Source organism: Oryctolagus cuniculus, chromosome 5 (assembly GCF_964237555.1).
Source record: "Oryctolagus cuniculus chromosome 5, mOryCun1.1, whole genome shotgun sequence".
Taxonomy (NCBI): Eukaryota; Metazoa; Chordata; class Mammalia; order Lagomorpha; family Leporidae; genus Oryctolagus; species Oryctolagus cuniculus.
In genome coordinates this window covers 17,825,179-17,894,685 of record NC_091436.1, presented here as the reverse complement: position 1 = coordinate 17,894,685, position 69,507 = coordinate 17,825,179, and the positions used below count along the sequence as shown (strand labels likewise).

The 69,507-nt window shown below is 50.7% G+C and overlaps 2 protein-coding genes and 2 long non-coding RNA genes across 11 annotated transcripts; 1 reads left to right on the top strand and 3 right to left on the bottom strand.

Moving 5' to 3' along the window:
- Positions 1-4,124: 4,124 nt before the first annotated feature.
- On the bottom strand, positions 4,125-22,159 carry LOC127488290 (uncharacterized). Of its 4 annotated transcripts, none has more exons than XR_011388935.1 (5): positions 22,029-22,158; positions 19,962-20,089; positions 11,397-11,527; positions 11,128-11,263; positions 4,148-4,849 (listed from the first exon to the last, which is right to left on the bottom strand). It is a non-coding gene; the product is annotated as an uncharacterized lncRNA (long non-coding RNA). The 4 variants fall into 4 exon arrangements; XR_011388936.1 differs by lacking the exon at positions 4,148-4,849 and adding an exon at positions 5,063-8,180; XR_007915893.2 differs by lacking the exon at positions 19,962-20,089 and having other exon boundaries at positions 4,125-4,849; positions 22,029-22,159.
- Positions 22,160-22,308: 149 nt separating this feature from the next.
- LOC138843113 (UL16-binding protein 1-like) lies at positions 22,309-28,240 on the top strand. Its single transcript, XM_070074603.1, has 5 exons — positions 22,309-22,573; positions 24,496-24,753; positions 25,144-25,419; positions 26,265-26,396; positions 27,208-28,240. Exons 1-4 carry the CDS (start codon positions 22,489-22,491, stop codon positions 26,387-26,389), a joined length of 744 nt encoding a protein of 247 aa, XP_069930704.1. The 5' UTR covers positions 22,309-22,488; the 3' UTR covers positions 26,390-26,396; positions 27,208-28,240.
- An 8,699-nt stretch (positions 28,241-36,939) lies between these two features.
- LOC108176303 (UL16-binding protein 2-like) lies at positions 36,940-53,979 on the bottom strand. Of its 5 annotated transcripts, XR_011388931.1 has the most exons (13): positions 53,883-53,979; positions 51,439-51,696; positions 50,773-51,048; positions 49,825-49,956; positions 44,129-49,014; positions 43,462-43,737; positions 42,520-42,651; positions 41,132-41,317; positions 40,312-40,412; positions 38,561-38,818; positions 37,894-38,169; positions 37,422-37,527; positions 36,940-37,064 (listed from the first exon to the last, which is right to left on the bottom strand). XR_011388931.1 is itself a non-coding variant. In XM_070074602.1 (8 exons), exons 4-8 carry the CDS (start codon positions 40,382-40,384, stop codon positions 37,052-37,054), a joined length of 726 nt encoding a protein of 241 aa, XP_069930703.1. In that variant the 5' UTR covers positions 40,385-40,412; positions 41,132-41,317; positions 42,520-42,651; positions 43,462-49,817; the 3' UTR covers positions 36,940-37,051. The 5 variants fall into 5 exon arrangements, 1 of the variants encoding a protein (XP_069930703.1); XR_011388930.1 differs by having other exon boundaries at positions 43,462-49,014; XR_011388932.1 differs by having other exon boundaries at positions 43,462-44,241.
- Positions 53,980-56,236: 2,257 nt separating this feature from the next.
- Positions 56,237-61,721, bottom strand: LOC138843072 (uncharacterized). Its single transcript, XR_007915890.2, has 3 exons — positions 61,465-61,721; positions 57,232-57,442; positions 56,237-56,506 (listed from the first exon to the last, which is right to left on the bottom strand). It is a non-coding gene; the product is annotated as an uncharacterized lncRNA (long non-coding RNA).
- Positions 61,722-69,507: the final 7,786 nt, after the last annotated feature.

Below are 69,507 nucleotides of genomic sequence, written 5' to 3'. Positions count from 1 at the left end.
CACAGAGCAAAGCCTTAGTGAGAAACCTGTTCTGAGATTAGTGTGCATCATCAGCAGTAGTTAAAGTAGGGGCGGCGCTGTGGCCCAGCAGGGAAAGCTGCTGCCTACAGTGCGCAGATCCCATATGAGCAATGCCTGGATTCTGAGTGTTACAGAAACCCGGGCTGGGAAAACTGGCCCGAGACAGCGGAGGGTGGAAAACAGCTTTTTTTTTTTTAAACTTTTAAACTTTTATTTAATAAATATAAATTTCCAAAGTACAACTTTTGGATTATAGTGGCTTTTCCCCCCATAACCACCCTCCCACCCACAACCATCCCATCTCCCACTCCAATCCCATTCTTCATCAAGATTCATTTTCAAGTATCTTTATATACAGAAAATCAATTTAGCAGATACTAAGTAAAGATTTCAACAGTTTGCACCCATACAGAAACACAAAGTATAAAGTACTGTTTGAGTAGTAGTTTTACCATTAGTTCGCATAGTACAACACATTAAGGACAGAGATCCTACCTAAGGAGTAAGTGCACAGTGACTTCCATTGTTGATTGAACAATTCACACTCTTATTTATGATGTCAGTAATCACCCGAGGCTCTTGTCATGAGTTGCCAAGACTAGGGAAGCATTTTGAGTTCGCCGACTCTGATCATATTTAGACAAGGTCATAGTCAAAGTGGAAGTTCTCTCCTCCCTTCAGAGAAAGGTACCTCCTTCTTTGATGGCCTGTTCATTCCACTGGGATCTCACTCACAGAGATCTTTAGGTCATTTTTTTTTTGCCAGAGTGTCTTGGCTTTCCATGCCTGAAATACTCTCATGGGCTTTTTAGCCAGATCTGAATGCATTAAGGACTGATTCTGAGGCCAGAGTGCTGGGAAAACAGCTTTTTAATGCCCGCCGCCTCGGTGGGAATCATTTCCTGAGACTGAGCCTGGAACCCAGGTTTCTCACCATATTTGTGGGTTCATCAGCCTCATGCAGTAACCAATACAGCACTGGTGGGTTTAAACTGCAGCCCAAGTGACTTAGGACCATGTTGGTGGGTCCCGTGTGTTTGTAAAGGAGACACCTGGGGCAGATTTCTAGGACGGATTTATGACTGGAGTTACAGAGGCAGAGCCTAGGACACCTTCCCTCCCTAGACAGGATAACTGTGGGCAGCTGCTTCAGACAAGTGCAAGCAGCCACTTTCAAGGTTGTGTTGGGGTCCTGCCTTCCTTCCTCTCTGCAGCCTCCTTTCCTCTTGCTGGCGGCTCCACTTCCCACCCAGCTCCCTGCTATGGCCTGGGAAAAGCAGCGGAAGACGGCCCAAGTGCTCGGGCCCCTGCACTCACGTGGGAGACCTGGAGCAAACTCCTGAATTCCACTCGGCCTTGCCCTGGCCATTGTGACCATCAGGGGTGTGAACCAGCAGATGGAAGACCCCTCTCTCTCTCTGTCTCTTCCTTTCGTCTGTAACTCTGCCTTTCAAATAAACAAATTAAAAAAAGTCAAGCTGAGATTACCAACAGCAAGGATATAAAATGTGGAGGGGTTACGACAAGATTCACTTAGCATCGAGTACCGGTGTGTGAGGTTAGGCAATGAAATTAGTGTGTAGAGAGGTTAATTTTATTTTGCTGTTGATATTCAGAGATCGCTTTTTGTCAAATTTGATTTGACATCTTAATTCTGTAAAATATTGAAACACCCCCAAAGTCAAATTTACAGAAGCAGATGTGCTCAAACAAGCCCAGCTTCTAAGTCTGCGGAAAGACTGCGTAGTGAGTGAGCATCTCTCTGTGAGACTGTCCCCATTACGGCCTCCCTCACCCCCAGCCTGGCCCCGCCCTCAGGACAGCTCCTCTGCCCTCCTCCCTCTTCTTGCTGGTCCCCACACTGGTGTGCAGCAACTTCCTCTCATTCCTTTGTCGATCTGATCTCTTTTCCCACCCAAATAAGTGGTCATAGTTCTTCAGGCTCAGGCCCAATGTCATCCCCCTTCAAGTTTCCCAGTGTTTCCCAGAAAGAATTGACTTTCTTCCCTCTGGGTGCTAAGAGCGTCACCGTGATGTGGGTGCCCGCGAGCTGTCTGCCTCCTGGACTGGGCTGCCCAGCTCTCTGAGCAGAGGGGAGACTCTCGGAGAAGCATTTGCACACAGTAAGTGCTTAGACCTGACGACCTGATGGAGGACTTGCAGTGTGGAATTACCGTGGAGGCTGTAGGTCCTGCAGAAGGGATCTCCCTTAGTTCTGGTCCCTGACAAGCTTTCATTGTCTGCAACCCCTCCAAGCTCATGGGCCATTGCCCCAACCACAGCTCAATTCCCTTGAGCCCTTCTCCTGAGCCTGTACCTCCTCCTCTGGACTCCAGGACGTGGGCAGCGCTGGCTGAGTGGGAGAGGGGAGGACACCTGTGCTGAGAGGTTTGGGGGAACCCCGTGTATGAGCCCAGCCACCACCAAGAGCAGAAGTGAGACCAAAGAAAGAGGACAGAAGCGCCGTCTTGGGCAGAAGCAACATGATGGGTGCCCATGCCAGAAAGACTGGCGAAAAGAGGCTTTATGGGAAAAAGGTGGCCTGTGGCTAGATGGAGTGCACCTGGACTTTCTCAAGAACTGTGAAAGTTTGTCTTGGTTTTCCATCACCTGTTTTTGGGAACCGATGAGAGAAGTGCAAGATAGTGAATCATCAGGAGTAGAAACGTAGTCATTGAAAAATGTTGGCAGGCTATGGAAATCTTACGCGGGAACCTTTCCTTTAAACATTAGATTGCATATTTTTGTGCCAATAAACATGTCTCACTCTGGGAAACAAAAAGAAGACCTAAATGAAAGATCTCTGAGAGTGAGATCCCAGTGGAAAGAACAGGTCATCAAAGAAGGAGGTACCTTTCTCTGAAGGGAGGAGAGAACTTCTACTTTGACTATGACCCTGTCGGAATAATATCGAAGTCAGTGAACCCAAAGGCTTCCATAGCCTTGGCAACTCATGACTAGAGCCTAGGGAGATTACTGACGCCATAAACAAGAGTGTCAAATTGTTAAGTCAACAACAGGAGTCACTGTGCACTTACTTCTCATGTAGGATCTGTCCTTAATATGTTGCCCAATGTGAAGTATTGCTATAATTAGTACTGAAACAGTATTTTTACACTTTGTGTTTCTGTGTGGGTGCAAACTGATGAAATCTTTACTTAATATATACTAAATCCATCTTCTGTATATAAAGATACTTGAAAATGAATCTTGATGTGAATGGAATGGGAGAGGGAGCGGGAGATGGGAGGGGTGTGAGTGGGAGGGAAATCATGTGGGGGGGGAAGCCAATGTAATCCATAAACTGTACTTTGGAAATTTATATTTACTAAATAAAAAAAAGAAAGAAAAAAATAAATAAATATGTCTCAAAATGATTAGTTTTTGTAAAAAAATTTATTTACTTTTTTAAAAGGCAGAGAGAAGAGAGAGAGAGAGAGAGAGAGAGAGAGAGAGATCTTCCCTATGATAGCTTACTTACCAAATGGCTACAATGTCCAGGGCTGGGCCAGGCTGAAACCAGGAGCCTGGAGCTTCATTTGGGCCTCCCACATGGGTGCGGGGGCTCAAGCACTTGGACCATCTTCTGCTGCTTTCCCAGGCCACAGCAGGGAACTGGTTGTCCATATGGGATCCTGGTGTCTCAGCAGTGGCTTAATCCACTGTGCCACAACACCAGCCCCTATATTTACTTCCTCACGTTAGTATATTCACATTTCATAATCAAACCAATAGGTAATTGGCATACATTCTCATGATCCACATGGCTAAGATTAGAACTTTTCATACAAAAATTAATGTTCTTAATTTTACACTGACATTTCAGGCTCTTGATAAAATAGTGTCACATTGTCTTTCAGAAAAGTGACATCATTTTTAATCTTACTATAAGTATATATTCCACTGTCCTCTGCCTAAGCTTGTCTTAATAGTGACAAGTATTTGGCTAGTGTTTCAACCTGTGAAATGACATGTATGTAAATTGTTTTCAATTCTTATATCAATTCTGTATCTCTATTATTTTTCAATAATTGCCTAGAGGTTTAGCCAGGGAAGGTTATTGCAGAATTTTGTTTTTGTTACAGTAATTAACTGGAGACAGGTTTTTTTTTTTTTTAAGATTTGTTTATTTATTTAAAAAGGCAGAGTTACAGAGATGCAGAGACAGAGAGAGAGGTCTTCCATCCCCTGGTTAACTTCCCCAGATGACTGCCATAGCCAGAGCTGAGCCAATGGAAGGCAGGAGCCAGGAGCTTCTTCCAGGTCTCCCACGTGGCTGCAGGGGCCCAAGCACTTGGGCCATCTTCTACTGCTTTCCCAGGCCACAGCAGAGAGCTGGATGGGAAGTGGAGCTGCCGGGACTCAAACCAGCACCCATATGGGATGCCGGCACTGCAGTGGGCGGCTTTACCCGCTACGCCACAGCGCCAGCCCCTGGCGACAGTCTTTCACTTCATGAACAGATGAGGACGGATTACCTACAGTGTGATACAGTCACGCCACCAACGCCAGGCAGAGTTGAAAAGAAGTAAATCCGTTCTTGGAGGATGTTCAGGACGTACTGTTCTGATTTACAAGCCAGCGACAGCGGAGCCTGTAGCTGTATTTTCAAAAATGAGCATCGTGCTGCGGAGGGTAGCTCGCTTGGCGCACGGGAGGGCGCGGCTGGAGCGCAGCTAGTCGCCCTGGCTCGCGCGCAGCTAGTCCCGCTGTCTCTCAATTCCTGTAACCTGCCACTCTTGCCTTGGGGCAGCGGCACCCAACACCACAGAGTCAAGGTCGCGTGGGCGGAGAGCCGTGGTGCGCCCAGGAAGCTGGCAGTGCAGGCCTGAGAATATGAAAAGGCAGTTAGAATATACAGGCATGTGTGTAGCTCAGAGAGAATAAAAGGACTGTTTCGTGTCATGACTGCTCGTCGGCTTCCTCTTCATGAACTTCCCTGTGCCATTCTGTGCATAGGACGAAGCAGAACCAAGGCCATGCAAGTGACCGCACTATTTGGCATCATCAATATGATCTTCAAAGAACATCTAAAAAGGAATTTTGAAGGAAAAATAGATAACTTGAACCAAAAAGTACCCTTTGTAGTTTATTTTTCAAGTATCTGACTGTTTGTGAACCACAATGACTCTTCTCTCTGGTGTTCCCTTGAGACCACACATTTAAGTTCAATGAATAAAACTGCTGTCCCTCAGGAAGTCCAGGGCTCAAAAGAGACTCAAGAAAGAGACTACTTAGAAAGTGTGTGTTTTCCCCATTCACATTTAGACCACTTTTATCAGGATGTATAAGCATGGAAAACTAGACATTTTTCATGTCATTAATTTAATAATATTAAACAGCAGAAGTGGTGAAAATAGCCAATGGTGGCGGGGATAAAACCTGTGCAAGGCTGAAAGAGCTAAAAATAAACTCCAAACATATTCTGGACAGCTAAACCCAAACATTCCCACTAAGTTATCGTCCTTGAAAAAGGCAGGAAAATAAAAAAGATAACAAATTAGTGCCAAAAAGCCACCACTGATTAACCATGAAGGCATTTTGAAAATGGAAATGTGGAAAAATGCAAAAGGCTGCTTTAAACAGGACAGCGAAATCACTTCGGAATCTGACTTGGAGAACAGCTTTAAGGCTTTCTGTTATGCACACCGTGGTCTGGGCCACCGTGCAGGTGCTGGACTCTGGCCTTTGGATTGGACAGAAGCGTCCCAAGGAGCAACTCCACTGGCCACTGGCTGCGCAGCCTCCACCCCCCTTTAACACCAGAGCCCTGTTAGCTCTGAGCACTCAGGGCAGGACAGGGTAGTTTGAGTTGTCAGGCAGGGGACTGAGCTTCTCACTTGCTGCCCCTCCAATTACTGAAAAGAAACAACAAACAAAAAAAAAACTGCTCAAAAAGACGTGCGAGCAGAAAATAAGAAAAAGAGACATGAGGAATCTCACGCACATTTAAGGAAAGCAGCAACCTTCAACAATAGCGCTAGAATTTACCTTGTGGGAGACAGCCCTGCCCTCTGTTTTAGACTCAGACTCAATGCTAGCCTGAAACTTGAAAGAGGAAGTTGTAAGGAGCCTGACAATTGCCTCAGAGCGATGGAAGGTCCTCTCTCCCTTCCACCAATAACCGCCCTTGAAAGAGGGGAGTTGCAGTCCTTAAATACCAGCTCTCACAAGCCTCCAGAGCTGACACTCACTCCAGGATGGAGCTGCTGCCCGGGCACCGCTTCCCTTCTCTGCTGCTTCTACTGCTGCCTCTGCTGGCAGCCGGGCTCTGAGTGCCGCTGGCCGGTGAGTGCTTTCAGGGCAGGGCACAGGGCAGGGAGAGAGGGTGGGGACCTCCTCGCGGGCCTGCACGTCTCTGTGGAGGCTTCTCCCAGAAGTCACAGGAGGAGGATGGGAGGCGGCGGTGGAAACTGCTGGTGGGTGCCCCAGCCCCGTCCTCCGAAACTGGGTGCTGAGCCTGGATGAGTGCGGACCCTGCACGGAGGCGACCGCGGCCATCCCCCTCCCTGCCTGCATCCACAAACTCCCCCTTCAACCCACCAGTGTCCACTCACTGCCTCACCGCTCACAGCCTCATCAGGCCACGGCCCTCCTGAGTTGCTGAGTCCCTGTGAGCCTCTGAGCCAGTCTCAGCACGGGACCAGGAACGCTGGGCTTCCAGTCCAATCTGTCCCTTTCTCATCGGGCGGGTCCTGACTTCTCCCCTACCCCTTGGCGCCTATCCTCTGCCTGAGGACACCCCAGGCAAGCAAATCCCCAGCCCAGGATCCTAAGTCTAAGGGGTGGGGACACCATCCCGCACCCCCCCCCCCGCCCCTTTCAGGCAACTTCTGCACTTCCCCTGCCTGCATGAGACAGCACTGTAGAAGATGAGCTTTTTTTCACACAGGAGTTGGCCAACTTGTGTGCAAAGGGGACTTACTGGCTCTGAGTCATCTGTTTCCCCAGCTGCTCAATTTTTCTTGGTGTCCTCAGTGACACCACCAGCCAGGGACAACTTGCAAAGGAACTAGGGCCCAGATCTGAGCAGGGTCCCATTTGCCCACCCCAGGTTCGCGGCATCCTCAATGCCCTGGCTGCTGGAGCCCCAGCCCACAGGGTGTCCTCTGAGTCCCAGCCTGAGCCTCAGACGGTAACATGAATCCAGGTGAAGACATCAAGAGTTAGACACAGGTGCCAACACCGGGGATATGACAGAGGACACTAATGTGCATCTGTTTGCCTCTGTCATTACCTGTCTGATTTAAAAGATAACTGCATGAATGATAATTAGAACACTGTGTTGTTGGGCTTATATTGTGTAAAGATGTGATGTGTTTGACAAGAATAGCACAAGGCAGGGAATGGAACATCATGGTTGTGAAAGTGCCCTGATTGTGAACTTGGCTAAGACGCTAACTATAACCCTCAAGGCATCTAGTTAAGAAAATAATTCAAATGATGCAGAAAAGGAAACAAAAGAGTCAAAATAGTAATGAGTTCAGGTGGTTTGTTGGGGGTAAGACCTGTGAAATATAAAAGTTGAGGTAAACTGAAATTGGCCAGCGAGAAACTTTTGGTCACTGTGCAGATTTGTGTACAAAGTTCCCAACAGAAACTCTATAATAGAAATGAGAAAAGCTTAATCATCCACAAAAAATGCCTTTGATGAAATTGTCTAATTGCTAGATTAATATTTATGAGGCCATTGATGGTGATGCATGGGGTAAGTTTTCTCATTTCGCAAGAATTCTAAATTTATAGAACGACTGTTCAGAAATCATGATCTCCCATAAATAAATGGTTTATTTATTTATATAACAAAATATCTTGTTTTTTGGTTTCCTTTTTTATTGAGATAAATATACATAAATTTAAAATGTACAAAGACAGGGGTGGGTGTTGTGACATAGTGGATTAAAACTCTCACTTGTGATGCCGGTATCTGAGTGCCAGTTTGAGTCTCAGCTGCTCCACTTCCAATCCAGCTCCCTGATAACAAACCTGGGAAAGCAGTACAGGATGACCCAAGTGCCTGGGCCCCTGCACCCACGTGGGAGACCAGATGAAGCTTCTGGCTCCTGGCTTCAGCCTGGCACCACCCCAGCCATTGCAGCCATTTGGGGAGTGAACCAGTGAATGGAAGATCCGTTTCTGTCTCTTCCTTCTGTGTAATTCTGCGTTTCAAATAAACAAAAAAATAAATCTGTAAACTAAATGTAAAAAGGATAATAATCTGGTTTCAGTTTTGATAAATTTTTCTGTCTTAGCCAAAGAATTTCAAAGTCAAAATTAGAAATCTCCAAACAGTGTAGGAAAAAATTGAACTTAGTATCTATGATTTTTATTTTGTAAACGACTTATTTGATCTATTTGAAACTCAGAGTGACAGAGTGAGAGGGAGAGAGAGAAAAGAAAGATCTTCCATCTTCTGGTCCTCTCCACAAATGACTGGGCTGAAGCCAGGAGCCAGAACTCCATCTGAGTCTCCCAAGTACTTGGGCCACCATCCATTGTTTTCCCAGGCTCCTTTGTAGGGAACTGGATTGGAAACAGAGCATCCAGGATTTAAAGCGAGGCTCCAATGTGGGATGCCAGTGTTGCATCAAAATGCCAGGCCCCATCTATGATTCTTAAAATGTGTTGCAGTACACATATGTGTTGGGTCTCCAAATAAATAAGAGCCTCTACATATTTTAGAGGTCTTAAAAGAAGCCCGTTTGTGTTAATAACTTTAGATCACTCTGTCACCTGTCACCGGTATTTGAATTACATAAGAACTCTTCAAAACAAGCCTGGGAAAAGGGCATTATCTCCTCATTCCACTTTCCAATGACTTTTTAAAATCCTTTTGTGCGGCTGGCGCTTTGGCTCACTAGGCTCATCCTCTGCCTTGCGGCGCCGGCACACTGGGTTCTAGTCCCGGTCGGGGCACCGGATTCTGTCCCATTTGCCCCTCTTCCAGGCCAGCTCTCTGCTGTGGCCCGGGAGTGCAGTGGAGGATGGCCCAAGTGCTTGGGCCCTGCACCCCATGGGAGACCAGGAGAAGCACCTGGCTCCTGCCATCGGATCAGTGCGGTGCGTGGGCTGAAGCGCGCTGGCCGCGGCGGCCATTGTAGGGTGAACCAACGGCAAAGGAAGACCTTTCTCTCTGTCTCTCTCTCTCACTGTCCACTCTGCCTGTCAAAAAAAATAAAAAAATAAATAAAAAAAATCCTTTTGTGCCTCAGTGAGCCAGCATCGCACTAAGGAAGGTACCCTGTCCCCTGATTTGTTACCCCAGGAGTTCTCAGCAGGTGGCTTCCTGCTTCAAAAGCGCCCACGAGGAAATCTAATGCACTGAGTTTGTTCCTCCCTCAGAACCTCAGGTGTGTTCTCATGGCCTGTGGACAAACTCTTATCAGCAGAAACCAGCTCAGCTCCTCTGAGCATGGGTGGAGCCCGCAGAGCTGGCCTATCACCAGGCAAACCCAAGTGGCACCATCTGGCAGCTACCAAATGCCGGTCTTTCTTGGATGGGATTCCTTGGAAGTTCAGCTCTCCAATTCTTTTCAAATGAAAGATCTCCAGTTCTTTTCAGTGAGAAGGAGCAGTTCACCAGCCCTGCCTCTCTTGCAACATCTGCTTCGGTCTGTCTTAAGGCTCCATGTAAGCACTCACAATTACCCTGTTCCTACCCTCACACTCTCAGCTGCCCTCTCCCTCTCCCTCTCCATTCCCTCTGCCCCACAGCACAGGCCAGCACACAGCTCTGCACTCCTCCCTAACACTTGCTATTGCCTGTCTTTGATGGCAGCTGCCAAAATGATGGTGAGGTGGTGTCTCTTTGTGGTTTTCATTTGCGTTTCCCTGAGGGCTAATGACACCGAGCATCTTTTCATAGGCTCATTGGTCATTTGTATATCTTTGGAGAAATGTCTGCTTAAATTATTAGCCCATTGTAAAAGATTTTATGGGGCCTGCGCTGTGGTGTAGAGGGTAAAGCCACCACCTGTAGTGCCGGCATCCCACGTGAACACTGGTTCCAGTCCTGGCTGCTCCACTTCCAATCCAGCTCTCTGCTATGGCCTGGGAAAGCAGTAGAAGATGGTCCAGGGCCTTGGGCCCCTGCACCCATGTGGGAAACCTGGAAGAAGCTCCTGGCTCCTGGCTTCGGATTGGCGCAGCTCCAGCCATTTCAGCCAATTGGGGAGTGAACCAACGGATGAAAGACATCTCTCTCTCTCTCTCTCTGAATTTCAAATACATAAATAAAGTCTTAAAAAAAAAGAATTTATTTCTTTGCTTATTTGAAAGGGGGAGGGGGAGAGAGAGAGAGAGGGAGAGGGAGATTGGGTCTGGGGAGTTGGATGGAAGCTTCTCAGGTGGTGGCATTTTTGAAGGAAGAATAAGGCCAGGTGTGAGATGTTGACACATGTTCCAGAAAAGAGGCCTGGAGACATAAAGACATACTTAGATTTGGGACCAATGAGTCATTGTTTATTGGGGTGAGGTGGAAAAGGGAAGAGGGACAGAATGCCCCGTGGCAGTCCCTGCCTCCATTCTCAGTAAAGCAACCAGGAAATCAATGCACCATTCACACACATGGGCTATTGTACACACAGACACAGACACTCACACTGGGGGGGTGGGCTCGCTATATTCCCATTACCTGTCACGACGTCTGGGGTTGTGGCCCAGCACACAGAGGATTCTAAAGCCAGTAAAAGCAACCTGACTGTGCGATCTGGAATACTTGGGCAGTCCCTCAGTGTGACATTTCCCCTGTCCCCTTGGCTCTAGGATGAACAGGGTCCAGTGGCTTTCACTGGATCAAAAAGAGAGAAATCTGTCCCAGGGCTGAACTGCTGGACCATCAGGGTACCCGTCTGCTTTTGGCCAACACAACATCTTGACTGCAGGGTGGGAGCACTGTTCCCTCCCCAAGGACACCACCTTGTATCAGCGTGGACCCCTCATGCTCCATCAGTACCCAGAGGGCCTTGTTCTCTCTTTGACCCATGGTTTGGTTCCCAAGAGGCTGTGGGACAAACATGGAGCAAACCCACCTGGGATATTGGACTATTTGAGGGACACACAGTGTTGGACACTGTGGGAAGCACTAGGTTATGCTGACGTTGATACCTTGAGCTTTGGCCATCTATGTTTTCAGCAGTCACTGGATCCCAGAAAGTTGTTGGACACTCAGCAGACAGTGAGTAGCCAGGACATCCTGGGTGATGTGGGACGTGTCCAGTGACCAAGGATGGGCAGAGTCCTCCTGGGGAGAAGGCAGAACTTGGTAGCCAGTGGGGTGAGGGGCCGAGGTTGGAGGGGAACATCCCAGAACCAAGGTTGTTTGTAGAATATCCAGAGAGGGGGGGAGCAGTCTGAGGGTGGGACTGGGGTCTCACCTGGGTGCTCACAACAGCTAGGGGGTTGAAGTCAGGATCTGGGGATTCAATCTGGATCTTCCACGTGGGTGGCAGGAACCCAATCACTTGAGCCATCCCTGCTACCTTTTAGCATCCATATTAGCAGGAAGCTGGAATCAAGAGGTGAAGCCAGGAGTTAAACCCAGGCACTCCAGTGTGGGACATGGGCATCATAATTGGTGGTTTAACCCCTAGACCAAATGCCTGCTCCTCCCCAGGGTTTTATTTATTTATCTATCTATCTATCTATCTATCTATCTATTTACTTACTTGTTTGAGAGAAGGAGAGGAGAGAGACACACACTGAGTGCTCTCATCTGCTGGTTTACTCCCCAGATGCCTGCAATGGCTGGGACTGGACTCAGTTTGGGTCTCCCACAAGAGTGGCAGGAACCCAATTACATGAGCCATCACTGCTGCCTCCCAGGGTCTGCATTAGCAGGAAGTTGGAGTCAGGAGCTGGAGGGGGCATCACACCCAGGTCCTCTTATGAGGGACATGAGTGCCCTAATTGCCAGGAGGTGCCTGCCCCCAAAGTATCTGTTTCTATCCTTTTATTCTCTTTTTTCTTATTTAATAAATGTGAATTTACAAAGTGCAACTTTGGTATTGTTGTGCCCCCCCAACCTCCCTCCCTCCCGTGGGCCTCCCCTCTCCTACTCCCTCTCCCATCCCGCCCTACATCGAGTTTCATTTTCAATTACCTTCATATACTGAAGATCAACTTAGTATATACTAAGCAAGGATTTCAATAGGCTGTACTCACACAACCGCACAAGGTATAGGGTATTGTTTGACTAGTAGTGTTGTCTTTAAGTTTCATAGTAAAACACATTAAGGACAGAGATCCTATGTAGTGAGAATGTACCCAGTGACCCCCGTTGTAGATTTAACAATTGGCACTCTTATTTATGACGTCAGCAATCACCCGAGACTCTTGCTATGAGCTGTCTAGGCTATGGAAGCCCCTTGAGTTCACCGACTCTGAACTTTAGTCAAGGCCATATCACAGTGGAGGTTCCTTCCTCCCTTCAGAGAAAGGCGCCTCCCTCCTTGATGGCCTGTTCCTTCTGCTGGGGTCTTGTTCACCAGGATCTTTCATTTAGGTTGTTTCTGCCACTGTGTCATGGCTTTCCATGCCTGTGAGACTCTCATGGGCCTTTTATCCAGATCCCAATGCCCCAAGGGTTGATTCTGAGGCAGGACTGCTGCCATTCTATGAGTCTGCTGTGTGTCCTGCTTCCCCCGCAGGATCATTCTCTCCCTTTTAATTCTATCCTTCATTATTTGCTTACACTGGTCTTATTTGTGAAATATCTTTGACACTTACCCTTCTTTTTGATCGGTTATGTAGTTATACTTATCATTTTACCAAGTGCGCTGGCATTGGTACATGCCTCCTTGATAAGATTGAATTGGAATCCCCAGCACATTTCTAGCTCCACCATTGGATATCCCTTTATTTTCAGCCCATTTATATCTCTGGATCTAAGTAAGTCTCCTGGAGCTAGCATACGTTTTTATCATTGACTTTTGACACTTTGCTGATTGGAGAGTTTAATTCATTCATGTTTGCAGTAATTCCTGATAAGGCAGAGCGACTTCTTTCTGCTGTTAGTTTTCTGTATGTGCTATCGGTTTTCATCACTCATTTCCTGCGTTCCTGCCTTCTTTTGTGTTTGGTTGATTTTTTTTGAGGTGAAATGTTTTAATTCCCTTCTCATTTGCTTTTGTATGTATTCTGCAGTTGTCTTGGGGGCTACATTCTACATTCTGTAGATGTAATACTCTAGTTTGAATTTTTGCCAGCTTAACTTCAGTAAGATCCTACAACCACATTCCTATTTTCTCCATCTCCAATCGTTTTGTTATTGATACCACAAAATGATATATTTATACATCGTATGTCCAAAAACATCAACTACTGATCGCTTTTTCATACCTCAAAATGTAGAGTTACAAATCAAGGTTGCAATAACCACAGCTTTAGAGCTACTAATAGTTTCCTTAAAAAGTGTTAACCTCTTAAATCCTGTAGAGAACAAGAAATGGAGCTACAACACACAGTAGAGCAACACGAACTCTTACAGTGCTTACGTGTGTACCTTCTCTGAGAGCCTTGTTTCCTCGTGTGGCTTCGTACTACTTAGTGTCCCTTTATTTCACCTTACTGGGCTCCCTTACACATCCTGGCAGGGCGAGTCTAGTGAGGCGGACCTTCCTCAGCTTTGTTGACCTGTGAGTGTCTTCACTCCTCTCTCACTTAGGAAGGAGTGCTTTTCCAGAGGTGGGATTCCTGGAGGACGGCTGCTAGCACTTTGCCTCCTGAGCAGGTGGGTCCCTCTCCTGACCTGAAGCTTCCAACAGCAATCTGCTGCTGAGCTCACTCGGGCTCCCTTGTGTGGGAGGAGCCACTTCTCTCTCGCTGCTTTGAAGATTTTGCCTTTGCTTGCAGTTTGGTCGTGGTGTGTCTTTGCAGGAGTCTCTTGGAGGTCGTTGGATTTCTTGCACGTTTATATGGAAGGCTGACCTCCAATCTGGGACGTGTTCAGCCAGTATTTCTTCAGAGAATCGCCTCTCCCCTCTGCCTCTCTGCTCCTCTGGGATCCACAGAGCACACACGTGGGACGCTAGGCTGTGTGCACAGTGTTCCTCAGAGACGATCATCTCAATTGTCCAACTTTCACTTCTCTGATTCCTTCTCCTGCCCTCTCCAATCTGTGTTCCAGTCCCTCTAGGGGGCTTTTCCTTTTTGTTTTTATTTTTAAGCTCTAGAATTCATTTTTTGGTCCTTTTTGAGGTTCTCTGTTTCTTTATTGAAACTTCCAATTTCTCATGCATTTTCCCTTTTTTAAAACAATATTTTATTTATTTTTTTATTTATTTGAGAGGTAGAGATACAGACAGTGAGAGGGAGAGACAGAGAGAAAGGTCTCTGTCCGCCGGTTCACTCCCCAAATGGCCGCTATGGCTGGAGCCAGGAGCCACGAGCTTCCTCTGGGTCTCCCATGCAGGTGCAGGGGCCCAAGGACTTGGGCCATCCTCTACTGTCTTCCCAGGCCACAGAAGAGAGCTGGATTGTAAGAGGAGCAGCCGGGACTAGAACTGGTGCCCATATGGGATGCTGGAGCCGCAGGTGGAGGATTAACCTACCTTGCCACAGCACCGGCCCCGCATTGTTTTCTTAACTTTCTCTCTGTGCCTTTATTTGTCTTTCTGATCTTTAAGAGCGTTGTTTTAACGTCTGTATAGCAAGCCTGCCTTCCTATCTTTCTGGGAGATGGTGTAGTTTTTTTCATTGAATGGGGCTTTTTAAATTTCTTTGTATGTCTTGTGATGTTCTTATAAAAATGGGACAGTGGAACCTACTGATGTAGTAACTCTGAATGTCGGATTCTCTCCTTTCCACAGGGTCTGCTGGTTTTTGTTCTTTGATTTTGATTGCCTTTCTCTGGGACAGGAAACAGGCTGAGGTGTAAGGGCCTTTTTGAGACTCTGCATTTCTGTGTGTGTATATGTTGTGAATTTCTGTATTTTCTCATAGCTTCCTCAAGTACCTAAGTAAAAGTAGATCTGCTAGTTGATCCAGCTATTCCAAATCTGGGAATATATCCAAAAGAACTGAGATCAGCATTTAAAAGAAATGCCTGCACTCCTATGTTCAGTGCAGCTTATTCACGATAACCAAGTTATGAAATCAACCTAAGTGTCCACTGATGTGTGAATGCATAAGGAAAATGTGGTCTATGTACACAATGGTGTATTAGTCATAAAAAGAAGGAAGGAAATTCTGACATCTGTAGCAAAATGGGTGGGATTGGAGATCATTATGTTAGGTGAAATATGCCAGACTCAGAAAGACAAATACGGTATGTTTTTTCTCATATGTGGAAGCTAACAAAACAGTTGACCTGAACTTAGCATAGTGATTGCTACAGGCTGGGGAGGGTGGGGGAAGAGGGCTAGAAGGAGGTCAGGTAATAGGTGCTAAGACACAGACAGAGCGAGCCGGTTGCTATGGCCCAAGCATGGGGGATGACTAATGTCTTGCATACAAGAACTAGAAGGAATGGGACGGTGGGGGCCAAACATGGAGCAAGGATGAGGAGAACAAACAGCAGCTTGCCAGGCATGACTGGCTTATGCCGTCTGTGCACTGAAGTATTGTTCTGTACCTCATCAAAGGAAACAAGTACTACACCTTAACCAAAGATTTTAGCTTGGGGCTGGCGCTGTGGCTCAGCAGGTTAAGCTGCTGCCTGTGATGCCAACATCCCATACTAGCACCGATTTGAGTCCCGGTTGCTCTGCTTTCCATCTAGCTTCCTGCTAATGTGCTTGGGAGAGCAGTGGAAGAGGGTGGCTCTGGCCTGGCCCAGCTTTGGCTTTTGTGGGCATCTGGAGAATGAACCAGTGGATAGAAGATCTCTCTCTCTCTCTCTTTCTCTGTGTGTGTGTGTGTGTGTGTGTGGTTGTGTGCCTGCCTTTCCCTCTTTCTCTCTCTCTCACTCTTTCAAATAAATAAATCTCATAAACAAGTAAAAATTTAAACAATTGAAATGAAAAATATTTCAACGAAAATTATTACCTCTGCATACCTCACTCCAAACTGGCCTTCACAAGCTGGTTCAGGAATCTCTTCTAGGACTGCCATCAAACTCACAGGAGTGGGCTTTGCATACTCCCGAGCAAACAGGGCTTCACTTTGCCCTCCAATTAGGGGTGACCGGCACCTGATGGGCTTGACTTTCCTCCAGACATCCTCCAGCACACAAGACCAGCAGTCACAACTTTATCCAGCCCGTGATATCCATAGTGAGAGGTGCAGAAACCTAATTCCACTGTGGAACACTGCTGTCCTTGTTCCTAATACAGTGCCCATGAGACCTTGTGTGTAACACGTAGCATACTCCCCACAGTGGCTCAGTACTCCTATTTGCAGAGTGCTCAGAGTTCTGCAATGTGAATATCTTGAGCCAGAAAGCTGAAGTTGAGAACGCTGAGAATTCTTCAACTTTTTGCTACTTCCTCTGAGAATTTCCTTTTTTCCCTTTACAAGGTTTGTTCTGTCCTTTTGAGTTTCAGAGTCACTCCCCTCACCTAAAAGCTAGAATTCTTTTTTAAAATGACTTTATTTATTTATTTATTTTAAAGTCAGAGTTACACAAAGAGAGAAGGAGAGGCAGAGAAATAGAGAGAGAGAGAGAGAGAGAGAGAGAGAGAGAGGTGTTTTCCATCCTCTGCTGGTTCTGTCCCCAATTGGCTGCAACAGCCAGAGCTGCGCCGATCCGAAGCCAAGAGCCAGGAGCTTCTTCCAGGCCTCCTACGTGTGTGCAGGGACCCAAGGACTTGGGTCATCTTCTACTGCTTTCCCAGGCCACAGCAGAGGGCTGGATCGGAAGTGGGGCAGTCAGGACTGGAACTGGCACCCATTTGGGTTGCCGGCACTGCAAGCAGCGGCTTTATCTGCTATGCCACAGCGCCGGCCCCAAGCTAGAATTCCTGACCACACTGTCCTTAGGCAGAAGTGAACAATGCTTGAGGCTGCAAATATCCAAATGGCATCAGAGAAGCAGAATTTCTGAAGCCGTGAGTGGTGGTGAAGATTAACGGCAAGAACCAGACATGAGAAGAGACTGTTTATAACCACTTGTATTTATGATTATAAAATTGATACGAGGTCATCATGACCTTTTGAAAATTACACATATTAGAGGCCTGTGCTGTGGCGCAGCCAGTTAAAGCCCTGGCCTGCAGCACCAGCCTCCCATATGGGCACCAGTTCGAGTCCTGGCTGTGCCACTTCCAATCCAGCTTTCTGCTATGGCCTGGGAAAGTGGGAGAAGATGGCCCAAGTCCTTGGGCCCCTGCACCCGTGTGGGAGACTAGGAAGAAGCTCCTGGGTCCTGGCTTCAGATCAGCTCAGCTCTGACCATTGCAGTCATCTGGGGAGTGAACGAATGGATGCAAGACCTCTCTCTCTCTCTCTCTCTCTCTCTGTAACTCTGTCTTTCAAATAAATAAAATAACTCTTAAAAAAAGGAACATTACACATATCAAAGAACTAAATAAAATCAATGTAAGCTAACTCAGTTACCTGAGCTCTATTTCCTTTCAGGGGTCTCACACAAGTCTGGACGCATTTATTTAAAAATGTTAGTGTAGGGATTGGAGTTGCGGTACAGTGGGTTAAACTGCTGCTTGTGACAGCGGCATCCTATATCAGAGTCCCAGCTACTCTGCTTCTGACCTAGTTCCTTACAAATACGCCTGCAAGGGCAGTGGAAGATGCCCCAAGTGCCTGGACCCTGCCACCCATGTGGGAGACCCAAATGGAGTTCTTGGCTCCTGCCTTCAGTCTGCCCAAGATCAGGCTGTTAAGGCCATTTGGGAAGTGAAGTGATGGTTGGAAGCTCTCTCTTTTTCTCTTCCTGTTGCTCTTTCAAATAAATAGATTAATTAAAAAAGAGTTAAAAATTACCGTGATGCGTATACTTTATGACATAACTTTTTCACTAAGCATTTTATACATATTTTAAAGATTTATTTATTTATTTGAAAGGCAGAGTTACAGGGCCAGTGTTATAGCATAACAGATTAAGCTGCTGCCTGTGACACAGGCTCTGGTTGGAGTCCCAGCTACTCTACTTCTGATCCAGCTCCATGCTAATGTGCCTGGGAAAGCAGTGGAGGAGGGCTCAAACCCTTGGACCCCTGCGCCCATGTGGGTGACCCAATTGAAGTTCTTTGTTCTTGGCTTCAGCCTGGTGTAGCCCTGGCCATTGTGGCCATTTGGAGAGTGAAACAGCAGATGGGAGATCACTCTTCCTCTCCTTTTCAAATAAAGTATAGATCTTAAAAAAAAAAAAGCAGAGTTACACACAGAGATAGATAGCTTCCATCTGCTGGTTCATTGCCCAGATGACCACAAAAGCATGGCCAGGGCTGCTCATAAGCAGAGCAGAGATTTGCATATTTTGTGATGTGGTCGTTCCAGAGAATGTTGTGCTAAAACCGTGATTGAGAGGTGCTTCGTGCTGTAGTGTGAGCGCTCACCTGGTTACGGCAGAGTGCACAGAACCTTCTCTGCGTTCTGAAAGTAAGCACTTGCACATACATATGCACATTTTATTAAAAAGAAAACTCAGTGGTCCATGAACCTCTTTCCAATTGGCTTATGCACTTCTAGGAAAAACAAACCAACTTGAAAAGCCACAGAGCAAAGCCTTAGTGAGAAACCTGTTCTGAGATTAGTGTGCATCATCAGCAGTAGTTAAAGTAGGGGCGGCGCTGTGGCCCAGCAGGGAAAGCTGCTGCCTACAGTGCGCAGATCCCATATGAGCAATGCCTGGATTCTGAGTGTTACAGAAACCCGGCTGGGAAAACTGGCCCCGAGACAGCGGAGGGTGGAAAACAGCTTTTTTTTTTTTTAAACTTTTATTTAATAAATATAACTTTCCAAAGTACAACTTTTGGATTATAGTGGCTTTTCCCCCCATAACCACCCTCCCACCCACAACCATCCCATCTCCCACTCCAATCCCATTCTTCATCAAGATTCATTTTCAAGTATCTTTATATACAGAAAATCAATTTAGCAGATACTAAGTAAAGATTTCAACAGTTTGCACCCATACAGAAACACAAAGTATAAAGTACTGTTTGAGTAGTAGTTTTACCATTAGTTCGCATAGTACAACACATTAAGGACAGAGATCCTATCTAAGGAGTAAGTGCACAGTGACTTCCATTGTTGATTGAACAATTCACACTCTTATTTATGATGTCAGTAATCACCCGAGGCTCTTGTCATGAGTTGCCAAGACTAGGGAAGCATTTTGAGTTCGCCGACTCTGATCATATTTAGACAAGGTCATAGTCAAAGTGGAAGTTCTCTCCTCCCTTCAGAGAAAGGTACCTCCTTCTTTGATGGCCTGTTCATTCCACTGGGATCTCACTCACAGAGATCTTTAGGTCATTTTTTTTTTGCCAGAGTGTCTTGGCTTTCCATGCCTGAAATACTCTCATGGGCTTTTTAGCCAGATCTGAATGCATTAAGGACTGATTCTGAGGCCAGAGTGCTGGGAAAACAGCTTTTTAATGCCCGCCGCCTCAGTGGGAATCATTTCCTGAGACTGAGCCTGGAACCCAGGTTTCTCACCATATTTGTGGGTTCATCAGCCTCATGCAGTAACCGATACAGCACTGGTGGGTTTAAACTGCAGCCCAAGTGACTTAGGACCATGTTGGTGGGTCCCGTGTGTTTGTAAAGGAGACACCTGGGGCAGATTTCTAGGACGGATTTATGACTGGAGCTACAGAGGCAGAGCCTAGGACACCTTCCCTCCCTAGACAGGATAACTGTGGGCAGCTGCTTCAGACAAGTGCAAGCAGCCACTTTCAAGGTTGTGTTGGGGTCCTGCCTTCCTTCCTCTCTGCAGCCTCCTTTCCTCTTGCTGGCGGCCCCACTTCCCACCCAGCTCCCTGCTATGGCCTGGGAAAAGCAGCGGAAGACGGCCCAAGTGCTCGGGCCCCTGCACTCACGTGGGAGACCTGGAGGAAGCTCCTGAATTCCACTCGGCCTTGCCCTGGCCATTGTGACCATCAGGGGTGTGAACCAGCAGATGGAAGACCTCTCTCTCTCTGTCTCTTCCTTTCGTCTGTAACTCTGCCTTTCAAATAAACAAATTTACAAAAGTCAAGCTGAGATTACCAACAGCAAGGATATAAAATGTGGAGGGGTTACAACAAGATTCACTTAGCATCGAGTACCGGTGTGTGAGGTTATGCAATGAAATTAGTGTGTAGAGAGGTTAATTTTATTTTGCTGTTGATATTCAGAGATCGCTTTTTGTCAAATTTGATTTGACATCTTAATTCTGTAAAATATTGAAACACCCCCAAAGTCAAATTTACAGAAGCAGATGTGCTCAAACAAGCCCAGCTTCTAAGTCTGCAGAAAGACTGCGTAGTGAGTGAGCATCTCTCTGTGAGACTGTCCCCACAATGGCCTTCCCCACCCCCAGCCTGGCCCCGCCCTCAGGAAGCTCCTCTGCTGTGCTTCCTCTTCTTGCTGGTCCCCACACTGGTGTGCAGCAACTTCCTCTCATTCTTTTGTTACAGTAATTAACTGGTGACACTTTTTTTTTTTTTTAAAGATTTATTTATTTATTTAAAAGGCAGAGTTACAGAGATGTAGAGACAGAGAGAGATCTTCCATCCCCTGGTTAACTTCCCCAGATGACTGCCATAGCCAGAGTTGAGCCACTTGAAGCCAGGAGCCAGGAGCTTCTTCAGGGTCTCCCATGTGGATGCAGGGGCCCAAGGATTGAGGCGTCTTCTAAAGCTTTCCCAGGCCATAGCAGAGAGTTGGATCGGAAGAGGAGCAGCTGGGACTAGAACCAGCGCCCATGTGGGATGCCGGCACTGCAGACGGCGGCTTTACCCGCTATGCCACAGCTCCAGCCTTCCAGTCTTTCACTTCATGAACAGATGACGATGGATTACCTACAGCGTGATACAGTCACGCCACCAACGCCAGGCAGAGTTCAAAAGAAGTAAATCCGTTCTTGGAAGATGTTCAAGATGTACTGTTTTGATTTACAAGCCAGGGACAGTGGAGCGTGTAGCTATATTTTCAACATAAGCATCGTGGCGCCGAGCGTGGCTGGCGCGCCGGAGGGTGCAGCTGGCCGGGCCCCTGGGCGCAAAGGCGGCGATGCCCATCCCGATGGGCTCCCGCTGCGTTTGGCTGCCTTTGGCTCTGCCCGCCAGCAATGAATAAAACTGCCATCCCTCAGGAAGTGCAGGGCTCAAAAGAGACTCAAGAAAGAGACTACTTAGAAAGTGTGTGTTTTCCCCATTCACATTTAGACCACTTTTATCAGGATGTATAAGCATGGAAAAAGAAACATTTTTCATGTCATTAATTTAATAATATTAAACAGCAGAAGTGGTGAAAATAGCCAATGGTGGTGGGGATAAAACCTGTGCAAGGCTGAAAGAGCTAAAAATAAACTCCAAACATATTCTGGACAGCAAAACCCGAACATTCCCACTAAGTTATTGTCCTTGAAAAAGGCACGAAAATAAAAAAGATAACAAATTAGTGCCAAAAAGCCACCACTGATTAACCATGAAGGCATTTGGAAAATGGAAATGTGGAAAAATGCAAAAGGCTGCTTCAAACAGGACAGCCAAATCACTTCTGAATCTGACTTGGAGAACAGCTTTAAGGCTTTCTGTTATGCACACCGTGGTCTGGGCCACCGTGCAGGTGCTGGACTCTGGCCTTTGGATTGGACAGAAGCGTCCCAAGGAGCAACTCCACTGGCCACTGGCTGCGCAGCCTCCGCACCCCTTTAACACCAGAGCCCTGTTAGCTCTGAGCACTCAGGGCAGGACAGGGCAGGTCGAGTTGTCTGGCAGGGGACTGAGCTTCTCACTTGCTGCCCCTCCAACTACTGAAAACAAACAAACAAACAAAAAAACTGCTCAAAAAGACGCGAGCAGAAAATCAGTAAAAGAGACAGGAGAAATCTCACACACATTTAACGAAAGCAGCAAACTTCAACAGGGAGAAAAATTTCCAACAACAGCGCTGGAATTTACCTTGTGGGAGACAGCCCTGCCCCCTGTTTTAGACTCAGCTCCGCGGCTCACTAGGCTAATCCTCCGCCTTGTGGTTGGGGCGCCGGATTCTGTCCTGGTTGCTCCTCTTCCAGTCCAGCTCTCTGCTGTGGCCAGGGAGTGCAGTGGAGGATGGCCCAAGTGCTTGGGCCCTGCACCCCATGGGAGACCAGGAGAAGCACCTGGCTCCTGGTTTCAGATCAGCACAGTGTGCCGGCCGAAGCGCGCCGGCTGCGGCGGCCATTGGAGGGTGAACAAATGGCAAAAAAGGAAGTCCTTTCTCTCAGCCGCAGTCAGAAACCTCCCTTCCTTCCACCCTCCCTTCCACCCTCCGTTAAGCCAATAACCGCTCGCTCTGGCTCGTAAAGGGGAGGAGGGGCGGTGCCCGTGGGGTGCTTAAATACCGCGGCTCACACGCCTCCGAGCTGACACTCACTCAGGGATGGAGCTGCTGTCCGGGCACCGCTTCACTTCTCTGCTGCTTCTACTGCTGCCTCTGCTGGCAGCCTGGCTCCGGGCGCCGGCCGGTGAGTGCTTTCAGGGCAGGGCACAGGGCAGGGAGAGAGGATGGGGACCTCCTCGCGGGCCTGCGCTTCCCTGTGGAGGCTTCTCCCAGAAGTCACAGGAGGAGGATGGGAGGGGGTGTGGAAACTGCTGGAGCCCCAGCCCCGTCCTGGGGAAGGTGGGCGCTGAGCCAGGGGGCACGCGGATGAGAGCGCACCCTGCCTGGAGGCGACTGCGGCCATCCCCCGACCCCGCCTGCAACCACAAACTCCCCTTCCAACCACCAGCGCCTACTTGCTATGGCACCTCTCAGCGCCTACTTGCTGTGGCACCCCTCACAGCCTCATCCTGACACTTCCCTCCTGAGTTGCTGAGTCCCTGTGAGCCTCTGAGCCAGTCTCAGCACGGGACCAGGAACGCTGGGCTTCCAGTCCAATCTGTCCCTTTCTCATCTGGCAGGTCCTGACTTCTCCCCTACCTGATGGTGATGGCGATGGCGCCTATCCCCTGCCTGAGGCCGCCCCAGGCAAGAACACCCCCAGCCCAGGACCCTAAGTCGAAGGAGTGGGGACACCATCCCCCCACCCCCAACCTGTGTTCAGGCACCTCACCCCCAACCTGTGTTCAGGCACACTGTGTGTGTGAGAGTCAGCAGTGGATTCTGTCTGCGGTGGCTTTTGGTGGCCGCAGGGAGAGGAGTGGGGTCCTGTGGTTGCAGCGTTACTGCTACTCCTGTGCTGTCCAGCGGGGTCCCGGGTCCACATGGGGATACTCCCTGCAGCCGAGGGGTGAGCTCATCTCGGAGTGAGTGGTGCTGCCTTGCACTGGCATCAGTGGACAGGCTCCCTGCTCCTGCACCCCACCAGGAGTTCCTCAGAGGCAAGGGGCACGGGTGGCTCCAGCTCAGGAAACTGAAGATCTGGGCTCGAGTTCTGTGATTTACCCAGGACCAGTGTCCATGGGATGCGCGTGGAGATTGCGGTTCCTGGTGGTGGGTTTTGGAGTCCTCGTGTGCTCATTCCCCGAGTTACCCAGGCTTTTCTACAACCAGAGTCCTGCAGTAAAAGCTGTTGCTGTCTCTCACTGTAAACCTGTGACTGCCTTGACCTTTCCTGAGAAAGAGTTTCCTCTCCTCTCACTGGGTCCCGCTCAGTGCTGCTGTTTTCAGTCCTCGTCTGGACAGGAGATTTGGCCTCAGGTGCGGGTAGGGGAGGCGGTCATCATCCAGCCACTGTGCTAACTGCTTCTGCCAGCTTCTTCCCGGTGTGTGGTGTCAGCCCTGGTTGGGTCCACGTAGGAGCATGTGTGTGTGCACTCAGGTGACAGGTGCACTCCTGTATGTCCACCTGTCTGTTCACACTCTTCTCTGTAGGACCCCCCAGCTGACTGATCTGCCCTGATCGCCCACTCCTGCCATACTCTGGAAACCGTGTTTCTCAATGCTTCCCTCCTATGCACACCTGTCTTGGTCTTTCTTTTGCCTCTTGGAGTCAGTTCGGCTAGAAGCTCGGAGAAGACAGTGGCTGTCCAGGGACCACCCACACCAGGCTTCCCCTGCTGCTGCCTGGGCCAGCATCGTCTGCGCCAGCTTTCTGGAATGTCCATGTGGTTTGCACTTTCTTATCACGTGGTGTCGGAGTTTCTGTTCAGATGCGTGTGAGCTTAGGTACTGTGTATGCTTACACAGGACTCCTGTCACCAGCCCCCTCCGAGTCTAGTGGGCCAGGTGAGGACGCTGTGTACTTGGGCAGAGAACCTGAATGAATTACAAGGAGCACAGGTGGCAGAAAGTCGGGAGCCAGTGATGGAGTTGCCATGGCGGGAACTGATTTCCATGCGTCCCATCCCTGCCCTTCAGGTGGGCTCCTTAGACTTGGAGCTGGGGGAGAGGTTGAGTGTGAGTCCTTTCTCATCCCCACGCCTCACTCGTGTTTCTCTTCCACAGATGCTCACTCCCTTTGCTACAACATAACTGTCAATCCCAAGGCCAGACCCAGACAGCAACGGTGTGATGTTCAAGGTCACGTGGATGACAGGATGATTCTGCACTGTGATTGCAGCTTCACTCAGATCAGCTTTTTTGACCCCCTTGGGAGGAAAGTGGATGCCATTGACAACTGGGCAGAGCAGACAGAAATGCTGCGAGATGTGGTGGACACCCTCAATCAGCAAGTGGCTGAAATGAAACATTCCACAAGCAAGGGTGAGCCTGAAAGTCCCTGGGCAGAGGGCAGGTTTGTGAATAAGGACTGAAGATTTCCATGTGCAGAAATGGATACTGGGGTTCCTTTGGAGGCCCAGCAACAGGGCAGGAGTGGTAGGACATCAGGGCGAGGCGATGAAAAGGGGACGGGAGTGGAGGATCCCAGGTGGGGCAAAGGGTCTGTCAAGACTGATCTGGGCACGGGGAATTTCTTATGTTCCTGTGAAGTTGCAAGTTGGCCCCACTCAAGTGCCCCAGGAGGAAGTGCAGGATGCAGAGGACAGAGCAGGGCCAGGAGATACCAGAGGGACGGTTGGGAGAAGTGGATCCCAGGTGGGTCAGAGGACCTGTCAAGACTGATCTCTGACAATGTCTTTCCAATGGGGGCAGATCCCCCGAGCTTGCAGGGCAGGATGTGCTGCTGGCATGGAGCCAGCGGCGGCAGGCACGGGTCTTGGCAGTTCAGCTTCGGTGGACAGATCGGCCTCCTCTTTGACCCAAACACCAGAAAGTGGACAGAGGTTCATCCTGGGGCCAGCTGGAATAAGACGACCTGGGAGAATGACAGGCAGCTGACTGACAAATTAAGCAGGGTGTCCATAGGAGACTGCCCAAGGTGGCTGGGGAAATTCTTGTTGCCCTGGAAGGTGATGTTGGAGACTACAGGTAACTAGGGATGGGGTGGCGGGAAGGGGTGCTTTCTGGAGATGAGATGACGCCACCGTAGTGTGTGCATGCAAGGTGTGGGTGCTGTGTGCATGTGAGTGTGCTGTACCCAGGTGTGTGTGCATGCGAGGGTATGGGTGTGTGTGTATGTAAGGGTGTGGATGCTGGTGCGTGTGGTGTGGGAATGTGGGTGTGTATGAATGAGAGTGTGGGTGTGACGATTTATGTGTGCTGTGTGAGCCTGTGAGTGTCCTGTGCTGTGTGTGTGCCAGGGTAGGGTTCTGTGTGCAGGTGTGTGTGAGCCTGAGTGTCTGAAAACATGATCCAGTGTGATGTGTCCCTCCCTATGACAACAGGAGCATCACCGCTGTGTCTTCCCTCACACCTCTCCTCCTCCTCCTGCTCATCTCTTCCTCACGGTGTGTATTTCAGTCCCCTCACGTGCCCTCCTGCTGGCATCCACCCATGCCTGTCACTGTTTCTAGACCTTCTCCCATCACCATCCCCTCTTCCTAGAATACCAGTTCTCCCATTTCCTCTGCTCTCTCTCTTTGGTCCTTCAGAACCATCTCCAGGTCCAGCTCCTGCCTCCCTTCCTGGCCACCACCCGCAGCCTCTCCTGTCTTGGCCTCCCAGGAGGGATGGTCTGCATGGTCACCCTGGCTTCCTCTCTGGCAGATCTTTCCCATCCTCCCTCCCTGCTACCCCAGGACCTGTCACAGCAGCTGCTCAGTATAGGTGCCAGCTGTGTGCACGGCTGCCTTTAACAGGAGCAGGAGCTGGAAGGCCTCTCCTGGGGGTTTGGAGTCTGGATGGGGGCCTCCAGTCTTCTGCTTCCATTTCAGCGCGGCCACCCACAACCTTAGGAGTAGTCGCATCCAAGGCCACGGCCACCATGCCCATGCCCTGGGCCTTTTTCCTGCTCCTCACCAGCTCAGTCCTCCTTGTCGTGCAAGGGGAGCCATTCTGAGTGACAGGTATGGAGGGCAGCATTGGGAGGGGAGCAGAGGGCAGATGGGATTGGGTGGGATGATGGCAGAGGGAATTCCCCAAGTCCAGTCCTGTCCCCTGGACTGCACTGTCTCATTCTGGAAATGAGACGAGGAAATCAGTCCTCATGTCCCTCAGAAGCATTAACTGGGACCAGCTCAGCCCTGAGTTCTAATGAATTCTCACTGTCAGGAGCCAGCCTGGTGGAGGGAGAGGGAGGGGGGGGCCCTTTCCTACACCAGGTTTCAGCAGCTGGTTCATGGCCTGTGGGTTGAAGAAGGCTTAGCCAGCTCAGGATTGTGTAGCGCAGATTCAGGGCCCAGTCACGGGATATTGGGGCACAGGAACACAGGCACAGGGTTTGTGGGCAGCAAGCAGCATGGACGCTCCACTCGAGGAGTCGTTGTCAGAGATTCCATCCTCAAAGCAAAGAGGATGCTGACCCCTTCCCAGGATGAGGGGTGGGAAGGATTTTGTAACCCAGCTCCTAAGGCAGAGGGCAGGGCGTTCCTGGTACCAGAGAACCTGTAAAAGGTCTTGGTCCCCCTGCAGGAAGAGAACTTTGGGATGCTCCAAGGTTAAAATGAACAAGCAAGGTCTGTTGTAAGCAAAGTCAACTCTCAGGGCAGGAGAGCGGGTGGGCAGGTGTATAGCATCTGTGCTGAGAATCTGAGGAAGATTCCTTCTTTATTGCATCTGATGGGGGGGGGGGTGGAGAATTCCTGAGATGGGAGGAGGACTCTAGGAGTAGCCGGGGCTGTCCTGGAACAGGGCATCACCTGTCTTTTCTCTAACCAGGGCTTCTCCCATCTGTGATGCTGGAATCACAACCACAGTGACCGCACTGCTGACATGATGCTGCCTATCTGGGACATTCACCACTGGGTGCCTTTGGAGTTGTTGGGCCGTGGAAAGTGCTTGCAGCCCTCTTGGGCCTCTGGGGTCTACTCACGTCGAGCTGTGTGCATTGAGAGCTCCCCTACCCAGGGACTTTGGCCTCTGACTTCTTCTTCTGGGAAGCAGGACAAGCCTCTGTCTCCTGTGACCTCATCAGGCTGAGGAAGAATGTAGGCCCTGCCTAGCCCAGGAGCCCAGATTCCATGCTGAGTGGTCCAGAGTCTTTATATGGAAGCGTTAGGCTTGAGGGAACAAGGGAAGTCCTAGGAAACTTGGTCGAAGAGACCCTTTTATTTTTTAAGCTTTGTATCATTGACACCTGGAAGAGCCCAGTTTAAGATCCAAGTTATAAAGAGAAACACGGAATATAAGAAGGAGAGTGACTGAAAGTAGCCGTGCCAGTGAGAGTTTGTATCCAGACTGCAAGACACTACCTGTGCCCTCCTTCTCGTGTTAGATTTCTGTACCATTTTGTTTTTATGTATTGATTCTGTATTTTAACCTGTCATGAGCCGTTAGCCCAAGTTCAGGAACATTGGTGCTATGACTTGGATCATATCTCTTCACTAGCTGTGCTTGTCATTCCCTGTTCTACCAATGGCCCAGCGACCCAATGCAGCGCACTCCACTGTGGGAGATGCCGTGAGACTGCCTGCCTAGCCCATGCAGTTATCTGAGTGCTGGCAGGCCCAGGAGCCCCAGGAATGTTTCCCCCAGTCCTGCCTCTGCCAATCAGGTAAACCACTCCTGGGTGTGGCCCAGGCCCACCTGGAAAGCTAGGAGCCTATGTGACCTTCAAGCTGATTGAGAAGCATAGTGGCACCAATACCACCTTCAGCTATAGAATTAGTGCTGCCCTGAATCAGTTAGGCGCCCTCTGCCTGCCCTTTACAAGGTGTGCTTGGTGTTAATAAAGCTGTCGTGTGCCCTGAAACTTGTCTCCGGTGTGTCTTATGGAAGAGGGCTGCTGCCCTACCCATGCAGACAGTGCGCGGGACTCCCAGGATGAGCCCGCCACTGGCACCCAATGTGAGGTGTGAACGCAGGTGCAGGCCCACAATGCCTCTCTGCTAGGTGAAGAGGGTACCTCTGTCTCCTTCTAGGGACCGCAGACACAGTAGTTGACTCCCCATGTGGACATGGTTAATAATGGCTGTCCAAGGTTTCTAACTTTACTTATGTTTCTACCTCCCACCCTGTCCCTTATGTGTGCACTGTGCTTGAGCCACATCCCAGGAAGGAAGCTCCCATGGGGATAGTGAGACTGCCCTGGGCACCTGGTCGCAGCATGGGACCTGGATCAGAGAGTGCACGCTACTCCATCCCTGCAGGCTGGGCCTTCCAGCTGCTCCAGGGAAGCTGGACAGGGAGCCCTGGGGGATGCATGCCAGGGGGAGGGGTGCATTCTTAGGGAGCCTAGGTGAAATCTGAAGCCCCAGACTCCTCTCTCCCCAGTTTCAGGCTAGCTTGGGTTCCTTCCAGGACAGAGCCACTCTCAGAACACCCACCTGGCTTTTTAAGGGCTTGGCCTCACCCTGCCAGAGGAAAAAGCGAGGCTGCTCTGTGGCTTGTAAGCTTTTCCATTCTAAGCAAGCTCTCTAGGATGGATCATTTGCATTAGCAGCTTTCATTTACATTTTGACAAATTTATATTTTGATGGGATTCAGGATTTTGCCAACGTTGGACTGAAAAAAAAAATTAGTGTGACAACATAGGAGATGGTATATCAAATAGACCCCAAGGGCCGACAAATGTATTTTGAGCAAGTCAGTGTGTCTCAGAATGGCAGATACAATAAGAATTGAGTTTATTGTTTTAGAATCAGCAGGAGAAGCAGAAAAATGACAACGGATCTTAAGACCACATTGCCAAGGGAGGGAAGTTGAAAACTATTGATGTTGGTGGATAGCAAATGCTGAACGTAGCAGCACCATAGAGGGAAAATGAGGGCAAACATAACTGGTTGGACTCCTGCATGCACACGGGCAATCTAATATGGAATGGTTGGGCGCGGTTCCAAGGTGGCAGAATAGGGAGGGAGCTTACTGATCTAGTCCAGGAGATGATAATACAAAAAGTGGAGATAGTATAGTCTCAGGGAAGAGCTAGGGACAAAACAGCAGAGGAAGCTATTCTGAAATTAAGGGACATGATGGACCTACGTGGAGGGTGTGGGCACCCAGAGCTCGGGACTCCAGCTGCTGAGTGCCTCTGCACCAGCGCTGGAAAGTGAGGTGAGGTGAGACCGCAATAGCTGGAGAAACTGGCAATAAGGCAGCAGGGGGGGCTGGCGCTGTGGCTCACTTGGTTAATCCTCTGCCTATGGTGCCGGCATCCCATATGGGCACCGGGTTCTAGTCCTGGTTGCTCCTCTTCCAGTCCAGCTCTCTGCTGTGGCCTGGGAGTGCAGTGGAGGATGGCCCAAGTGGTAGGGCTGCTGCATTCGCATGGGAGACCAGGAAGAAGCACCTGGATTCTGGCTTCATATTGGCACAGCTCCGGCCATGGTGGACATTTGGAGGAAGATCTTTCTCTCTGTCTCTCACTGTCTATAACTCTACCTGTCAAATAAATTTAAAAAAAGTGGCAGGAAGTGCCTAGAGGGAATGAGGCTTGAAGCCCTGTGGGGGAAAGTATACCTGCCTAACTAGAGGAGAAGAAAAAATAAAAGGCATAGTACGGACACGTTTCTCTCTCTCTGATCACCTCACAAAGGCATACAAGCCGATAGAGCAGGCACCACTTTGGACATACGTAAGAGCTGTGCCAGCTTGTGTCTGTGCCTGGCAATCAGCTGAGTGTAGAAACATGACTCTTGTGGGGACTGACTCTGGTGGGGAGTAATAACAGGAGGCTAAGACCTAGTGACTGTGTGGAACTTCTGAACCAGTATTATGAAAAAACAAAAACAAAAAAACAAACTGAGGGTTTGTGTATCAGAACTCACGGTGTGGCTGTGACTTTGAGTAGTCTTGGTAGGGGACGCCACAAGCTCAGGGAGTCCTGGTTACTCAGTGAAAGACATTGGGGAATCTGAACTTACATTGAGGACTACACAGATCCTTTATGTGGTCCTTGGGACAGAGCAGACGAATATTACACCCACTGGGGCTAGCACTCAGGCACTGGTCTCCATTGAGAAGAGCTCAGCTGAGCACAATTACTTCCCTTCAGATTAAAAAAAGAGAAGATTTATCATGCCAAACCTGAGTGTGTCACCTTAGGCACACCCTTAATCCTGGAGAACTGAACACAGCTCTCTAGCCACACCCACTACAAGCCTCTAGAGATTCAGTGAAGGCAGACAGTCACTTATCTACAGAGTCATAGTACAACAAGTATCGCCACAAATGCTGAACAACAAACACAACAATACAAGAAATAAGAATACGAAAGACAACATGACACTCCTAAAAGAACAAAATACTTCAATACAAGATTATGAAGATGATGAGATAGAAGAAATGCAAGAAATGGAACTCAAAAAATTGATGATATGATACTTAGAAGTAATCAAAAGCAAACACACGAACTACAGAAATCCATGCAGGACACGAAAGAAACTCTCTCTCATGAAATTGAAATCTTAGAAGGAATCAAAACGAAATGAATAATTCAATAGAATAAATAAAAAAGGCACTTGAGATCCTTAAAAACAGAATTAGAGGCCAGCACCATGGCTCACTAGGTTAATCCTCCCCCTGTGGCACTGGCAGCCCGGGTTCTATTCCCGGTTGGGGCGCTGGTTCTGTACCGGTTGCTCCTCTTCCAGTCCAGGTCTCTGCTGTGGCCCAGAAAGCAGTGGAGGATGGCCCAAGTGCTTGGGCCCTGTACCCACATGGGAGACCAGGAGGAGGCTCCTGGCTGCTGGCTTCGTAGCGGCGCAGTGTGCCTGCCGTAGCAGCCATTTGGGGAGTTAACCAACGGAAGGGAGACCTTTCTTTCTGTCTCTCTGTCTCACTGTCTAACTCTGCCTGTCAAAAAAAAAAAAAAAAACCAGAATTATTTAGGCAGAGGAGAGACTATCGGACTAGAGGACAGAGCACAGGAAAATATACAGTCAAACTGAAGAGAAAAAGAAGAAATTAGAAACCTAAAAAATATCATTGTGAATCTATGGAATACTATTAAAAAACCCAACATTCAGGTTCCAGGAGTTCCTGAAGGCATGGAGAGAGAGAAAGAAGGATTAGAAGGCCTTTTTAGCTACTAGCAGAAAACTTCCTGCCTTGGAGAAAGAAGGAGACGTCCAAGTACAGGAGGCACACAGAACTCCCAATAGATATGACCAGAAAAATCCTCGCCATGACACATTGTAATCAAACTCAGCACAGTGAAACATAAAGAAAGGATTCTAAACTGTGCAAGAGAGAAACATCAGATTACTCTCAGAGGATCTCCAGTTAGACTCACAGCAGACTTCTCATCAGAAACCCTACAGGCTAGGAGAGAATGGTGAGACATAGCCCAAGTACTAAGAGGAAAAAAACTGCCATCCCAGAATATTATATACTGCAAAGCGCTCATTTTGTGAATGAAGGTGAAATAAAGACCTTTCAAAGCAAAAAGAAATTGAAAGAATTTGTCACCATCCATCCAGCCCTGCAAAAGATGCTTAAAGATGTGTTACACACAGAAATACAGAAAATGATCATCAATACCAAAGAAGGTAAAGGAAGAAAATCTCTCAGTAAAAGACTACAGGAAGTTCAAACTATAAATTAAAATATCTTTGGACAAATGGAAGGGCAAAGTCACTACTTACCAATAGTCACATTGAATGTAAATGGCCTCAACTCTCCAGTTAAAAGACACAGACTGGCTGAATGGATTAAGGAACAAAACCCATCTATTTGCTGCTTACAAGAAAGGTGCATGCAGACTGAAAGTGAAAGGTTGGAAAAAGATATTCCATGCCAACAGAAACCAAAAAAGAGCTGGCATAACCATCTTAATACCAGACAAAATAGACTTTAACACAAAAACTGTTAAGATAGTCAAAGAGGGGCACTATATAATGGTTAAGGGATCAATTCAACAGGAAGATGCAACCATTAGAACTGTATATGCACCTAATTACAGGGCACTGGGCTATTTAAAAAATATGCTAAGGGATTTACAATACAATACAATACAATAGTATTGGGGGACTTCAATACTCCACTTTCGGCAATGGACAGATCAATCAGACCAATAATCAATAAGGAAAAAGCAAATTTAATTCGCACTATAGACCAAATGGACCTAACAGATATCTACAGAATTTTGTACTGCATTTAGAAAATACACATTCTTCTCAGTAGTGCATGGAACCTACACTAGGATTGACCACATACTAGGCCATAAAGCAAGATTAGTAAATTCAAAAGAATTGAAATCATACCATGCATTTTCGGACCACAATGGGATGAAGCTGAAAATCAGCAACTCAGGAAACTCTAGAGCATATGCAAATACATGGACACTGAACAACATGCTCCTGAATGAACAGTGTGTCATAGAGTAAAGCAAAAACCTTCTGGAAGCAAATGAAGATAACAACACAACATACCAAACTTATGGGATACAACAAAAGCAGTGTTACAAGGAAATTTTATAGCAATAGGTGCCTACATCAAGAAATCGGAAAGGCACCAAATAAATGAGCTATCAATGCCTCTCAAGGATCTAGAACAACTACAGCAAACCAAACTGAAACTAGTAGAAGAGAAATAATTAAAATTAGAAAAGAAATCAGGGCCAGCGCTGTTGTACAGTAGGTTAATCTTCCACCTGTGGTGCCGGCATCACATATGAACACTGGTTCTAGTCCTGGGTGCACTTTTTCCAATCCAGCTCTCTGCTATGGCCTGGGAAAGCAGTGGAAGATGGCTCATGTCCTTGGGCCCCTGCACCCGTGTTGGAGACCCGAAGAAGCACCTGCCTCCTGGATTTGGATCGGCTCAGCTCTGGCCATTGTAGCCATATGGGTAGTGAACCAGTAGATGGAAGATCTTTCTGTCTGTCTCTCTCTCTCATTGTCTGTAAGTCTGCCTTTTAATAAATAAATAAAATCTTTGAGAAAATTAGAGAAGAAATCAACAAAATTGAATAAAACAATTACAAAAGATCAGCAAAACTAAGAGCTGGTTTTTGAAAAAATAAACAAAATTGACACACCATTGAAAGAGAGGAAATCTTCCCAAAGTCGTTCATTGAAGCCAGATCACCTTAATTCCTAAACCTGAAAAAGATGTAGCAGAGAAAGAGAATTACAGACCAATTTCTTTGATGAACATAGGTGCAAAAATCCTCAATAAAAGCCTGGCTAATAGAATCCAACAACACATCAGAAAGATCATCTACCCAGACCAAGTGAGACTTATTCCTGGTATGCAGGGATGGTTCAACATTTGCAAATCAATCAATGTGATACACCATATTAACAAACTGCAGAAGAGAAATCACATGACTATCTTAATAGATGCAGAGAAAGCATTTTCCATCCGATGGTTCACTCCTCAGAAGGCTGCAATATCTGGAGCTGCACCAATCTGAAGTCCGGAGCCAGAAGCTTCATCTGGGCCTCCCAAGTGGGTGCAGGGGCCCAAGGACTTGGGCCATCCTCCACTGATATCTGAGGCCATAGCAGAGAGCTGGATCAGAAGAGGTGCAGCTGGGACTAGGACTGATGCCCATATGGATGCTGGAACTGCAGGCGGTGGCTTTACCTGCTAGGCACAGCACCGCCCCTTAATAGATATTCTACAAAAATAAGATGGACAGCATGGGGCAGTGGGGCGGGCTAGTCATGCAGCCTCCAGGACACCACCTTTGACTCCCACAGCCAGTGGTGAGGGAGAGGCCATCTCCTTGGAGCAAGGTGAGAGAAACCTGCAGCAGCTCTGTCACTGGTGATATTGCCTGAGGGACAACTCGCGGTCCACATGACTTTGAGTCCAGCCTGGGGCACTAATGGGGACCGTGGTGCCCACCTAATCCTGTGAAGCCAGAGCATGTTGCTTTCTTCCCATCACCAACAAGGGTGCCTGGCAATGACCAGGAAGCACATGCTACCTTAATAAGGTGGTTAGAGGCTGCTGTGGGCCACACAACTGGGGGATTTTTACTGGAGGGATAAAATTCTGTGGTCCTCACTGACTTTGAGTCTGGCCTGGATGACTGGTCGGGGGCAGGGTGCCAATTAGTCCTATGAAGGACTAACCTTCCCTCACTCAACCAAGGTGGCTGAACTCAACTTGCTAAGGCACAGCACTGGCCAACATTTTTGGGCAGGAAGCTGTCTCATCCTGTTTGCTCTCTCTGGACTGAGGGGGCCCAAGGGGCTGCAAGCAGATCCCCTTCTACCTGAGACCATGGGGCCTTACGCACTATGAATGTGGGAATTCTGTGACTGTGTGATAGGGTGTGGGGTATGGCTGGGTCTTTGGGTAAGCATCATGTGAGGATTCAGAGATTGAGAGTTCCCTGAGTGCCTGGGGTGGGTTGTCACAGAGGGCTCTGTGCTCACATTGATGAACAGAGATGCAAAATCCTCAACAAAATACTAGCCAATGAAATCCAACAACACATCAGAAAGATCATTCGCAAGGACCAAGTGGGATGTATCCCTGGTATAAAGGGATGGTACAATATTCACAAATCCATGTGAAACATCACATTAGCAAATTGAAGAACAAAAACCATACGATTATCTCAATACATACAGAGAAAGCATTTGATGAAATACAGCACCCTCTCATGATGAAAATTCTAAGCAACTTGGGTATAGAAGGAACATTCCTCAACCTGATCAATTTATGACAAACACATGGCCATTGTCCTATGAATGAGGAAAAGTTGGAAGCATTCTCACAGAGTACTGGTACCAGACAAGGATGCACACTCTCACCATTGCTATTCAATACAGTCCTGGAAGTTTTAGTCAGAGCCATTTGGCAAGAAAAAGAAATCAAAAGGGGCCGGCGCTTCGGCTCAATAGGCTAATCCTCCGCATGTGGCGCTGGCATACCGGATTCTAGTCTGGTCGGGGCACCGGATTCTGTCCTGGTTGCCCCACTTCCAGGCCAGCTCTCTGCTGTGGCCCGGGATTGCAGTGGAGGATGGCCCAAGTGCTTGGGCCCTGCATCCGCATGGGAGACCAGGAGAAGCACCTGGCTCCTGCCTTCGGATCAGCACGGTGTTCTGGCCGCAACGTGCTGGCCGCGGCGGCCATTGGAGGGTGAACCAACAGCAAAGGAAGAGCTTTCTCTCTGTCTCTCTCTCTCATTGTCCACTCTGCCTGTCAAAAAAAAAAGAAAGAAAGAAAGAAAGAAAGAAAGAAAGAAAGAAAGAAAGAAAGAAAGAAAGAAAGAAAGAAGGAAAGAAAGAAAGAAAGAAATCAAGAGGATACAAGTTGAGAAGGAGGAAGTGAAACTATCTCTATTTGCAGATGACATGATTTTATATATGGGTATATATGGGGGACCCAAAGACTCTACCCACAGACTATTGGAACTCAGAGAAGAGTTTGGTAAAGTAGCAAGATATAAAGTTAATACACAAAAATCAACAGCCTTTGTATACACAGACAATGCCTTACCTTACACCTTACACAAAATCCCCTCAAATCTGTCAAAGACCCAAGTCTATGACAAGATACCATCACATTATTAGAAAACATTGGGGAAAACCCTGCAAGACATTGGCATAGGCAAAGAATTCTTAGAAAAATCCCAGAGGCACAGGCAATCAAATCCAAAATTGACAAACGGGATTACTTCAAATTGAGAAGCTTCTGCACTGCAAAGGAAATGCTCAGCAAAGTGAAGAGGCAACTGGTAAAATGGCAGAAATTACTTACCAACTATGCAACTGCTAAAGGATTAATAACCAGAATATGAAAAGAGATCACGAAACTCCACAACAGCAAACAATCCAGTCAAGAAATGAACTAAAGACTTAAACAGGCATTTTTCCAAGGAGGAAATCCAAATGACCAACAGACACCCTAAAAAACGCTCAGGGTCACTAGCCCTCAGGGAAATGCAAACCAAAATTGCAGTGAGGTTTCACCTCACCCCTGTCATAATGGGTTTCATACAGAAATCAATAAACAACATGGCTGGTGTGGATTTGTGGGAAAAGGTACCCTAATCCATGGTTGGTAGGAATTAAACCGGTACAGCTACTGTGGAATGTCAGTATTGAGTTACCTCAGAAATTTGAATAGAGACCAAGCATATGACCCAGCCATCCCACTCCTGGGATTTTACCAAGTGAAATGAAATCGGCATATGAAAGAGTTATCTGTACCCTCATGTTTATTGCAATTCAACTCACAATAGCTAAGATATGGAATCAACCCCAATGCCCATTAACTGAAGACTGGATAAAAGAAATTTTGTGATGAGTACGTATGCATCGACTGTTGAATTCTTTACTTAGGATATGCTAAGTTGATCTCTGTATATAAAGATAATTCAACATGAATCTTAATGAAGAATGGGATGGGAGAGGGAGTAGGAGATGGGATGGTTTGCAGGTGGGAGGGTGGTTATAGGAAGAAAAACCACTATAATCCAAAAGTTGTAATTTTGAAATTTGTATTTATTAAATAGAAATTTTAAATAAGAAAGAAAGACCAAAAAAAAAAAAAAAAGAACTTGTGCATCAGCCTTCTCTGGCAGCCCAATGTCTCCATCCCATTTGCCTCAAGCTCTTCAAGCTTCCATATCACATCTTGCATCAACTGCACGGGTCAAGCTAGTGAAAACACCTAAGGCACAAAGGCAGAAACAGCAGGAGATCACCTGATAAGGAAAAGGGTGGGGTGAATGGAGGAGACGGAGGGATGGATGGTGCTCTGCATGTTCAGACTCTCAGTGTGGATTTTTTCTGACTACACTAAGAGTCCCTGGGGAAGGTTCTGGTGACTCAGAGGGTGGGGCTCAGCTTTCTACTGAGGAACATGAGGTCTGCTTCTCCGGGACTCATCTCCACACAAGCAGGTCCAGCTCAGAGGGCAGGGGTGGACTCAGGGAATCCCTTTCCCATTTCCCAAGCCAGCCATCTGCCCCGTGCTTCCCTCCCGGTGCTGCCCTCCATACCTGTCACTCAGAATGGCTCCCCTTACCGGACAAGGAGGACTGAGCCGGTGAGGAGCAGGAGAAAAGTCCAGGACATGGGCATGGTGGCCGTGACCTTGGATGGGACGGCTCCTGAGGTTGTGGGTGGCTGCGCTGAAATGGAAGCAGAAGATTGGAGGCCCCCATGCAGACTCCAAACCCCAGGAGAGGCCTTCCAGCTCCTGCTCCTGGGAAAGGCAGCCATGCTGTTGCTGTCATAGGGAGGGACACAGCACTGGATCACGTTCTCAGACACACACACAGACATGCACACACCGGCACAACACACACACATGCATTCATGCCTACATCCTCACATGCACACACAGACACACAGCATGCACACAAATCCATGTTCCCACATGCATATCCACCGGCAACCACACCATTGCACCAAAACCCTTGCACACACACATGCACATGGTGGCTTCACCTCATCTCCAGGGAAAACCCCTTCCCGCCCCCCCTGGCCCTAGTTACCTGTAGACTCCAGCATCTCCTCCCTGGGCAACAAGAAGTTCCCCAGCCACCTTGTGCAGTCTCCCATGGACACCTTCCGCAAGAACTCAGTCAGCTGCCTGTCATTCTCCCAGGTCGTCTTCATCCAGCTGGCCCCAGGATGAACCTCTGTCCACATTCTGGTGTCCGGGTCAAAGAGGAGGCCGATCTGTCCATCGAAGCTGAACTGCCAGGACCCGTGCCTGCCGCCACTGGCTCCACGCCAGCAGCACATCCTGCCCTGCAGGCTCTGGAGATCTGTGCACATTGGAAAGACATTGGCAGAGATCAGTCTTGACAGGTCCTCTGCCCCACCTGGGATCCACTTCTCCCATCCGTCTCTCTGGTATCTCCTGGCCCTGCTCTGTCCTCTGCATCCTGCACTTCCTCCTGGGGCACTTGAGTGGGGCCAACTTGCAACTTCACAGAAACATAAGGAAGTCCCCGTGCCCAGATCAGTCTTGACAGACCCTCTGCCCCACCTGGGATCCTGCATTCCCGTCCCCTTTTCATCGCCTCACCCTGATGTCCTACCACTCCCACCTTGTCGCTGGGCCTCCAAAGGAACCCCAGTATCCAGTTCTGCACATGGAAATCCTCAGTCCTGGTTCACAGTACCTGCCCTCTGCCCAGGGACTTTCAGGCTCACCCTTGCTTGTGGAATGTTTCATTTCAGCCACTTGCTGGTTGAGGGAGTCCACCACATCTCGCAGCATTTCTGTCTGCTCTGCCCAGTTGTCAATGGCATCCACTTCCCTCCCAAGGGGGTCAAAAAAGCTGATCTGAGTGAAGCTGCAATCACAGTGCAGAATCCTCCTGTCATCCATGTGACCTTGAACATCACAGCGTTGCTGTCCATGTCTGGCCTTGGGATTGACAGTTATGTTGTAGCAGAGGGAGTGACTGTCTGTGGAAGAGAAACACGAGTGAGGCGTGGGGATGAGAAAGGACTCACACTCAACCTCTCCCCCAGCTCCAAGACACTCAGGAGCCCACCTGAAGGGCGGGGCTGGGACGCAGGGAAATCAATTCCTGCCATGGCAACTCCATCACTGGCTCCTGACTTTCTCCCACCTGTGCTCCTTGTAATTCATTCAGGTTCTCTGACCAAGTATACAGGGTCCTCACATGGCCCCCGAGACTCAGAGGGAGCTGGTGACAGGAGTCCTGTGTAAGCACACACAGTACCTAAGCTCACATGCATCTGAGCAGAAACTCCGACACCACGTGCTTAGGAAGTGCAAACCCTGGTGTGCATGGTCCCTGGGCAGCCACTGTCTTCTGGGAGCATCTGGCAGAACTGACTCCAAGAGGCAAGAGAAAGACAGAGACAGGTGTGCCTAGGAGGGCAGGACTGAGAACAAGGTTTCCCGAGAGGCAGGCCGCGGGAAACAGCAACGGCTCTCATTGCACGCCTCTGGGTGAAGGAAAGTCTAGGTAACTCGGGGAGTGAGCACACGAGGACACCAACGTCCAAACCAGAAACCGCAGATCTCCACGTACATCCCATGGACGCCGGTCCTGGGTAAAACACAGAACTCAAGCCCAGAACTTCAGTTTCCTGAGCTGGAGCCACCCGTGCCCCTCGCCTGTGAGGAACTCATGGTGGGCGCCCTGTGAAAGGCAGGCGTCTTCTTAACTCCTCCAGAGGTACTGGCTCTAGGTTAGGTAGGAAGTGAGCAGGGAGGGTGTTGGAGAGGGACCCTGGGCCACAGAGGGGCCTCTTGAGGGTGGAGAGCAGCAGGTCTGTTTAGTTCACAGTCATGGTAGGCTCCCATGGCTGGAGATCACAGGAAGCCTGTCAGGAGGGGTTGGGCAAGACCTTGACATCTGCCAGCTCACATTCCTCCCTTAAGGGAGGCCTCTCAGCTGCTGGGAGCTGTTTGAGCAGCAGCCCTGCAAGCACAGGGTGTGAGTCATCCTCCCCTGCGTGTGGAAGAAACTCCTCCTGCAGGAACTTAACACAGATTATGGGTGAGACCACCCTGTAAGGTAGCTGAGTCTGCTGGACAGGTGGTGAAGCAGGTGAACACTGGGTGAATACCAGGCTGACTCCCAGAATTCCCTCTGAGAGGATATCTAGTAACCAGCTAAGGGCTTGCAGGCCATGTAGCATCAGCTGCAACCACCCCGCTCTGAGCTTCCAGCACCACAGGAACCTCAGACAACACGTGGGTCTTCAAGGTGCTCACAGAAAGTACATGTTCCCAGGAAAACAGGGACTCTGTGTGCACAGGTTTCAAAACGTTTTCTGCGCCCAATTAGACACCTTTTCATCCCATCTCTCCACAAATTGGTTGAAGATGTGAATGAATGAATGAATGAACGCGGTTGTATTTGCCCCATTCTCCACTGACAGAGTTCTGTGCTGGGAAAGGGGCCGTGTAGGGCAATTCCTACCTGGAGATCCTAGCCTGGGCCTCCAGTGTGGACAGGCAAGGCCACACCCACTACACAAGGGACGTCTACCCATTTCAGTGTGCACACAAGTTGGCCAGCTCCTGTGAAAACAAGGCTCGTCACCTATAATGCTGCCTCCCAACAGCGAGGGGAAGTGCAGGACAAGGTGCCTGAACCCAGGGTGGTGGTGGGGGGATGGTGGCCCCATCCCTTCAAATTCAGGCACTGGGCTGAGGTCTGGGTGTGCCTGCCTGGGGTGACCTCTGGCAGCGGAATGATGCCATCAGGTAGGGGAAAAGTCAGGACCTGCCAGATGAGAAAGGGACAGATTGGACCCGAAGCCCGGGGATCCTGGTCCTGTGGCAAACTAGTCTACAGGCTTCCAGTGACTAAGCGACTCAGGGCAGAACAGGCCGGATGAGAAAGGCAGACTGGCAGGGAATCCCCGTGTTCCTGGTCCCGTGCTGAGATGGCCCCGGGGCTCACAGAACTCATCAACTCAGGAGCAATGTGGCCTGACGAGGCTGTGAGCGGTGGTGGATAGTGGGTGGTGGCTGGCAGCAAGTGGACGCTGGTGGTTGGAGGGGGAGTTGTGGTTGCAGAGCGGAGTTGGGGGATGGCCTTCCTGCAGGGTCCGCACTCATTCACGCCCCCTGGCTCAGTGACCCCAGGACGGCCCTGGGGACCATCAGTTTCCACCACCCCCTCCCATCCTCCTCCTGTGACCTCTAGGAGAAGCGGCCTCAGGGTAGCCACAGGCCTGAGAGGAGGTCCCCACCCTCTCTCCCAGGCCCTGTTCCCCTGCCCTGAAAGCACTCACCGGCCAGCAGTGCCCGGAGCCCGGCTGCCAGCAGAGGCAGGAGCAGAAGCAGCAGGGATGTGAAGCAGCGCAGGGCTAGCAGCTCCATCCTGGAGTGAGTGAGTTCAGCACTGACTGCGTATTTAAGGACAGCCAACTCATTTACATACAGTTACAAGGACTTCTTCGCGCCACTGGCTGCTGGCCCTGTGCCCTCGAAATAAGGGTGGAGTGAGAGCAGCTCTGAGGTAGCCCCCTGAATCTTGTCTGCAGTTACCCGTGCTGGCTTTGTGGCTGCACTTACCAGGGCTGCCTGCAGGGGCGCTGACACCCATCCTCCACAGGGAAACTCTAGTGGCTATTGTTGGAAATGTTTCTCCCTGTAGAAGCTGCTGCTTTAGTTAAATGTGTGTGGATTTCTCTTGTTTCTCTCTCTCTCTTTTTTTTCAGTAATCGGAGGGGCAGCAAGTGAGAAACTTGCCTCCCTCCAATCGTTTTGAAGGAGAATGGGCCTTCCCTGTCCTGCCCTGAGCGCTCTGAGCTAAAAGCGCAGAGGCTGCACAGGGAGCATTGGATGGAGTTGTTCCTTGGGATGCTTTGTGCCATCCAAGAGCCAGAAAGAGTCCAGCACCTGCAGGGTCCGGAACACTGCAGGTGAGAACGCTCTCCTCTCTCTCTCCCTCCTTCTCACTCTCTCTCTCTCTCTCTCTCCCTCTTTCCCTGTGTGTGTGTGTGTGTGTTGCTCTGCCTACAGAAGGAAAGGTGGAGGGAGGGTGAGGAGAAGGAGAAGGAGCAGGAGGAGGGAAGGAGGACAGACAGATGAAGAACAGGTGGCCGTCTTCAGGGAGGCAGGCAGGCAGGCAGGTGTCCTGCATTCCTGGTGCTTGTTAAAACCCACTCCGAGGTGTGGCTGCAGCACAGCTCAGGCTCCCTTTTCCCTCTTGCTGAGCGAGAGGTGTCCATGGAGCACCCGCTGCTGCCCACTCTGACAATGATTCCTCAAGTGGAGCGTACATACAGCTTGCTTCCCACAAACCATGTGCCTGTGTTCCTGTGCCCCAGTCTCCCGTGACTGGGCCCTGAATCTGCGCTACACAATCCTGAGCTGGCTAAGCCTTCTTCAACCCACAGGCCATGAATCAGCTGCTGAACCTGGTGTAGGAAAGGGCCCCTCCCTCTCCCTCTCCCTCCACCAGGCTGGCTCGTGACAGGGAGAATTTCTTAGAACTCAGGGCTGAGCTGGTCCAAGTTAATGCTACTGAGGGACATGAGGACTGATTTTCCTGTCTCATTTCCAGAATGAGACAGTGCAGTCCAGGGGGCAGGGCTGGACTCAGGGAATTCCCTCTGCCATCATCCCACCCAATCCCATCTGCCCTCTGCTTCCCTCCCAATGCTGCCCTCCATACCTGTCACTCAGAATGGCTCCCCTTGCATGACAAGGAGGACTGAGCTGGTGAGGAGCAGGAGAAAGGCCAAGGGCATGGGCATGGTGGCCGTGGCCTTGGATGGGACTGGTCCTGAGGTTGTGGGTGGCCGTGCTGAAATGGAAGCAGAACACTGGAGGCCCTGTCCAGAACCCAAACCCCAGGGAGGCCTTCCAGCTCCTGCTCCTGGGAAAAGCAACCATACAGACAGCTGGCACCCGTACTGTGAACTGCTGTGACAGGTCCTGGAATAGCAGGGAGGAAGCCAGGGTGACCATGCAGACCGTCCCTCCTGGGAGGCCAAGATGGGAGAGGCTGGGGGTGGTGGCTAGAAGGGAGGCAGGAGCTGGACCTGGAGATGGTTCTGAAGGACCCCAGAGAGACAGCAGAGGAAAAGGGAGAACCGGGATTCTAGGAAGAGGGGAAGGCGAGGGAGAAGGTCTAGAAACAGTGATGTCCACGGGGTGGAGGCCAGCAGGAGGGCGCGTCAGGGAACTGAAATCCACGCCGTGTGGGAGAGATGAGCAGGAAGAGCAGGAGAGGTGTGAGGACAGGCACAGAGGTGATGCTGCGGTTGTCATTGGGAGGACACATCACACTGGATTGTGAACTCAGACACACAGGCTCACACACACCTGCACACAGCACCCTACCATGCACCCACAAAGCACAGGACTCACAGGCTCACACAGAACACATGTACTGTCACACACACACTCTCATTCATACACACTCACATTCCCACTTCACACGCACCAGCATCCACACCCTTACATGCACACACACCCATATCCTGGCATGCACACACACCCGGGTACAGCACACTCACATGCACACAGCACCCACACCTTGCACGCACACACTGGGGTGGCTTCACCTCATCTCCAGGGAAAACCCCTTCCCGCCACCCCTGGCCCTCGTTACCTGTAGACTCCAGCATCTCCTCCCTGGGCAACAAGAAGTTCCCCAGCCACCTTGTGCAGTCTCCCACGGACACCTTCCGCAAGAACTCAGTCAGCTGCCTGTCATTCTCCCAGGTGGTCTTCAACCAGCTGGCCCCAGGATGAACCTCTGTCCACTTTCTGGCGTCCGGGTCAAAGAGGAGGCCGATCTGTCCATCAAAGCTGAACTGCCAGGACCTGTGCCTGCCGCCACTGGCTCCACGCCAACAGCACATCCTGCCCTGCAGGCTCAGGGGATCTGCCCCCATTGGAAAGACATTGTCAGAGATCAGTCTTGACTGATCCCCTGACCCACCTGGGATCCACTTCTCCCATCCGTCCCTCTGGTATCTCCTGGCCCTGCTCTGTCCTCTGCATCCTGCACTTCCTCCTGGGGCACTTGAGTGGGGCCAACTTGCAACTTCACAGAAACATAAGGAAGTCCCTGTGCCCAGATCAGTCTTGACAGACCCTCTGCCCCACCTGGGATCCTGCATTCCCGTCCCCTTTAACATCGCCTGGTCCTGATTTCCTACCTCTCCACCTTGTCGCTGGGCCTCCAAAGGAAGCGCATTGTCCAGTTCTGCACGTGGAAATCCTCAGTCCTGGTTCACAAACCCTGCCCTCTGCCCAGGGACTTTCAGGCTCACCCTTGCTTGTGGAATGTTTCATTTCGGCCACTTGCTGGTTGAGGGCGTCCACCACATCTCGCAGCATTTCTGTCTGCTCTGCCCAGTTGTCAGTGGCTGGCAGCAAGTGGACGCTGGTGGGTTGGAGTGGGAGTTTGTGGGTGTCGAGCGGGGACGCCTCCGTGCAAGGTTCGCACTCATTTGCGTGCCCCCTGGCTCTGTGCCTACTGTCGGCAGGATGGGGGGTAGGGCACCAGCAGTTCCCACTGCTCCATCCCATCCTCTTCCTTGGACTCCAGGAGAAGCCGCCTCAGGGAAGCGCAGGCCTGCGAGGAGGTCCCCACCCTCTCTCCCTGCCCTGTGCCCTGCCCTGAACGCACTCACCGGCCAGCGGCGCCCAGAGCCCAGCTGCCAGCAGACGCAGAAGCAGAAGCTACAGAAAAGTGAAGGGGTGCCCGGGCAGCAGCTCCATTGCAGAGTACTGAGTCAGTTCAGAGCTCACTGGGTATTTAAGTACAGGAATTGTGTAGGTACCCGGGTTTATTGGTTAAGGAAGGCTGGGGTGAGAGTGGCTCCAAGGCAGCTAGGTTATAGATTAATCTTTGCCGCTGCCTCTAAGGCTTAGTCTGCAAGGGCGCTGACAGGGGCACTGATACCCGTCTTCCCCAAGGAAAACTAGCGCTATTGTTGGAATTGTTTTCTCCTTCTTGAGGTTTGCTGTTTTAGTTAAATGTGTGTGAGATTTCTGGTGCCTTTTTTTTTTTTTTCCAGTAATCGGAGGGACAGCCAGTGAGAAGCTCACCCCCACCTCCGAATCATTTTGAAGGACAGCTCGGCCTGCCCTGTCCCGCCCTGAGCGCTAGGAGCTAAAAGGGCATCGGTTTTAAAAGGGTGCGGAGGGCTGGTGCTGCAGCTCACAAGGCTAATCCTCCGCCTGCGGCATGAGCAGCCTGGGTTCTAGTCCCAGTTGGGTCGCTGGATTCTGTCCTGGTTGCTCCTCTTCCAGTCCAGCTCTCTGCTGTGGCCCGGGAAGACAGTAGAGGATTGCATAAGTGCTTGGGCCTCTGCACTCGCATGAGAGGCCAGGAAGCACCTAGCGCCGGCCATGGTGGCCATTTGGGGAGTGAAGCAACAGAAGGAAGACCTTTCTCTCTGTCTCTCTCTCTGTCTATAACTCTGCCTGAAAAAAAAAAAAAAAAAGGGCGCAGAGCTGCACAGCCAGTTGCCAAGAGTGAGTCTCTTGGTTGCCAAGAGTGAGTCAGAGTCCAGCACCTACACGCCTGAACGGGCTCGCTCGCTCTCTCTCTCTCTCCCTCTCCCTGTCTCTCTCTCTGTTGCTTGCTCTGTGTGTGTGTGTGTGTGTGTGTGTCTTGCTCTTCCTAGAGAAGGAAAGGTGGAGGGAGGGTAGGGAGAAGGAGAAGGAGGACAGACAGAGGAAGAACAGGTGGGCGGGCTGCAGGGAGGCAGGCACCAGGCATCCTGGGTTCCTGGCCTTGTTAAAACCCCACTCTGGGGTGTGGGGTGCAGCACACCTTGGGCTCCCCTTTCCCCCTTGCTGGCTGAGAGGTGTCCATTGAGCACCCGCTGCCACCCACTGCTGTCTCTATGGTGAAGAGCATGAGTTCAGCGCCACTAGCACATAAATAAGGCACACAGTATTTATGAAACAAATCTTCAATCAGGTCAAACATTTTGATGTTTGGGATCCAGACTCTCTTGTGCCCTCACTGTGCCAGCAGCAACCGTAGAGGGGTCTGGGGTTTGGATTCCACCTTGACTGCCTTACCCCACCTCTAACCCCATGCATGCATCATCTAGGGCGCCCATTCTGGGCTTTGGGCTTCGCTGGAGCAGCTGGAACGCCCGGCCTGCAGGGCTGGAGTAGCCCGCACTCTCTGAACTTGGGTTAACGGCTCATGACAGGTGAAAATATGTAATCAATACATAAAAACAAAATGGTAAAGAAATGTAACACGAGAAGGAGTGCACAGGTAGTGTCTTGCAGGCTGATCTAAACTCTCACTGGCACGACTGCTTGCAGTCACTCTCCTTCTTATATTCCGTGTTTCTCTTTATAACTTGGATGTTAAACTGGGCTCTTCCAGGTGTCAATTGAAAAAAAGCTAAAAATAAATAAATAAATAAAAATGACACTTTGACCAAGTCTCCCAGGTCTTCCCTATTCCCTCAAAGGAACGCTTCCACATAGGACTCTGGGCCACTCAGCACGGAATCTGGGCTCCTGGGCTAGGCAGGGCCTACATCCTTCCTCAGCCTGATGAGGTCACAGGAGACATGTGGGGAGCAACCGGACTAGACTGAGTTACTGGAATTAAGACTTATTCTATGCATCTGCTCTCCCACAATATGGCGCTGGGAGAGAAGTAAACAGCTTCCGCACAGCTGCCTCCAGTTCAACCAATTAACTGTAGGACTTGCTCCTGATTGGAGAGCAGCGTACTCGGCGTGTGGGCAGCCGAGTTGGGATTGGCGGAGGAGGACTATAAAGGAGGAGAGAGACGGCATGCACCAGGAACATCTATGGGGAACATCTAAGGGAACCCGTGCAGCCCCCGAGAAAGCCGGCCGGCGGTGTGCCGCTCCCCTGCGGAAGTGGGGAATGCGGCCAGGGGGAACTGCCCTTCCACGGAGGTGGAAGGGATAGTAGCCAACCCGGGAAGAACCAGCAGCAAACCCGGGGAGGGCCGAGCAGACGAAAAGAACAGCGCAGGGTTCAGTGTTGCTCCTCCACAAAGAGGGGGAGCGACATAATGGTGCCGTGACTCGGATAGGAAACCTAGGACGGATATGAAACTTAGGAGGGAAGAAACGGGAAGAACTAGGGAAAATATCGGAGAGAGAAACTAGCAAACAGCCTAGGGAAAATATCGGAGGGAGAGACTAGCAAACAGCCTAGGGAAAAGCCGGACGAAAAAGGAGCCGGAAGAAGCTATTGAAAGCCTAGGCATAGACTCGGATACGGACTACGGGGGGAAGCTGGGAGAAATCTCTAAGGTCGAAAGCGAAAGTGAAAGCTAGAACAAACAGACTCGGACGCGGACTGTGGGGAGAGGCCAGGAGAAATGAGGGAGGAATATCGTTGGAGGAAAGTTTGGGGAAACATACCGGGTAGAGAAAAATGTTAGGGAAATTGAAGCCGCGGGGGGCAGGCCGAGGCGGATACGAAAGCCACTTTGGGATTCTCAAGTTAGCCCGGGAATAGGGGGCGAAAAGTTGAAACTAGAAGCTGAAACGTGAGCCTGGTTGGGATCCGTCTGATTAGCCCGGGGAGCAAAGGACGGGAAGCCAAACCGTGGGGCGGAGACGTACGCTGGGTTGAATTCGCCAGGCTAGCCCGGGGAACTTAGATTGAATGCTAGTGGCGGACACGTAAGCTACGCTGTGTTACTCGCGGAAGCCGCCGCGTGCAGAGAGAGCACGGGGCGTGAATAGATAGGGAACGCAGGGCTGGCGCGAGGCCGTGGTGCGGGCGCGAAGTGCGTGGAGACCGCGGAGCGTGCGCGCAGAGCCGGGAACCCGCCGGCGGGGCGAGGCGCCGGGAAGCCGCGCAGAGCCAGGAACCCGCCGGCGGGGTGAGGCGCCGGGAAGCCGCGCAGAGCCGAGAAGCAGCCTCGGGGCGAGCGCCGGCGGGAAGCCGCAGGGATAAGAGAAACAGAAGTTTGGAAGTGGAGTGAGAGAAATGGGAATGTTGGCAGACAGAAGTAAAATGGGAGAAATAGGAATGCCCGGAGATAGAGAAATAGAGAAATAGAAAGGCCTCCCTACAATACAACAATTAGAAGGCTTGGATTCGGTCTGCCCGATTAGTGAGGCGATGAGCACCTGGGCGGCTAGCAGCTTATGCGCCGCAGGTCACCGAAGACAGGCACGAATTAACATCAGTAAGGCCTCCCCACAAAAAGGCAAAGAGAAGGCTTGGATTCGGTTTGCCTGATAGGGCTTGTAAGCCCCTGCAGGCTCGACCAGAGCATGCGCTGCAGGGCACCGAACACAGGCACGCATCAGCGCCTAAAAACCTCCTCACAACATGGCGAAGAGAGGACCCGGATTCGGTTTGCCTGATTGATAGGACTTGTAAGAGCCTGTGGCAACTCTAGCAAGTAGAGCAGAGTGTGTGCCGCGGGACACCGAAGACAGGCGCGTATCAATGCCAAAAAATAAAAAGAAAGGGGGATCTGTGGGGAGCAACCGGACTAGACTGAGTTACTGGAATTAAGACTTATTCTATGCATCTGCTCTCCCACAATATGGCGCTGGGAGAGAAGTAAACAGCTTCCGCACAGCTGCCTCCAGTTCAACCAATTAACTGTAGGACTTGCTCCTGATTGGAGAGCAGCGTACTCGGCGTGTGGGCAGCCGAGTTGGGATTGGCGGAGGAGGACTATAAAGGAGGAGAGAGACGGCATGCACCAGGAACATCTATGGGGAACATCTAAGGGAACCCGTGCAGCCCCCGAGAAAGCCGGCCGGCGGTGTGCCGCTCCCCTGCGGAAGTGGGGAATGCGGCCAGGGGGAACTGCCCTTCCACGGAGGTGGAAGGGATAGTAGCCAACCCGGGAAGAACCAGCAGCAAACCCGGGGAGGGCCGAGCAGAAAAAAGAACAGCGCAGGGTCCTGTGTCGTTCCTCCACGAAGAGGGGGAGCGACAGAGACAGGCTCGTCCTGTTTCCCAGTAGAGAAGGAAGGGGCCAGAGTCCCTGGGTAGGGGAGCTCTCAATGCACACAGCTCGACGTGAGTAGACCCCAGAGGCCCAAGAGGGCTGCAAGCACTTTCCACGGCCCAACAACTCCAAAGGCACCCAGTGGTGAATGTCCCAGATAGGCAGCGTCATGTCAGCCGTGTGGTCACTGTGGTTGTGATTCCAGCATCACAGATGAGAGAGGCCCTGGTTAGAGAAAAGACAGGTGATGCCCTGCTCCAGGACAGCCCCAGCTACTCCTAGAGTCCTCCTCCCGTCTCAGGAATTCTCAATTCCCCACCCCATCAGATGCAATAAAGAAGGAATCTTCCTCAGATTCTCAGCACAGATGCTGTACACCTGCCCGCCCGCTCTCCTGCCCTGAGAGTGGACTTTGCTTACAACAGACCTTGCTAGTTAATTTTAACCTTGGAGCATTCCAGAGTTCTCTTCCTGCAGGGGGACCAAGACCTTGGACAGGTTCTCTGGTAACAGGAACGCCCTGCCCTCTGCATTAGGAATTGGTTCCCAAAGGCCTTCCCACCCCTCATCCTGGGATGGGCTCAGCCTCCTCTTTGCTTGGAGGGTGGGATCTCTGACAACGACTCCTCAAGTGAGCGTCCATGCTGCTTGCTGCCCACAAACCCTATGCCTGTGTTCCTGTGTCCCAGTCTCCCGTGACTGGGCCCTGAATCTGCGCTACAAAATCCTGAGCTGGCTAAGCCTTCTTCAACCCACAGGCCATGAACCAGCTGCTGAACCCGGTGTAGGAAAGGGCCCCTCCCTCTCCCTCTCCCTCCACCAGGCTGGCTCCTGACAGGGAGAATTTCTTAGAACTCAGGGCTGAGCTGGTCCCAGTTAATGCTACTGAGGGACATGAGGACTGATTTTCCTGTCTCACTTCCAGAATGAGACAGTGCAGTCCAGGGGGCAGGGCTGGACTTGGGAATTCCCTCTGCCATCGTCCCACCCAATCCCATCTGCCCTCTGCTCCCCTCCCAATGCTGCCCTCCATACCTGTCACTCAGAATGGCTCCCCTTGCATGACAAGGAGGACTGAGCTGGTGAGGAGCAGGAGAAAGGCCAAGGGCATGGGTATGGTGGCCGTGGCCTTGAATGGGACTGGTCCTGAGGTTGTGGGTGGCCGTGCTGAAATGGAAGCAGAACACTGGAGGCCCTGTCCAGAACCCAAACCCCAGGGAGGCCTTCCAGCTCCTGCTCCTGGGAAAGGCAGCTGTGCACACAGCTGGCAACCATACTGTGAACTGCTGGGACAGGTCCTGGGGTAGCAGGGAGGGAGGATGGGAAAGATCTGCCAGAGAGGAAGTCGGGGTGACCATGCAGACCATCCCTCCTGGGGGGCCAAGATGGGAGAGGCTCGGGGTGGCACCAGGAAGGGAGGCAGGAGCTGGACCTGGAGATGGTTCTGAAGGAACCAAGGGAGAGAGCGGAGGAAACGGGAGAAAAGCGAATCTAAGAAGAGGGGACTGCGAAGAAGGGCTAGAAACAGTGATGTCCACGGGGTGGAGGCCAGCAGGGGGCGGGTGAGGGGACTGAAATACACGCTGAGGAAGAGATGAGCAGGAGGAGGAGGAGAGGCGTGAGGACAGGCACAGCTCCGGATGTGAGGACACATATTGGATTGCTTTCTTAGACACACAGCATCACACACACATGCACACAGCACCCTAACATGCACACAAACAGCAAAGGACACGCATAGGCTCACTCAGCACACATACACTGTCACACCCACACTCTCATACATGCACACCCACATTCCCACGCCACACCCACCAGCATCCACTCCCTTATATGCACACACACCCATACCCTCGCATACACACAAACCAAAGTACAGCACACTCACATGCACAGTGCACCCACACCGTGCATGCATGCACTGGGGTGGCTTCACCTCATCTCCAGGGAAAACCCCTTCCCGCCCCCCCTGGCCCTCGTTACCTGTAGACTCCAGCATCTCCTCCCTGGGCAACAAGAAGTTCCCCAGCCACCTTGTGCAGTCTCCCACGGACACCTTCCGCAAGAACTCAGTCAGCTGCCTGTCATTCTCCCAGGTCGTCTTCAACCAGCTGGCCCCAGGATGAACCTCTGTCCACATTCTGGCGTCCGGGTCAAAGAGGAGGCCGATCTGTCCACCGAAGCTGAACTGCCAGGACCCGTGTGTGCCACCACTGGCTCCACGCCAGCAGCACATCCTGCCCTGCAGGCTCAGGGGATCTGTCCCATTGGAAAGACATTGTCAGAGATCAGTCTTGACAGATCCTTTGCCCCACCTTGAATCCACTTCTCCCATCCGTTTCTCTGGTATCTCCTGGCCCTGCTCTGTCCTCTGCATCCTGCAATTTCTCCTGGAGCACTTGCGTGGGGCCAACTTGCAACTTCACAGAAACATAAGGAACTCCCCATGCCCAGATTTGGCTTAACAGACCCTTTGCCCCACCTGGGATCCTGCATTCCCGTCGACTTTGCATCGCCTGGCCCTGATGTCCCACCTCTCCCGCCCTGCCATTGGGCCTCCAAATGAAGAGCAGCGACCAGTTCTGCACATGGAAATCCTCAGTCCTGGTTCACAATACCTGTCCTCTGCCCAGGGTCTTTCAGGCTCACCCTTGCTTGTGGAATGTTTCATTTCAGCCACTTGCTGGTTGAGGGCGTCCACCACATCTCGCAGCATATCTGTCTGCTCTGCCCAGTTGTCAATGGCATCCACTTCCCTCCCAAGGGGGTCAAAAAAGCTGATCTTAGTGAAGCTGCAGTCATAGTGCAGAATCCTCCTGTCATCCACGTGACCTTGAACATCACACCGTTGCTGTCTGGGTCCAGCCTTGGGATTGACAGTTATGACATAGCAGAGGGAGTGACTGTCTGTGGAAGAGAAACACGAGTGAGGCATGGGGATGAGAAAGGACTCACACTCAACCTCTCCCCCAGCTCCAAGACACTCAGGAGCCCGCCTGAAGGTCGGGGCTGGGACACAGGGAGATCACTTCCCACCATGGCAACTCCATCACTGGCTCCTGACTTTCTGCCACCTGTTCTCCTTGTAATTCATTCAGGTTCTCTGACCAAGTACACAGGGTCCCAGCATGGCCCCCGAGACTCGGAGGGAGCTGGTGACAGGAGTCCTGTGTAAGCACACACAGTACCTAAGCTCACATACATCTGAACAGAAACTCCGACACCACGTGCTTAGAAAGTGCAAACCATGGTGTGCATGGTCCCTGGGCAGCCACTGTCTTCTGGGAGCATCTGGCAGAACTGACTCCAAGAGGCAAGAGAAAGACAGAGACAGGTGTGGCTAGGAGGGCAGGATTGAGAAACACGGTTTCCAGAGTATGGCAGGAGTGGGCGATCAGGGCAGATCAGTCAGCTGGGGCGTCCTACAGGGAAGAGTGTGAAGAGACAGGTGGACATACAGGAGTGCACCTGTCACCTGAGTGCATGCACACATGCACCTATGTGGACCCAACCAGGGCTGACACCACACACCGGGAAGCAGCTGGCAGAAGCAGTTAGCACAGTGGCTGGATGATGACCGCCTCCCCTACCCGCACCTGAGGCCAAATCTCCTGTCCAGACGAGGACTGAAAACAGCAGCACTGAGCGGGACCCAGTGAGAGGAGAGGAAACTCTTTCTTAGGAAAGGTCAAGGCAGTCACAGGTTTACAGTGAGAGACAGCAACAGCTTTTACTGTAGTTCTCTGGTTGTAGAAAAGCCTGGGTAACTCGGGCAATGAGCACACGAGGACTCCAAAACCCATCACAGGAACCGCAGATCTCCACGCGCATCCCGTGGATGCTGGTCCTGGGTAAATCACAGAACTCAAGCCCAGATCTTCAGTTTCCTGAGCTGGAGCCACCCGTGCCCCTTGCCTCTGAGGAACTCCTGGTGGGGTGCAGGAGCAGGGAGCCTGTCCACTGATGCCAGCACGAGGCAGCACCACTCACCTCAAGGTGAGCTCACACCTGCAGCTCAGGGAGTGTCCCCACGTGGACCCAGGACCCCGCTGGACAGTACAGGAGTAGCAGTAATGCTGCAACCACAGGACCCCACTCCTCTCCCTGCAGCCACCAGAAGCCGCAGCAGGACAGAATCCACTGCTGACTCTCACACACACACCCGAGACTCCACTCGAGAAGGACACCCTGTGGGCTGGGGCTCCAGCAGCCAGGGCATTGAGGATGCCGCGAACCTGGGGTGGGCAAATGGGACCCTGCTCAGATCTGGGCCCTAGTTCCTTTGCAAGTTGTCCCTGGCTGGTGGTGTCACTGCCACCCCCAGAAAGAGTTGAGCAGCTGGGGAGACAGATGACTCAGAGCCAGTACAGTCGTCCTTTGCACACAAGTTGGCCAGTTCTGTACAAAACAAGGCTCATCACCTATAGCGATTCCTCCCAGCAGCCAGGAGGAAGTCAGGAGAAGGTGCCTGAACCCAGGGTGGTGGTGGGGGAATGGTGGCCCCATCCCTTCGAATTCAGGTCCTGGGCTGAGGTCCAGGTGTGCCTGCCTGGGGTTTCCTCAGGTAGGGGATAGACGCCTTCAGGTAGGGGAGAAGTCAGGACCGGCCCAATGAGCGAGGGACAGATTAGACCCGAAGCCCGGGGATCCTGGTCCTGTGCCAAGACTTTCTACAGGCTTCCAGTGACTAGGCGACTCAGGAGGGAGGTGGCCGGATGAGAAAGGCAGACTGGCAGGCAATCCCTGTGTTCCTGGTCCCGTGCTGAGATGGCCCCGGGGCTCACAGGACTCATCAACTCAGGAGTGAAGTGGCCTGATGAGGCTGTGAGCTGTGTAGCAGCAAGTGGATGCTGATGGGTTGGAAGGGGAGTTTTTGGTTGCAGGAGGGGTCAGGGGAAAGCCGAGGTCGCCTCCGTGCAGGGTGCGCTCTCCTCCACGTGACCACTGGATCCGTGCCCAGGGTTGGGGCACCAGCATTTTCCACCGCCCCCTCCCATCCTCCTCCTGTGACTTCTGGGAGAAGCCTCCACTGGGAAGCGCAGGCCTGCGAGGAGGTCCCCACCCTCTCTCCCTGCCCTGTGCCCTGCACTCACCGGCCAGCGGTGCCCCGAGCCCGGCTGCCAGCAGACACAGGAGCAGAAGCAGCAGGGAAGGGAAGCAGTGCCCGTCCAGCAGCTCCATGGCTGTGTGAGTGAGTCAGTTCGGAGCTCACTGGGTATTCTAGTACAGGAATTGTGATGTCAAGTGGTTTTATTGGTCGAAGGGAGGATGGGGTGAGAGTGGCTTCAAGACAGCTAAGTTATAGATTAATCTTTGCGGCTGCCACTAAGGCTTCGTCTGCAGTTGCGCCGATACCGTCTTCCCCAAGGAAAACTAGCGCTATTGTTATAAATGTTTTCTCCCCGTTGAAGTTTGCTGCTTTAGTTAAATGTGCGTGAGATTTCTGGTGTCTCTTTTTTTTTTTTTTTTTCAGTAATCGAAGGGACAGCCAGTGAGCTCGCCCCCGCCCCCGAATCTTTTTGAGGGACAATTAGGCCTGCCCTGTCCCGCCCTGAGCACTGAATGCTAAAAGGGCCCTGGTGTTAAAAGGGCACTGAGGCCACACAGGAAGCAGGTTGCCAGGAGTGAGTGAGTCCAGTACCTACAAGCCTGAACACTGCAGGTGAGAGCGCTCTCTCTCTCCCTCTCTGCCTTCCTCCCACCCTCCCTCTCTCTCTCTCTCTCTCTCTCTCTCTCTCTCTCTCTCTGTCTCTCTGTGTGTGTGTGTGTGTCTTGCTCTACCTACAGAAGGAAAGGCAGAGGAGGGTGGGGAGAAGGAGAAGGAGGGAAGGAGGACAGACAGAGGAAGAACAGGTGGGCGGGCTGCAGGCAGGCAGGCAGGCAGGCATCCTGGGTTCCTGGCCTTGTTAAAACCCCACTCCGGGGTGGGGCACAGCTCAGTCTCCCCTTTCCCTCTTGATGGGTGAGAGGTGTCCATGGAGCACCCGCTGTTCTCCACTGCTGTCTCTATGGCATGGAGCGCCAGCTCAGGGACACTAGTACATAAATAAAGCACACAGTATTTAGGAAACAAATCTTCTATCAAGTTGTACATTTTGATGCTTGGGATCCAGACTCTCTGTGCCCTCACTATGCCAGCAGCAACCATAGAGGGGTCTGGGGTTTGGATTCCACCTTGACTGCCATAGACCCCACCTCTACCCCCATACATGCATCCTCCAGGGCGCCTCGCTGGAGCAGCTGGAAGGCCCGGCCTGCAGGGCTGGAGTAGCCCTCACTCTCTGATCAGGTCTCATGCTGGGACCAGGCTCCCAGGGCTGTCTCACTTTCCCCATGGGAGCTCTACCCCTGGGCTGTGGCTCAGGCAGAGTACGAAGATAAGGGACAGGGTGGGAGGTGGAAAGATAAGTTAGAAACATGGCCAGCCATTTCTCACATGTCCACACGGGGAGCCCATGACTGTGTCCGTGGTCCCTAAAACAACGAGGTACCCTCTTCACCTAGCAGAGAGGCATTGCGAGCCTGAACCTAGGTCACCATACGTGTTCAGACCCCACGTTGGAGGCCAGTCGTGGGCTCATCCCAGGAGTCCTGTGCACTGGGGTGGGGCAGCAACACTCTTCCACAAGATGCAACGGAGACAAGTTTCAGGGCACACGACAGCTTTATTAGCACCAAGCACACCTTGTAAAGGGCAGGCAGAGGGCGCCTAACTGATTCATGGCAGCACTAATTCTATAGCTGAAGGTGGTATTGGTGCCACTATGCTTCTCAATCAGCTTGAAGGTCACATAGGCTCCTAGCTTTCCAGGTGGGCCTGGGCCACACCCAGGAGCTGTTTACCTGATTGGCAGAGGCAGGGCTGGGGAAACGTGCCTGGGGCTCCTGGGCCTGCCAGCACTCAGATAACTGCATGGGCTAGGCAGGCAGTCTCACGGGATCTCCCACAGTGGAGTGTGCTGCATTGGGTCGCTGGGCCATTGGTAGAGCAGGGAATGACAAGGCACAGCTAGTGAAGAGATGTGATCCAAGTCATAGCACCAATGTTCCTGAACTTGGGCTAATGGCTCATGAGAGGTTAAAATACAGAATCAATACATAAAAACAAAATGGTACAGAAACTCCAAAAGCACCCAGTGGTGAATGTCCCAGGTAGGCAGCGTCATGTCAGCCGTGTGTCACTGTGGTTGTGATTAAAGCATCACAGATGGGAGAGGCCCTGGTTAGAGAAAAGACAGGTGATGCCCTGCTCCAGGACAGCCCCAGCTACTCCTAGAGTCCTCCTCCCGTCTCAGGAATTCTCCACACACACACACACACACACACACACCCCATCAATTGCAATAAAGAAGGAATCTTCCTCAGGTCCTCAGCACAGATGCTGTTCCCCCTGCCCGCCCACTCTCCTGCCCTGAGAGTGGACTTTGCTTACAACAGACCTTGCTTGTTCATTTTTTTAAATATTGTATTTATTTATTTGATCAGTAGAGTTACAGACAGTGAGAGAGACAGATAGAGAGAAAGGTCTTCCCTCTGCTGGTTTCTCCCCAAATGGCCACCATAGCTGGAGCTGCACCAATCCGAAGCCAGAAGATAGGTGCCTCCTCCCGGTCTCCCATGTGGGAGGGCTCAAGCACCTGGTCCATCTTCTACTGTTATCCCAGGCCACAGCAGAGTGCTGGACCTGAAGAGGAGCAGCCAGGACTAGAACCAGGTCCTAGGATAGAAGGGAGGGAGGATGGGAAAGATCTGCCAGACGAAGCTGGGATGACCATGCAGACCGTCCTGGGGTGGCACCAGGAAGGGAGGCAGGAGCTGGCATTGGAGATGGTTCTGAAGGAACCAAGGGAGAGAGAGAGAGAGAGCAGAAGAATCGGGAGAACCGGGATTCTAGGAAGAGAGGACGGCGAACGAGCAGCTCTAGAACAGTGACAGCCACGGGGTGGAGGCCAGCAGAGCGGGGTGAGGGCACTGAAATCCAAGCCGTGAGGAAGAGATGAGCAGGAGGAGGAGGAGAGGCGTGAGGGAAGGCACAGCGCCAGATGCTGCTGTTGTTGTAGGGAGGACACACCACACTGGATCACATTCTCAGACACACACTCAGACATGCACACATAGGTACAACACACACACACATGCATTCATGTCTACACTCTCACATGCACACACAGGCACACACATCCACATTCCCACATGTACATCTGCCAGATTCCACACCATCGCACCAACACTATCACACCCACATGCACACGCCCACACACTTGCATGCACACACAGGCACAGCCCATGCATCTATGTACACATTCCAATACTTACATGCACACACACCCAGGTACAGCACGCTCACATGCACAGAGCACCCACACCGTGCACGCACACACTGGGGTGGCTTCACCTCATCTCCAGGGAAAACCCCTTCCCGCCACCCCTGGCCCTAGTTACCTGTAGACTCCAGCATCTCCTCCCTGGGCAACAAGAAGTTCCCCAGCCACCTTGTGCAGTCTCCCACGGACACCTTCCGCAAGAACTCAGTCAGCTGCCTGTCATTCTCCCAGGTCGTCTTCAACCAGCTGGCCCCAGGATGAACCTCTGTCCACTTTCTGGCGTCCGGGTCAAAGAGCTGTCACCAGCTCTGTGACAGCAGAAAATCCTACTAAAAGGCAGGGGTCAAAAAACTGACAGTTCCCTGGGCTCATCTCTTCATCAATCAAATGCTCCTCCTTTTGCCTCTGCCCACAAAGAAACCTCACTCTTCAGATATGGCTCCACCATCACTCTTCCTACCCCCTAGCCCATGGCCCTGTTGGGGAGGTGCCAGGCCTGGATGGCAGAGGGTCTGCAGATGCAGCCCACACAGATTGCGGGAAGCTGGGAGTGTGTGGGGTTGCCCTGGAGGGTGCTGGATCATCGTGGGACAGGGTCAGGGTGCAATCAGAGTTGGATGAGGGAGAGTTCCAGGTGCAGGATACAGTTCAGTCCCTTGGACACTGATGCTGATGTGGTACTAGTACAACTCTTGGAAGCTCAGGAGGCGATGGCCCATACTACATGCACTGGACAACTCAGAACCTCCATGGTAGGTTGTTCAGGGAGGGAACAAAATGTTGAGAGAAGCACACGTGCCAGAGTGGAAATAAAACAAAAATGCAAGGAAATGTCCAGGCCTCTGCTCCACGGGACACAGGTTCACCAAGCAAACAGAGAAAAGCGCCCGCATCATCAGAGCCACAGCCATGCCTCCTGCTCACGCCTGGGACTGGCCATAGCAGAAGGTGTCCCCAAAGTGGGCTCCCAGTGGTAATGGGGGTGAAGAATCCTGACTCGAGAGATCCCAAGTGCACGTGCCGAGCTGCCGGAACTAAGGAAGGTGCTGTGATTACAATGCTGTGGGGACCTAGCAGCAAACCAGATGTGCAGCCAACCTGGAACTGCCTGACTAAATCATTACAAAAAAACCCACAAAACACAAGGGCCAGCACTCAGGAGGCTGAAATGCAGCCGCCCCAGCAAGAATTCTGAAATCCTTGTGTCCAGTTTCCAGACTTCAGCCATGGCTCTGACCCAGACCCCACAACTTGAGGGGAGAGGTCATGTTCCCTCCAGGAAGGGCCCTTCAACCCCACGGCAAGGGCAGTGACACTGGTGGCCTTTCTCAGGGGGTGGACGGCCATTTGCTTGGCTAACCAGTGGCAAAGTAGAAAATACCCCAGGAAAGTGGGTGTTTGAAGTAGTGGTTAAGCTGTGGCTTGGAGCGCCCACACCCCACATTGGAGGGCCTGGGGCTGAATTCTGGCTCAGCTTTGCATTCTGGCTTCCTGCTATTGTGCACCTGGGGAGGCAGCAGGTGATGGCTCAAGTAGTTGAGTCTTGGCTCCCACAAGGGAGACCAAACCGAATTCTAGGCTCCTTGCTTTGGCCTGGCTCAGCCCTGGCTGTTGTGGGGAGTGAACCAGCGAATGGAAGATCTCTCTCTTTCCCTCTCTCTTTCTGTGTTTTTCAAGTAAATGAAAATAAATAAATAAAAATTTAAAAGAAAATACAACACCTAGACATTCATATAATGCATAGTATATTGATTAATAACACCCAAGTATCTGAAGCAGTTTTGTGGCTGCCTTGTAATTTTGTGGTACAAGTGTGGCCAGGTAGTGAGTGGACACCTGGTCCAGGTTCTACTCACAGGAGTTTTTCTGGGTCAGTACCCCACACAATGGCCAGTTCACATTCCATGCAGTTGTATTAGGAATGAACAGTCTTAGGGCCGGCGCTGTGGTGCAGTGGGTTAACGCCCTGGCCTGAAGCACCGGCATCCCATATGGGCGCCAGTTCTAGTCCTGGTTGCTCCTCTTCTGATCCAGCTCTCTGCTATGGCCTGGAAAAGCAGTAGAATATGGCCCAAGTCCTTGGGCCCCTGCACCCCTGTGGGAGACCCGGAAGAAGCTCCTGGCTCCTGGCTTCGGATTGGCTCAACTCCAGCCTTTGCGGCCAATTGGAGAGTGAACCAGTGGATAGAAGACCTTTCTCTCTCTGCCTCACTTCTCTCTGTGTAACTCTCTGACTTTTGAATATATAAATAAAATCTTAAAAAAAAAAAAGGAATGAATAGTCTTTAAGTGAGCCACTTGCAGCATCAGGGCATCAGGGCTGCCCTGCTAGGCAGGCCACGTGCAGTGTTGGGCACTGCCTCCCCCATAACCTGGATAGTACATTTAAAAACCCAATACCTCTAACACTACACTAGTGTTCTATCTTCTCTCATGTTTGATCCCACCCTGGTCCCTAGAAGTTTCTGTAAATTTCTTAGACTTTGCAAGCCTTGTTGTCCTACTGACATCCACTCACCTCTGGTTTTGTAGCACAGAAGCAGTCAGAGAGAGTACATGAATGAGTGAGTGAGGCTGCATTGGCTACTGTGGCCCTGACTCAGGACCACTCAAAACAGCAGGCATTTGTGGTGGCAAAAGATCCTGTGTGGATTTCATGGTGATTCCTTTTTTTAAAGGCAGAGTTACAGAGAGAGGGAAAGGGAAAGATCTTCCAACCACTGGCTCACTGGCTCATTCCCCAAATGGCCGCAGATGGGGCAGGGACCCAAGTACTTGGGCCATCCTCCACTGCTCTCCCAGGCACATTAGCAGGGAGTTGGATCAGAAGTGGAGCAGCCAGGACTTGAACTAGCGCCCATATGGATGCTGGCACTGCAGATGGCGGCTCAATGCACTGCACCACAGCACCAGCCCCCAGGGCTATTCCTAATGGAGAATCAGGACATGGGCTCTCAGTGTCCCGTGACACTCGCAGCAGGGACATGCACACCATTTGAGTGTGACTCCTGGTTTGAGACTGGGCCCTGGGAGAGAGGAGGCTTCTGGTCATGGGCTCTCGGTGACCACCAGCCTCAGGGCTGCCGTCATGAGCCGGAGTCCTCACTCCCTAGGTCATGAGAAAGGCCCGGCAGCCACAGATGAACAGGATTCTCAGCTGGCAGAGCAGGGCCGGAGGGAACTCAGCGACTGCAGAGGCAGGTGGCCCACTCTCTGAGATACCAGCACTGAGACCGCACCTCCTGCCCTCAGCTCACACCTGCAGTTCCAGGACTGACCCTCTGGCCCACGTAAGCCACAAGACTGCTGGGTAAGAGAGAAGGGACAGTAGGCCCCAAACCACAGGACTCCACTACTATCCCTAGAGGCCACCAGAAGCCACAGGCAAGATAGGACCCACTGCCGCGTCTTACACAGGCAGCAGGGACTCCCCCTGAAGCCACCACGGCAGGGTTGCACCCGGTAGTCGGGTGTTCTCATCTGGGGTAGGCAAAGTAGGATGGCGGCCAACTCTGGGCTCCATTCGCTTGCATGGCGTCTCTGTCCGCCTTGGGAATGGGGGGAGTCGGCAGGAAGCTCAGGCAGGGACAGGTGAGCTGGAGTTTCTGCCTGCCCCACACTGTGTCTCTGCGCCCCTCACCTGTCAGCCCAGGATGCCCACTTTCCCACCACACCCTTGTGTCTCATCCAGGACCAGGAAGCAGGAGACACCATGATGGCCATGTGGAAATTAAACTCCACCTGGAGGCACCTTGAAGCCCCAGAGAGCCGCACACAAGCCCAATTTCACTGTATTTAGGCATTCGGTTAGGGCGCCTCCCTCTATCTCACAGGAGGCTGATGGAGCATGTGAATCCCTCCCTCTCCGGCTTCCCCTCCCCCCACAGGTAACTGGGGCCCACGCGTGACAGGTATCTCTGTGTGGGGTGGTCCACAGGCACGTGTGAGTGTATATTCTCTGTTAATTAAATATATTGCTCGCACGTGAGCATGGTGGTTTTTTTGTTTTGTTTTTTAACCTCTGCTTTAAACTCTTAGCTCTGTGAGGCAAGCACTGGGAGTAAAGATTCAATCGCAGGCCCACAGCACCTGCACACGAGGCAGGTGAATATGAGACAGACATGAGGCAGCCACAGCTGGTCCCTATGTAGGAGGCTCCTGCCTGCGATCTCGATCTCCATCCCTGTGCACTGCAGCTGCAGGACGCCCCGCGGTTTCCGCTGCCATTGCCCTGGCTTCACCTCGCGCCCCGAGGACGCATTTTGCCCGGATTTCTCTGGTCAGGGCGCTCACGCCCCACTCTCCTCGCCAGCGCCCTGGGGAGGTGCGGCGGCGCCAGAGCCCAGCTCACCTGCTGCCCGCGCCGCGAGGTGCCGTCCCGCAGCTGGAGCGGAACCTGGAAGCAAGGAAGGAACTTGCCGCGGACTCCAGCCAGCGCCGCGGACGACCCGAACCCTGGAGTTGCCTTCTCCACACCAGGCACGGGCACAGAAAAGCCTGCGGGTGTGCGGTGCCGCTGCAAACATGGGGCTTGTAGGAAGTGCTCACAGGTGGTGACTCAGAGCCCGGGGCTCCGCTGCCTGGCGCAGCCAGCCCTCGCCTCGCACTTCCTCTCCGCTTTCTTAATGCTTTTTTTTTTTTTTTTTGAATTGTTTATTTTTATTGTACGCGCAGAGAAACAGAGACCTTGCATTCATTGTCTCACTCCCCAGACGCCTGCAGCAGCCAGGGCTGGGCCAGGAATCCAGGACCAAGAACTGCATGTGGGTCTCCCCGGAGGGTCACAGGGGCTCTGGTACTGGAGCTCTCACCAGCAGGGAGCGGGATCCAGGGGGAGTGGCAGGGACTGCACCCAGGCACCCCCTTAGGGTTATGGGGTTCCCGAGGCTGCGGGTGCAGCCTCTTCTTCAGATGTGCCCCCCACCCCTTCCCGTCTTCATAAAACAAAGAACTCATTAAGAATAAAAGCAAACTTCTCAAAAAAAAAAAAAAAATAGTCTGCTCAGCGTGTTATACCTAAGCCAGTATTGGAGAATTTGGAATGAGTGATTCCCAATGCCCCAACAGGGCTGGGCTTCTGCACACTCCCTCTGGTCACTGGTAGCCCTGATTAAAGAGGTGGAGGAAGGGCAGGGCCGCTCTGGATCTGCTTTTAGGCAGTGGGAAAGTGCCTGGGTTGTTTCTGTTTAGGGGCCAATGACGCTGGGGGGATGGAGTTGAGTTGTTCTGGCCATAGAAGGCGTCAAGTGCTGGCAGAGGTGACTCCATGAGGAGCGCCCCCAGAAGGCCTTGGCAGGAGGCACGTATGGTGCTTTGGTAATCAGGAAACAAACAACACCGAGCAGCCCTGGGAAGATGCTTTAGGACCCACCACGTGTCCCCACGCCCTGACCAGGTGGCCCCGCCTAGAAGGAGCCCCGAAATAGTTTTGTGGCCATGCCTGGGCCCTGAAGAGACTATTTAGGGTATTTCTGCTCTCTTCTCCTAGACAGGCTAGCTTAAGAAAAGACCACGTGCCTTAAAAGATAATGTGATTATGAGGGTGGGAGGGAAGCAAAAGAGCAGTAGGCTAGTGCTAGTTTCAGGAGGGAGGCAGGAAGCAAACGTGCAGGAGGCTGGAAGATGCCCCCCCCCCCCCCCCAGGAGCTGGCTTCCTCGTGCTGCTCAAGCGCAGTTGCCGTGTGTGGCCTTGAGTGGACGTGAGGTTGCAGCTGGCCCCCAAGAACCTTCCAGACAGGTCTGCTGAAGCTGCTCCTTCTCAGGCCATGCCCCCAGGTGGTGTTTGCATATGATGGAGTTTGTGGGTTTGTTGTCCTTGTTGTTGCCTGTTTTCTAAAGGAAGAAATAACAAGAGTTGCCAGAAGGAGGAATTCTGAATTCTGTAGTGAGGTGGTCCATCCTCATTCACTGCGACTGCTGTGGAATGGACGGGACGAGGGCTTGGTCTTGAAGAGGTACCGGAAGGATCCCCAGTGCGGGGTCGGGGGGTCAGGTCAAGACTGGGCTTCGGAGACCAGCCAGGGATTTGCAGTGGTTGAAAGCCGCCTTCACAGGAAAAGGGACACAGGGAAGAAACAGGGACAGTGCCCGGGAACTTGGCTTTGCCTTCTGGGAGTGGCTTGCCCAGTTTCCTGAAGACTTTCTGACGTTAGGAAAAGGATTTTCCCTGCTTTTGCAGAGAATCCAGCTTGAATGAATCTGAGCTGTGTGCGAACATAACCGTGCCCACCTGGCCAGAAATTCCGGGGGAGATGCAAGAAGAGGGTTGTGGGCGGCCCTCCAAGAGGAGATGGAAGCCCCGGAGCTGCTCGGCCCGGAAGGAAGGCTGTGCTGCGGAGCTCGGGTGCTCGGCCCTTCTGCCTGCATTTGCTCTGCTGCCTCTGCACCCAGGACCCCAGCCTGCACTCAGCCGGAGTGGAATAAGGACGACACAATTGCAGTCAAGGGGAGGCATCAGAGGGTTCATGGCACAGTGCAGGGAGGCTGCATCCCGTATCTGAGAACCCGGCTGAGTCTTGTTTGCTCTGTTTCCAGTTCAGCTTCCTGCAGATGTGACCTGGGAGTCAGCAGACGGTGGCTTAAGCACTTGGGTCCCTGCCACCCACATGGGAGACTCGGATGGAATTCTGGCTCCCCTTTGGAAGTGGGTTAAAAGCCTGGGACAGGATGTGTCCGGTCCTTTTTTCCCTTCCTTTCCCTGGTCTCTTGCCAGTACAGGGCTAGCTGCAGCCCTGTGCCTTCAGGGTTCGTGTCCTTTAAGCTACCCACCCCGGGCTTCCTGGCCTAGATGCTCTTTCATGTGGCTGGTTCCTGGTACTCAGTATGAACCCAGATCTACCTCTCTCCTATAGATAAAGTTCTCACTTTCCTATGCATCTTTCACACTAAATAAAAGCTTAAAATGTACTATGCTGCCTCGTTCATTTATGCCGGTATTCAGAATTCTTCTCTGATTATTAGGCAAGAACCCACGCAGGTTTATTAATATGAGAAAGTTATTAATAAGCATATGGTGTTATCGCATGGCACCCCAAATTCCGATATCATATGGCACCCCAAATGGGACTTTTGGGGAACTTCAAGGGGGCCATATTCCATTTTAGGGGGTCAAATTCCGATATCAGTGACATCAGAAGGTCTGTCTCAGCAAGGCGTGAGAAACAGTTGGTGGTTTTAGGTTTGTTGGGAATTACACTCTGCATAAGAAAGCCGGAGCTTCCTGGTGATCCTGCCAATGATTGCTGTATTCTAATTTTAGGGAAGAGCGCTTAGTTCCAAAATCCCCCAAATGTCCATTGCTTTGTAGAGTTTTAATCAAGCAGAATGCTAGTGTAGGAGAAAACGTTGCTGCTTTACGCAAGGCTGAGCTGTTGGTGGAAAAGAATTAAAAGGCAACAGGCTCCCTGGTATATACTTCCCACTAGAATAAAGATAGTTGTTATTAAAGCTTTAATTCAATCTGTGCTACAAATGCAACAATGGTTAGGTTGTCAAAACTGTGGAATAGATCTAAGTGAACCTTTAGATAAGTACAATAAAGAAATGAAAGAGTTACAGAAAGAACTGCAGAAGAGGGGAGACATTTTAAAAAAAGGGCCTGCTTTGAACACTGGGGCTTCTAGTAAAGACTAGATTAGGAAGGGACTATTCTAGCTTGTGTAGCCAATTTCTGCATAGCTCGGCAGCACTCCAGGCCTTGGCTTGTGTGGGCAGCTCGTTATCTCACACCTGTCCATCATTGTAACCCATGCTCTGAAGATGCTCTTAGAAGTCAAAGAAATTATAACTAGATAATAATGGACAACAGTCTGTCATTGTAAGAAGAAAGGACCATTATGTGGTGTTTGAGAGCCAGAGCCATGCCATCAGCTTTGCTGTGTCTCTCATTTCTTCCCACATCTTGGGAACCCCTGGACCTGCTGGAGCTGGACCCGGCACTGCCCGGTCTGACAACATCTTGAAAGGAGTTTTACCTATTTCACACCCAGCAAACCCTTTGTCCGGGAGCAGAGGCTGAGGTGGGAAGAGTTAGACCCCATTCCTTGGAAGCCCCAGTGTGCATGCAGACGGCACTCTGCTCTCCGTTCCTTGCTGAGAGCCTGCCTGCCTGTCTGGTGTATTCTCACTGTTCTGCCCTACTTCCTTGCTTACCACTAAGTCTCTCATCCGAATTCTTGCTTGTGCAAAAGCAAGAACTCGTAGTCCAGCCGTCTCTGCTGACAATACCAATGCCCGCTTCCTAGAACGTCACATGCGTAGCTTTAAAAAGACCTCAGCCAAGATTATCTCACACAAGCTTTACCTTCCATACCTTATCTTTCGTAACATTCCCGCATTTCCTCGGCTACTTGTCCTGTATGGTTTCTCTGTCTTGTAGAACGCCAGGTATTTCAGTTTAGGACAAATATTGTTTTTTCCATAGTCAAAACACATCTGTGCCATCCCATAGCCTCACTTATCAAGACACCTTCTAATGCCTATATAGCTTATATAGCTTACATATATATATATATATATATAATTTATTCTCTCTCCTACCACAAGTTTTCTAATTTGTATCTTGAAATAATCCTTTAAATAATCTCTAAATTAAGAGAAAAACATTTTAAATAAAAGGGCATATAGCATTTTGACACTTTAAAGCAATCTTGAAATGCTACTTATAAAAATATAACAAGTTAGAAAAATATATTTGTTAGCAGACCCAAATAGTCTTTTTAATAGAATTTGAGATGTTAAGAAGACTTACATTTATTTTTTTATTTTTATTTTTTTTTTTTGACAGGCAGAGTGGACAGTGAGAGAGAGAGAGAGACAGAGAGAAAGGTCTTCCTTTTGCCGTTGGTTCACCTTCCAATGGCTGCCGCGGCTGGTGCGCTGTGGCCGGTGCATCCCGCTGATCCTATGGCAGGAGCCAGGTGCTTTTCCTGGTCTCCCATGCAGGTGCAGGGCCCAAGGACTTGGGCCATCCTCCACTGCACTCCCGGGCCATAGCAGAGAGCTGTCCTGGAAGAGGGGCAACCGGGACAGAATCCGGCGCCCCAACCAGACTAGAATCTGGTGTGCTGGCGCCGCTAGGCGGAGGATTAGCCTATTGAGCCGTGGCGCCGGCCTACATTTATCTTTAGAAACATTTATCTCATTTACATTTATCCCATTTATACTTAGAAACTGTCCTAGATGACTTAAGAAGCTGATACATTGGAAAAGATAGTTATTTTAAATCATTTTCTTGTCAAAGAAAACTGGAAAGGCCGGTTCTTCATATTTAATCCACAGAACGCAGTACATATTATAACTTTATCTGATTTATTCTTAGTCAAAATACCACTGTGATGATTTTAATAACAAACAAGGATAAGTATGATAAGCAGGCATACAGGATAAAATTGATTAGGTTTGTGAGCTGGAAGACCACTCTTTCACCACGCCCCTGTGCGACCTCATGCCCCGCCTGCCCACACCTGTGTGTCAGGTTATTTAACCATGCCTCTTTGGAAGTGGATAAAAGGCCTGAGATTGAGCCGTGGTGGGCCCACCCCATGCTTTCTGGCCTGCAGCTCCTCCACGTGGCTGGCTCCTGGTACTCCATCTGAATCCAGACTTCTCTCTCAGGCAGGGCCCTCACTCACCTATGCGTTTCTCTCACTGAATAAAAAGCTTAAAACTTATCATGCTGCCTCGCTCATTTATGCCGGTATTCAGAATTCTTCTCTGAATATTAGGCAAGAACCCACAGGCTTATTAATATTGGGAATGTATTAATAAGCACACGGTGATATCATAATTGGCACCCCATATTCTGATATCAAGTATAGCATTTTTGACCAGCAAAAATATCTTTTTTTTTCCTTTGTAAAACACTCAGTTTGGAAAACAATGATGTAACTCAGAATTCTGTCAAATAGCCATTCTTCATTTAATCTCAGGACTACTGAGGTCCAGATGTTTTACAGTAGAACACCATTTTTTTTTTTTAAATTTAAGTGGGCTTAAACTAAAACTTGCTATTTTTGTAAGATACACCCGAGGGGCTATAGGAATAGAGCTCTGATCACCCATTGTTATTTATGACTGAGTGGACTTATAAACCAAATTACAAAACACATTTGGCAAATTACGAAGCAATTTCTCACTGAAGACACTTTTCTAGATTTTACACTGAATTTAAGCCAAATTTTTTTAAAAAAATCCTTTAAGTGCCCCAGGCCAATGGTGTCCTGGTCAATACTCAGCTACTTAGGGCATCGCTGAGACAAACAAACATTCAGGTAGCTGCCAGGCAGCTTCCAAGGGTGGCTGTGGACCAGGAGTGGGCTGTGGACTGCAGGGGGTGTGGAGGACTCTAACCTTAGCTTCCCCCAGAGACAGGCTGAGGTAGCTTCCTAAAGATGCTACTCAGCATAAAGCTCTACCTCCCTAGATTACAACCCAGGGGCGTCAGAAGGGACCCAGGCAAAGTTGCCCGTTGCATCCTGAGAGAGCCCACAGGAAGAGAATAAAGGAAACCAGGTGCAGTTGCATTCTCTGAGAGTCCTTGGATGAAGGAAGCTGACGTGGATGGAGCAGCAGTGTCCCCAGCTGACCCAGGCAGAGGTCTCACCGACAGTGAGTGGTGGCCACTGGCTTTTCCTTAGCCCTGGCTGTTCTGGGCTGTGTCTTCTCCTACTGCCTGCCTTTGCGTTGACTCCCAGAGATGCTATGAATGACCCCTGACATGGAGGGATGGCCCAATTTTATCTGCAAGCAGAGCAAAGCAGTCACCTTAACTCTTCCAGCCAGAGTCATTTTAACACCCAGGTTGTTTCAGGCAGGACCATTAGCAGCAAGCAGAGGGAGAGCTCTCGATCCACCCTGTAGCTTCATTTATCAAGACATAGGACAGAGGGAGAGCCAGGGCAAAGGCGGAGAGAGAGACATGGAAAGGCAGGGTCATCACCCTTAGGTCCTGAGTGTCCGCTGCAAGAACCTTCCAGCTCTCCTAGAGAGTAGCCCTAACAGAGCTCTGTTCCCGGAGGTTCCCAGGAAGAAAAATCGAAATTAGGTCAGAAGGCCAATAGCACCTGTGGATTCTCCCCCCAAAGCCAATAGCACCTGTAGATCCTCCCCCAAAGCCAATAGAATGCCTGGATTCTCCCGAGGTGAGCTGCCCCTGCCAGCCGCACCACTCATAGGAAGTTGGTTGTGATCAGGAGAAAAGTCTAAAGAAATTTCAGAGGACAAACAATCATAAGAAAAGAAGGAGTTTACGGGAGATTTTAACAGCTTTCCTCCAAAAGGGGCTTACCTTGTCCCAGCAGAGTCACCAAGAACGTGTGTGGTTGGAGAGTCCTAAGGAGTGGACCAGCTTGTTATGAACCTCACACAAGTTGGGCAGGGATCAGACATGATATAAACACAATGGTCAAAGTTAATTTTAGGGAAGGAAGTACAGGACTTAGGAATGCAGGAGCGGGCCAAGACCCAGAGCTCAGGCGGAGGCTGAGACACCGGGCCCCACAGACAGTTGGGGCTGTGACTTTATACTCACTGGTCTCAGGCGAGGGGTCCTCCATGCAGTTTTGGATGCACCTGCTGTGTAGGCCTCTGGCTGTTATCTGGTCTGCATGCAGCGTCTAAGTGAAGATTTCCCAAGCTTGCAAAGTTTTGAACTCGCAGTTTTTCCCCCTCAGCTTCAATTTGCCTTTCTCTGTCTCCCGTGTCAAGGCCAAGGGTAAAGGAGGCAGAGATGGAGAAAAAGAGAAACAGAGAGGTTGGATTTGCTTTTGTCTGCTTCCCCAGTTAACCCTTAGCTGTTTCCTGACTCAACTGCATGTGTAGATATTATATGCATGGACACATGTGCTATTTTTTCTTGAAAACAGGGATATTAAAATAACCTGACATGGGGTTCACGACAATGATCATAACGTGAGGAAAGAAGGGTATATTCTTTTTTTTTTAAAGATTTATTTTATTTATTTGAAAGAGTTACAGAGGGAGAGACAGAGAGAGAGAGAGAGAGAGAGAGGTCTTCCATCTGCAGGTTCACTCCCCAAATGGCTGCAATGGCCGGAGCTGCGATCCAAAGCCAGGAGCTGGGAGCTTCCTCTGGGTATCCCATGTGGGTGCAGGGACCCAAGGACTTAAGCCATTTTCTATTGCTTCCCAGGCCATTAGCAGGGAACTGAACTGGAAGTGGAGCAGTTGGGATATGAAGCAATGCCCACATGGGTTTCTGGCATTGTAGGCAGGCGGTTTCATCTCCTATGCCATTGTAGGCAGGCGGTTTCATCTCCTATGCCATTGTAGGCAGGCGGTTTCACCTCCTATGCCACGTGCCAGCCCCTATGTATTTGTTTTCAAATATTTATTTATTTAAAGGCTGAATTACAGAGAGAGAGAGAGAGAGAGA

Excerpts from the sequence above, each read along its gene's own strand:
- LOC138843113 (XM_070074603.1), top strand. The coding sequence starts at position 22,489 with ATGGAGCTGCTGTCCGGGCACCGCTTCACTTCTCTGCTGCTTCTACTG. Across the intron at positions 22,574-24,495 it reads CTGGCTCCGGGCGCCGGCCG|ATGCTCACTCCCTTTGCTAC; the intron begins GTGAGTGCTTTC and ends TCTCTTCCACAG. Across the intron at positions 25,420-26,264 it reads GGTGATGTTGGAGACTACAG|CGCGGCCACCCACAACCTTA; the intron begins GTAACTAGGGAT and ends CTTCCATTTCAG.
- LOC108176303 (XM_070074602.1), bottom strand. The coding sequence starts at position 40,384 with ATGGGTAGACGTCCCTTGTGTAGTGGGTGTGGCCTTGCCTGTCCACAC. Across the intron at positions 38,170-38,560 it reads GAAACATTCCACAAGCAAGG|ATCTCCAGAGCCTGCAGGGC; the intron begins GTGAGCCTGAAA and ends CAATGTGCACAG. Across the intron at positions 37,528-37,893 it reads GGAGATGCTGGAGTCTACAG|CGCAGCCACCCACAACCTCA; the intron begins GTAACTAGGGCC and ends CTTCCATTTCAG.